General features: G+C 32.0%; 1 protein-coding gene across 1 annotated transcript; it reads right to left on the bottom strand.

Annotated features, from left to right (window-relative positions):
* Window positions 1–40,301: 40,301 nt before the first annotated feature.
* LOC110997905 (peroxidase) lies at window positions 40,302–50,610 on the bottom strand. The gene is made up of 12 exons (XM_045632446.1): window positions 50,432–50,610; window positions 47,966–48,105; window positions 46,948–47,121; window positions 46,463–46,650; window positions 45,136–45,337; window positions 44,163–44,360; window positions 43,787–43,931; window positions 42,843–42,993; window positions 42,327–42,494; window positions 41,651–41,849; window positions 41,093–41,198; window positions 40,302–40,426 (listed from the first exon to the last, which is right to left on the bottom strand). Exons 1-12 carry the CDS (start codon window positions 50,560–50,562, stop codon window positions 40,330–40,332), a joined length of 1,899 nt encoding a protein of 632 aa, XP_045488402.1. The 5' UTR covers window positions 50,563–50,610; the 3' UTR covers window positions 40,302–40,329.
* Between the last annotated feature and the right edge of the window lie 21,479 nt (window positions 50,611–72,089).

Genomic DNA, 72,089 nt, shown 5'->3' with positions numbered 1-72,089 from the left:
ACCAAACTTCCCATGTTAATTAAAAATATTGCACAAGACTAAATCCAAAGCATTTTTAAACATCAGAATGCTATCAAAACAAGGCTACCGTTGTAACCAATTTGGGTTAGGTTCACTCAACTCGGAGTTCCTACGGGATATTCCTACTACTAAATTGAATTCTGAACATTCTATCAATTGCAGTATACATTGCTGGTTGTATTTTATTGTAGTTTTTTCTATAGTAAATCAAATTAATAGTTATATTAGCGTATTAACAAAAGGGGTTCATGCCGTGTTTTTTTATATAGAACAGTGGGCAAGTTACCTGATGTTTAGTGATACAGACGCCCAAAAGTTTAATATTACACTGTAGAAGACGAAATAATCATTTATAAATTAAGCTTGTTAATTTTTGTCATGTCACTAGTTAAGTTTTGACTTATTTGAGCTATCGTGGAATATAATGAAAGAAGCACATCACAGCCAAATTAGGTGTTAAGTAATTAATATTTTTATTAATCTTATCGTTTCGTAAATGTTTGAACCTTTTTGTATATATTATGTATTTCATCTTTGGGTACATGTTTAGTATAACTGGTTTTTGTTTTATATAATTTATGTTAGCTGTAGTGTTATCTAAGAAATAAATTATTATTTTAATATGCCAATTGCGTTTTATTCACATTTTATTATTAACATATTCAAGTCACGCTTAGTTCAATAATTAAGCGTAACGCAATTATAATAGAAAGCAATGTATGCAAAACAAAGATATTTATCAATTCTCTCAAAGTCGGCATGAAACACGATAGCTCTGTGCCTCATGTGGTTTGTTCAAATAATATGAAGTGACTATTGACTATTCGTTCCCATCGATTTTTTATTTTTGCGTTTTCTATAACGTATCAAGTTACAAAGGGTCTTATGTCTTTTAAATAGGAAATAATGGGATTAGATTTCCTTCGATCTTTGTTCTAACCCTTACCTTGAATTTTTTGAGTTTGTACAAAAAACTTCGTATCGTGTTTACCGATTTCTGTAACGAAAGATAAGACGAGAATTAATAACATTTTTATATAACGTTCAGAAGTATTAATAATAAAGTTTTTTCTTTAAAAGATTAAGTTACACTTGAATTTCAGTATTTTTTTAATGTTTAATCCTTGTGTTAAATCCGTTAATGTACTTGACCTACGTTTTCCCTTTCATATATTTTGTTTGTGTAATTAGTTTTGACTTTGTATGTTTATGAAATATTATTTATAAATATTGAATTGACGTTGATAATTAATCAAAATTTTACCATGTTTTCGACTAACTTTATTTTTGCGTGTTTCGCAAACACAACAATATTATTTAGATCGATAATCTATGGGAATTCTTCTTAGCTGTAAAATCAATGTATTACTGACGAAATATCATATAGCTTTTAGCGTTTTAATACCTTAAAGCTAATAAATAAGGGGCCGTTATATAACAATTTCATTGTCACGTGACCCGTGTCAACAATTTTCTCGTAATTAGGAAATTTTAGACTTAACCCTTGTCGCCAATGACGTGGATTAATTTATTTTAACACATCTGTATACAAGAGGCCTGGTACATACCTATACATGCAATATATTATATACATACAGTTAAAGCGTGCTATTCCCAACTATAACTTATCTAATATACTCATAGTGGTTTTTTCCTTTACTAACAGTGGTTGTCTGGAAGAAATCGCTCTAAAGCGATAAGGCCGCCAGTTGCTTGTCATTAAATTATGTTTAATATTTTCCTTTTATGTAATGCAACGAAGTGTTAATAAATAAAATAAATAATAAATGAATAAGGTGGTTGAATCCAGTCTGTACTCCAGTTATATTGTCTTTATATAGTAAACTTTTTTCAAAAACACGGGGCAAATGGGCCTACCCATGGCATGGCAACAGGCTCACCTGATGTTGTGATTGTGCCCTTAGCATAGATTTGAATATCGAGTATTACATAAAATTTTAATTATTATGAGAGTACTACACATTTACACCTTCATTGGATAAAGCCGCGAATTTATAACATTATATATAGACACATACATATTGATACGTGCGTCCAATGGAAAGTCTATCACAATTATTTAATTTGAGTAATAAAAGTATCCTGCAATGTACTGTAATGTTTTCGTAAACTGAGCGTATTATAAAGCAGTTTTTGCCGCGCACCACTGTGTAGAACCAGTGCCCTGAAGTTTTTCTGGACATTTGACTTAGGGTCAAGAAAAGAGCATACCTACTTTTAAAAGGTCGGCAACGCACTTGCGAGACTTCTGACAATGTCCATGGGCGGCGGTATCACAAAACATTCGATGAGCCTCCTGCCTTTCGCCTCCTATTACATAATAAAAAATACATTCATAAATCAAAATTTAATTACAAAAAGATAAAAGGGTGTAAAAAGTAATTTTAGTCAACGTAAATACCGACAAATTGATTCAGAATATGATTGGTAACGACTTCTCACGGTCATTAGCTGGGGAGTAATTGGGCGCACATGGTGACACCGGAGCTTAATTATGAAAGAAATATGTTGGAGACCAATTATTATATATTTATTGCGGGATAGGGAAGGTATGGAACAATTTCGGTTCTATATAGGCATTACAAAAATATTTTTACATTACATAGTGAACGAACTTGCTCGCCAACTCACAATAAAACAGTGTGTGAGGCGATTAAAACGTCACCTTCTAGAACTAGAGGACCGGCAGTAGTTCTAGGCAATAGAAGAGTAGATGCTTCCATTGGGAAGCTACTCCACATGACAGTACAGACTTGCTCATAGCTTTAGGGCTATAAAAAAAGAAAAAAGAGCGTGCGTACAAAGACCACATGTCAGAAGTGAAACTTCTTTGTATATTAATTATAATACGCTAAGGTAAAAGCCCCAATAGATGATCATGTAACAGTATATGATCACTCCATGTATTTGTATATGTATATACACACTGTATACGTGCTAATGATAATTATTATTATTATATATTAAAACACACTAGCAGCTTAATAAGCTGATGCGCGCGTATTTTGAGATTTGGAGAAAATATCCAATCTATTTTTAAAAGAGTTCAATGATGGTGCACTGCATACATTTTCCAGAGGCCTATTCCAGTCGGCCACTACCCGGTTCGGGAGAAAGTTCTTTAGGGAATTTGTGTTATGTTGAGTGGTCTTAAGTTTTAAAGAACTACCCCTCAAATGTGTATTTTCATTTAAAATAAGGAGCTAAAGATAAATAATATAAATAAATATTGCGATTACTGCACAAGACGTTATGCTACTTAACAAATACATAATACACTGTCTTGAACTACTAGAGATACTGTAACAATTATTAACTATTTCAAGAAGGAAAACTAAATTTTCTTAATTTTTTTGTATAAAACATAGTTGGCCTAGTGGATTCATCGTGCAACTCTCATCCTTGAGGTCGGAGGTTCGATCCTCGGCTGTGCAACAACGACTTTCTGTCCGTGCGCATATAATTCACTCGAACACCAAAAAACATCGACGTCGTGTGTCAGGCACAGGAGGCTTAACTTGCCAATTAGATTGACAAACGATCATAAAACAGAAACAGAAATCTGAAGCCCAGACCTAAAAAGGTTGTTGCTCCACTGTTATTTTATTTTATAAAACTGTTTATTTTGTCTAAGTTCACAAAAATCTCTAGCCCATACGTTATTCTGGCCAAGCATGTAATGGGTACTAGGAGCTGGAATGGAAACTGCAAAGTGTATTTTTACTGCAAACCATTTATTATTTACAATGTTGTTCTAACACAAGGAATTTTGTAAGTGCGGCGTAAAACTTCGCTAGTCTTACTTAATAAATGTACATGTCGTGATTTAAACGCCTTCATGCTGTAACATTGCATTACTCAAATCTATTTTTTTATTTATAAAAAGCTTGCCAATGTTCGGCACACTGTTACTTCGCTAAAAAAATACTATTTAAATGTTACAAATACACGAAGAGATAAAAATTTTAAAGGAAACAAAACAATTACTTAACAAAACAAACATAAACAGAAAAATACTTTTTTTTAACAATTACATTTCTTAAATTACATTATTAATTATCTATTTGTTTTAGAGGTCTGTGGAAAGCTCGTTTTGTTTGTCTATTTTAATTTAAATACGAAGTTTTTGTTGTGAGTACGTTTTGGATTGATTATAAAAGAAATACGATAAAAGTGATTCTCAACTGAAATAACAAACTCTTAATGTTGTTACTTAAAATAAATAATTTTGCAACACATTTGAGGTTTACTTACTTATATTTCATATATTGTTCCATTTTTAAAATTTAAAAAAAAATAGGTATATTTGTAATAAAATCGCCATCTTTGATTACCGTATTCCAGCCCTCAGCGATAGTATTTATGGTGAACGTTCCTTGAATATACTCAAACGTAGAATTTTGTGCTTAATTCATTTAACAAATCAAAAACTAATCCAAATTTTCCCATAAAGTCACCATAAAAGTTATCAATGATATATATCGTCTCATACCTCATTGGAGAGACCTCACACTAACTCTAATGCATTATCTAAACCACCTTTAAAACCTCAGTTTTATAGTTCAGAACACTGAACAAGATTCCCCTTTTCCTCTGCACATAAAGTACAATAAATGGTCACATTTAATCTTAAGCTTTAATTGCAGTGCTTTATTAGCAGCAGAGATTTATTGGAGAGCAATTGGCGAGACTTTACTGGGTGCTGATTCTGAAGACAAATAAAGTTCTAAGTGTATTTTTTGTAATTGGGTTTCAGATCTGAAGATTGATAAGAATTCACATAATTTAGTGACATTTAAACAAATAAGTAACTCATTTTAGTCAAATACGAGAAGAGAGAATTTAATGAAATTCTTCAATATCAAATTTCCTTCAGTTTAACCAATTTCTTAATGACGCTGGAAGAAACTAGCGTTTAAGATACAGGCTAGGTCTAGTTTAAACGCTTGTGCTCATAGATGTATATTATGTATAAGGTTAACCACGGTGAATATTGTATATATAATGTAATGTTTGTTTTATGTCAAATAAGGTAATTATTATTATTATTAAATATTGTGTTAAATTTCAGTTTACTTGGTTTTTTTAAAATGTATCTTTATCTATTAATGCACTTTGTTGTTTTATGTTTTATATACATAAATTGTTTATCTATGTAATCTGTTTTGGCTTTCTGTATTGTCTTAGTGTTTTGTATGATAATATGTATACGTATAAGCCCTTAGATTACTTATAATTAAATAAATAAATATCATTGATGCGACATTACATTCAATCCATTACAAGCCCACAATATGCGGACTGAATGAAACCGCCAACTGGAGCATTAAGAAAAAAGTAAAAATATACGAAAAACATGGAAATTCGCTCGAACATATTGCGGCCGATATGAAAAAATGAACTGCGGGTATTTCAACGAAGGATTTTTTTACTTTTAACCTGGAACTTCACTTTGCGAGACAATTTAGTTTGCAATTTTTTAGTCAGCAATTTTAATGACATTTGCGCTTTTATTTGGGACTGATTTAATAATTAATAGATGACCCACTACATAAATACATAGTCCTGGTTTTCAGCATTTCCTTTTTAATAAATTTTCTTTTGCGCTGAGTCCAGACAACGCAAATATATCTCCCGTATGTTAATACCTTTTTTCAATTACATATCGCTAATTCTCGAGTGAATCTTATTAAAATAATATCGCGCAATAATCAAACGCTGTGTGAGTAATGTATATATAGTGTATAAATATAATATAAAGTGGTAAAGTTTTTATGTGAATTGTAAAGAAGCTGATTTTGTTAAAACGATGTATAAGGGATCCAGATGTCTTTAGACATATAACTAACAAAAACCATATAAAATCTATACCAGATTATACAAACACCATTTTTAACTAAAGTACTGAGAGCGTAAACAGTTTATGTCTACCGCCCACTCATTGCCAGAAGGCTCGCCAGTGTGATGCCGGCTTTTTAAGATTTTAAGCTCATTTCTTGAGGAAGGAATTTGAATTGGTTTGGAAATATCAGTGGGTTCCACAAAGTGGTGGTGGGCGAAAAAACTGACTTAAGAAACGCTTAGCTGTTCGGCGGACGTCGAGGTATATTTTTTTGTTCTGCCTTGACATCCGATGATGAAACTCTGGTATTATTAGGTTGTTTCCTTGTGAAAAAATTTGCCTGTCACTAAGCAAAATCGATAGCGTGTCAGAAACAGAAGAGGCTAGCTATTATGATCCATAAAAATGCATATGCTGACTAATTTTGAATGCCACATAATTATAAGCTGATGTCAATACCGTCAAAGTAGAATTTAAAATGAACTGGGATTTTCTATATTATTTTACATGAGCAAGCCTTTGAATCACCAAAATTCCAACGAACTATTATTTCGCGTCGCTGCACTTATTCAATTTGTCCCGATTGCGGTGAACCGATATCGCATTACGTTTTATATCATATTATGCAGCCAAATACTTAAATATATGCTTTGTCTACAAATAAATTGTAAAAGGGTCCATACTGTAGAACACAAAGAAACAGAAAAATCTAACGTAGACTAAGATAACAATAAGATATAATACCCATTTGATATGTATGGTTTCAAATTATCAAATTAAACTTGGTTTATTATTAATATTATGTATTGGGTCGTTAAAGAAATTCCTTGGTTTCTTTCTCTTTATTGATTATTAACGATTTTAAGCCTGTTTGTTAGACAAATCTCTATAGTTCCCAATTGGATACAATAAAATATATAAGTTTGAAGAATAATATTATTCAAACTTCTTTCATAATCTAAAAATATCCTTGTCTTTTATAAAGGGTATATTATACGCCGCAGTCTATGGGAGTTTCTTGTTTATGGAGGCAAAATAACGGTATTTTCTACAAGTAACTCCAAATTTATTGGTTTTCCGGATTTTTTACAGAACAGAGGGCAAATACGAGGCTGGTTTAAAGTGAAACTGCCCATGGACAGTAAATACCAGAGGGCACGCCTGTACGTTGCTTTACATATTATAATAAATATTCATATAACAAGACCTAAGTTGTTGCTTATGTATTTACTTCAAGGCACTAATTAGTCTCGGTAGTGCAAAGTGCAAGGAGTAACTGAAAACCTAATCGATATTATTAATTTTCACGTCGACGATGTACAAAGAAATTCTTAAGAAATAAGCAAGCCACGTTCACATTAATGGTTTTTGCGGCTATTAACTTATTATTTTACATATAATTTTTTTAAGGGATATAAAAGCGAATTCATGACATTATTTACATCTAGACGCTTGAGTATTTTCAGCAGTTAACTAGACTATATGAAGACAATATTGATTGTGTAATTGTAATGCCCCAAAGTTTGCTAATGAAATAATTTTTGCAAAAACATCATTTCTATGTTATATTTGATGTTGATGTGGACAATTAATAATCACGTAAATAATAGGCAGCTACATAACATTTTTAATGTAACCAGTTCTTAAACCTTTTTGCCTTTGATATGTTAATGTCTTCGTTGGAGTGTTTGTGTGTGTGAATACTTACATTACAATATATACACTTCCAATACTGTTTTAAATATACGAAATATATTTTATATAAAATATAGTCTGTGTACACAGTGTGAACGTCAGTTAATGCAGCTAACGAGAGCTATCGACGTCTCTCTAACACTTTGTGAAACTGTAACCTTCTAAGAACAAGTAACGATGCAGCTTCCTTTGTAGACTCACTTTTATGCGATACGTACTTGGTGTACACAGTGTTTTCAAGTGTAATGCTAAGTTATGAAGTTATAGTCTTATATGAGGTAATATTTTAAATATTCATGTAGTGTATTTTTTTTAACTTGTACTATGTCTTGACTATTACTGAAGTGAAACGATTTTAGGCGCATGAGGGTAATTTTTTTAAGGATGAAACGTCACGAAGATGTGCAGCGTTTTTGTCGAAGAAAAGAGGGAGAGCGATTGCGACCTATTGCGAGAGAGTGGGAAAGGGAGATTGAGAAAAAATACACGCCATTGGTTGATGTATTTGTTTAATAGTTACATATTAAAACTTTAGATGGCAATTCTGTCGCATAACGTCTAGAGCAGAAAACGTAGATTATTCTGATTATTTGTATGTTTAATAATTAAATTACAAAGAAGTTTCACTTCTGACATGTGAACTTTGTACGCACGCACTTTTTTTAAATAGGTATGTACTAGCTTTCTGCGTTACTCATGAGTAACCATATGTCTTATCATATTACGATAGAATATAGATAAAGAAATCAATTATAAATCTATAAGTAATTTCTATATAAGAAAGTAAGTAATATATAGCATTATTAAGTGACTATCTCATATCAAATCCGCTGTTTTAATTTTAAACATATATATTTTTATTGAAATTTTTTAGACATTTGTGTTGACTATAATTGTCATATACTTTAGAAAAGATAGATTGTAATATATACAGTAGGTATGTATGATTATTATGTAAAATATACATTGTGTATGGTGTGGTGCATTTTAATTTAAAAATATTCGGATATTTATTTTATTGCAATAACTTTCTATGAAATAGGAACAAAATGCATTTCATAATACAATAATTACAACATTAATCTAGCAAAGACAGCTTTCTACACTGAGAAAACGGTTTAAGGCCGTCATTGTAAGAAAGTTGTCCCGATAACAAAGACGTGCTCCATAAAGTACAACCTCTGCAAAGAACCAATAAACTAGAGGCTAAACTTTAATTAAATTTTGTATTGTCTTTAATTTTACAGTGTAATTCGCAAGTTACTGCGATTTATTATTTAGTTGTAATTCCATTTAAGTTACATTTTTCTCCAGGAGGGAGGCGTCCCCCATTTGTCACATGTGTGGTTTTGCTACAACACACATGTGAGATGTGTGTCAGGCGTGGCGATATGAATGTTGCTAACCACTAGATAGATCTGTCGCTGCCGGTCCTAGTGAATACGATGATGTTTAATTATAAATGTATTAAGCTGCATTTACATTCGGCCGTAATGAGCACTACTTACGACGAAATATCGCGCTTACACACTCGTCCTATAGTATAAATTATTTATTTTCAATTGGCATAATAATTGACTTATATAATCGCTTTTATTTAAAAATTAGGCCATACGACGAGTTATCGCTATACTTTAGAAAGTTTTACCAAACTCTTTAGTTCGGCTTTAATACAACGTTTAAATTATAAACTATTATCGCCATATTTAATAATGGAATGGCTAACAGAAATATCAATAAAGTAAATACAGATTTACCGATTTTAAATTTATTTTTGTTCAACCGGATTGGCCGTTATAGATTTCAAAATGTTTGCAATTCCAATTAGTATGAAATATTAATTAAACAGAATTTATGTTAATGCTGACGCATGATAATATTACTATTTTCTATTAAAATTGAGCCTTAGCTAATTTGACACAAATCAAGCAAGGGTAACAGTGAATTCTACCAATTATTAAGTTCCTTATTAATTTATTGTTAATATTAACGGGATTCCTTCATTTCTTAAAACTGAAATTTCTAGTATTTTTCTTTAAATGTGTAAAAGTTATGTTAAAAAAAAGACAATACTATATAGTATATATAATTTCTTTTTATCAAGAATAAGCTATTTCACATAAGTTTTAAAAATGTAATTCTCAAGCAAATAACTCCGCGGGGTTTTCAAAATGTATCCCGCTCTACAGCTCGTAGCTGTTCGAATAACTTAGAAAATTTAACCTCTTAGCTATTTTCAAAGGATTTTGCTCCTTTGTGTTTCAAATATTCAGAAATGTTCAATGTTTTATAAAATCTACGGAACGGAAAACCATATAGACGTTCCGTCTGTGGTACTCTCTAGATAAATAAATATATTGTCAATAATTTGTAAACAAATGTTTGGATTAGATTAGAGTGGCAGAGAATTTATTGCCAGTTCTTCTCTTCCGTTCGTACACCCTTGATTTTATAACTGGCAGTAAATGTAAAATTATATTTCTTTTTTGACGTTCATATGTGTACATTATGTTACCTACATGAATAAATTATTTTTGCTGGACAGAAACCGATGGAAACAGTCCACTCTAGATGCTTCGTTGCTGACCACGACGCTCAGACATGAGCTACCGATTAAAGAGAGAGAGAGAGATCTCATGATTTAAACCATGAAACAAATTCAAAAATCCGATGCCCAGACCCAAAAAGGCTGCAACGCCACTGATTTATTTATTTTATTCTATTATTTTTTTATAAAAGTAGTGTTATGATAATTTGTAAAGTTTAAATTGATATACCACCAATTTGTTCCTTACCTACAGGGCATTGTTATGTATGACAACTAACGTCATTCTTATTTAAATTCTTATATGAGTTAATTATATCAAACTAAATCAAAGTAAATTTACGATACGCGATGTTGGGACATAAAATTAATAAGCAATGAATTGATTAAAACTTATAAATCTATAGTAATAATAATTATCGCCTCAAGCTCAATGGGTTAACCCTTGGCATCGAATTGCATCAGTCTCTTTGATAAGTTTTACTTAATAAATTTTGTTTTTTCTTTAATTTGAACTGGGTGATTGCTTAAGGAGTAGAATTATTTTTTGGGTTTAAGATATGCCGGTCTCCACACGATGTTTTGCGGATAAAGGTAAAACCATTGGTGCACAACTCTAGATTGACCCTACGACTCAGGGGTAGTAGGGGTAGAGTAGCACGGTGAAGCCACTAGGCCAACGTCACTTACGTCCGAACCCAATAATGAATCCACAATCTCAGATTGTTTTTATACATTCAGACCGTGACAGTCGATCAATCTTCTATCTGCATCCTAATAACCAATCCCTACGAAGAAAATCCATTATTGGCGACGGATAGAATGTAATGTCTTCGCTCTTCACAATCGTATTTGATGATCAATATAAACCAAATAAAGTAAATAAAACCGTGCAAATAAAATTAAAATATACAAGTCTATGTTTAAAACATATCAAATAACTTTTCAATTATTATAAAAACTGGTATAAGTTAAAATTTTAAGTTAGGATATTGGCACAGTTGAACTGTCATTTTCATACAAAAGTCTATCCACATACACCGAACCGACCTACCATGGACAGCTTGTGTCGATAGATGGCTATTACAATCCGTCGATTGGTTATTGGCCCACTTTTATCAATATTTGGGAAGGAAAAAAAGGAAGTAAAAGGAAATTGAAGATTTCTATCTCAGGTGGTCAAAAATGAATTGGTTTTTCGGTTTGGGCGTCAAAAGACAATGTACAGATTTGATATATTTTTATTAGCATTGAAAGAAATTTCGTAATCTATTTTAGTGTGTATAATACAAACAAAAGCTCATAGTAGATGAAGGCATTACATAAAACAGGTCACGAGGGTAACACCACTAGAATACGGATGAGGTGAGCAGTGTTGCCACTTAACGAGGAAATTGAGGAAATTCTCCCCAAATACTTGAGTGTTTATTACGTTGCCTTTAACATAGATAGTTTCATAACAGCTTTAATAGAAGATATACCTGTTGATCTAATTATTTTCTCTGTATGAGAACATGGCTTTTGTTATAAATTTAATTTAAAATCGCAGTTCTTGTGACGTTTATTTAGTTGCCGTACACATGTACACATTATGTAAATACATATTATGTATATATATATATGTAATATGTTACTTTTTTTGTTACTTTTGTCCTTCTGCCCGTCTGACCCCTGTTACAAACATAAAGATCGCTCTAATACTAATAAGGCTATCAACGCTATCGCGGTCCCTCTAACATTGTGAGTGTCTATGGGCGGTGGCAAGATGAGCTTCTTACTCCATTAATTAATTATAAAGAATGAATATACACTTTTTTGGTTGTTTTATTAAAATTACAAATATTATAATAATACGAATGAAATAATAATAAGAAATTATTATATCACAAATTTAATCACTTTATGGTCACTCAAATATTATACTGCATTACGTAGAATCCTTAAGGGTACTAAAATAACAGTGATTTGTTTCAGATCCCAAAAGGAAGGAAACTTTCCTCCATTGGGATCATGTGATTGAATTAGTTTGGAACAAAACTAACACGAGGAATATTATATCCAATGTATGGGTTATCTCTATTGGGAATTGATTCTGATTTATAGTTAATTTAACATTTAGTTATGTGTTATCAAATGCCGTTTGATTTTTGTTTTATTTCATATAATTCTCTTAAAAGCTAATCAGTTTAATAGCAGTCTCGAAATAATAAAACACAATTAGATAGTTTCCACTGTAGTATTTTCCCGGCATTGAACTTACGATGGCAATGTACAGCCCGTTAACCTCCTGTTACATTAAAAAAACTTGCAATTACACATAAAAACACGAAATATATATTTCTTGGAAGTGGATCTTTCACAAAGTATGAATAGTTCTAAAATTTATCCTAAGTACAAGTAAGTTACTTATACGAGTAACCGTATATTAAATATGGCAAGAATAACCCACAAATTTCTTTAAAAGATAATATTATATTTTTTTGCCTCTTTGCAATCAGGCCACTACCGAATATATCCAGCTCCAGATAAATACTACTTAATCCGTTACGTTCGCGAATAATTCTAAAACACTAAAATAAATCATCATGAAATTCTAAAACTTATAGTGTGTAGTCTCAAAGTGGACTTTAAAGACAACTCCAACGACCAAGGGAAAAGGAGAAGAGGCCGCCGCAAAATAGGTAGAAGAAATGGAAGCGTTAGCAGGAAGCGAATGGAGAAAGAAAGCCAATCAACTGTACCTACTGAAAGTAATTAAGATATTAGCCTAATTAGAAAAAAAATAATATAACAAATCTGTAATTTTAATTTTGTAATCAATGGAAATTATCCGGTTTATTATTATTAATAATATTATAAATTTATGAGTATGAACAAATGTATAAAAACATAAATTTATAAAATTTACATTCAAATTTTATACATACACCTTCACTGCGGATAAAAATATCCGGGTCAATTGCTTTGGGGTTGTAAGTAAATAAATTAACCGCTATCCGATATCCTTTACCCGTCTCAAAACCGGGTGAACCCGGTACTTGAACCCGGTCGCATCTAAAGGACATTTTATTAGAACAAGAATGTATGTAGTCTTCCACTTAGTAAATGTCTTTTCGTAAGTCGGTGACGCACTCATGAACATGGTTCATGCATTGCCCCTTAACAACTGTCAAAAAAAATATTTTTGCAATTTTCTTAACGCAGAACACTATTTATAACGAACTGTAAGCATTTATCAATGGTTTCAAAAATTTATTTATCAATTCTTTGAATCAAAAAACTCAAATGACACAATACATGAAAATTATAAGGGATGCAACGGGCGGCCTGATCGCTAACAAGCAATCTCTTCCAGGCCCTAGAAAGAGAAATTTAAAAAAAAAGACAAATGATGAGTAAGAAGCGCATAACCAAATGTTATTTAAAATAATTTATCGACTTTAATCTAAAGCCATAAAAAATATATTAATAACAAACTGAAAAGCTAATCATACGGATTCATGAACAGCGATGCAAAAGAAAATATATTGAAAGACCTTAATACATTTATTTTTTTTTATTCTTAAACATCATATTACAATCAGTACTAATTAAAATATGTTATAGAAAGGATATACATGTGTGAAATGTATGCCATAAGGGGTAAGGCTAACCAAATACATGGAACTTCCTCAGCAGTAGCCCGAAATATGCAGCACACAACTCTCGAAGGAACTCTTCGTATTATAAAAGTCAGATAGGTCCACCAACCAGCCGCGAATATACAAAGTACATACATAATTATCTACACTAATATTATAAAGAGGAAAACTTTGTTTGTTTGTTTGATTGTGATGAATAGGCTCATAAACTACTGGACCTATTTTAAAAATTCTTTTACCATTCGAAAGCTACATTATCCACGAGTAATATAGGCTATATTTAATTTTGAACAAAAATAGGGTTCCGTAAGATATTAGGGTTTTTCGGACACAAGGTGTAAAAAATCAACCAAAAAAGTTACTTATTTTGCGTACCCTGCCTAAAGTATTAAAGATAGAATGTTCTAAGTAATTGTAGATCTTATAAATATCTACAAAAAAGTCCGCGACACACTATAACTATCTATGTCGAGTGAGGCACAATAACCATAAATGATATACATGGCAAAACGACGTTTGCCAGCTCAGCTAGTATGTAAATATAGATAATAATGTAAGCAATCTATTAAAGAAGTTTAACGACTCCTAAGAAGCAGTTCCAATAAAAACATTATCCTTTAATACGTTTTTAAGGTTTTGAGTTTCGTTAGTAGGTCATTGGCTTTTCTCATTCAATTTGAAATGTTACAGCGAACTAATTGAATGAATGCCTGATTGAGTTCGGATCCCTCGGGAAATGAATTGTTCCCGATTCTTAACTCTTTGTTAGACGGATATCCGTTTGGTTGTAATTGGGTAAAAAGCTTTTTAAATGACATTCAAATGTCATTAAAGTAAACAGTTTTAAGATATTGTGTGAAAAGCAATATTGTTTTATGAACTGTGAACATTAAATTTGTTCAGAATGTTTGCTAAAAATCACTTTATTATAATAATCGTCATCATTATATAACATACTAGCGACCCGCTCCGGCTTCGCACGGGTGCAATGCTGATACTAAATTCACTAGAGAAAATCTGTGAACGTTGTATATAATAATGTGGGTTATCCATAAGAGATAGACATATACCATCATGGACTTTTCTGTAGACCTTTTCAATGTGTACAATACTTAGGACATTATTTTGATAAAACTCGTAGGGTTCAGCCTGCGTTTGCAATGTAAGCGGAAAAAATGTAATTATTTACGACATCACATTAGAAACCTCAAAAATAATAGTACTTCTCCACTATTTAATGGATGTTATTATACATATAAACCTTCCTCTTGAATCAATCTATATATTATAAAAAACGCATCAAAATCCGTTGCGAAGTTTCAAAGATTTAAGCATACAAAGGGACATAGGGACAGAGAAAGCGACTTTGTTTTATACTATGTAGTGATAATAATCTATCCATTAATATAGCATAGTATCAGCATTTTTACATAAAAATGTTGGTCATAATAGGCTTATACAATAAACATAAGCAACAAATCGACGTATTTATTGACGCCGAAGAAACCATTTGATTTCCAATAAATATTTCAAGAAACCCAAATTGTTTACAGTACGTTTGATAACTCAATCGACTGTGGATAAATCACGTTTTGTATCCAATATTATTTTATTACGAAGAGGCACTTAGTTATCGGATGTATATTATCATGCAATATCGAAATATAATTTCAAATTACCAATTATATAAATCAGATTTAAAATAAAAATATTTTGTCGAAGTTCACACTTACTTCAATCTAACAACTGCAACAATTTAAATTTAATTCCACCTCCATTTGGTTCAATAAACGAAAATAAACGTCTAATGGCAGTTTAACCAAATTCTTAATGACACTGGAAGAAACTATCGTTTAAGGCACAAGCTAGGCCTAGTTTAAACGCTAGTGCTCATAGATATATATTATGTATAAGGTTAACCACAGTGAATATTGTATATAGAATGTAATGTTTGTTTTGAGTCAAATAAAGTAAAATTTTATTTATTTTATAGATTACGTGCTCATTTGAATTTGTTTCAAAATAAATTTCGATCTAAACTTGAATTTCCCATGACAAATTCTTATTTCTGGAATTCTAGCATTAGACCACACATATAAAATGAAAAACTTTAAAAAACTCCACAGTATTATAACTCAAACTTGTGTCAAAGTTTCGAAACAACACTACTTCTCTGACGGAGAAAAATTGATATTCTCCGAGAATAAATCCGTTTTAGAGATTTCGCCTCAGATAAGTTTACGCATCTGGAAATTGTGTGAAGCTTGAAGCTTTATTGAATGTGATTTGGGTACTTCTGAACGATAGCGAAATCTTTTGGAAACTATTTTTGTTGTGTACTAATTCAAGCTTATGCTGCAAGATTTCTATATCGAACACTTTTAGAATCACGTAAATTTATTATGCCCATGTGAATTGAGAAATGATGTTTGCAGTGCCATTAACACGCGTCTTGCGCATTCTAAATGTTTTTGCCTATGAGATGGATGTATATGTTTAGTTGAACACTGGCTGAATTTGAAGAATTGTACTATGTTAATTACTTAGTACAATTCTTTAATATATATTGTTATATGAATAAATTATTATTATTATTATAAAAAGGGTTAAGTTTTATATTTTGTTTATTTAAATTTTTACATTAATAAGTTTACCATTGTATTAGTATTAAGTATAGAAATAAATAAATTTTCTATTAAAGTCGTGGTATGAAAATAATTAATTAATGAAGTGCATTGATTAAGGACCTATCCGGTCTCCAAACTCCAAAAAAGTACATTGTTTCTTTCCATTTTTTGTTGGTTAAAGTAGGGCAAATGGAAAAAAATATATGCTGGAGTTGAGTAGTACATATATCCATTTTGAAAGATCGATACACGATTTAAATAAATTCGCTCGATAGAAAAAACGCAAACAGGCAATTTTGACACTTTCAATTAATGTAAATTAAGGAAAATTTATATAAGTACATGATTTTGAAATTTACAAGATAAATTAAAATGACATTAATTTAATGTTATACATAACTAATTGTTATTACGGGCGGGCGCGTCTCAGTGCTCCAGCTCTCCATTGCGCACCACATCGCCAGAATGCTCACAAGTGCGTTGCCGGCCTTTTAAAAATTGGAAAGCCCTTATCTTGAAGGACTCTAAGTTGAATTAGTTCTGAAAGACTTCAGCGGGCAGATGGTTTCACAATGTGATGGTACGCGGCAAAAACTGCCTACAAACAGCTCAGTTGTGGAACGACGGACGTCGAAGTGATACGGGGTTATTTTTAGTATTAACATGTTCTAAGACTGAGTATAAACAATGTTTTATAGCACACAGGATGTGTTTTATTTTAATATTTAAATTTAAGAAAAACCAAAATTGTTTTCTTACATTTATAGAACTGGTCAAACAAATTCGACAGAGCAAGATTGACTCGAGTCGAAATCCGAATTTTAAACCGGGATTATTCTAAACAGTGTCTCGAACAAGAACTGAAATAGTATTGGCAATGCAAATCCCCACATTTACAAAAGCTTAGAACCTTCAATAGGATTAGAGGAGTTTCTTATTTTATACCTTATGTTTGGGTTAGAGTTTAAATTTGATTAACTTTTCTTTTAAAAGACGCTTTGAAACCTTATAACTGGCTTTAACATATTAATATTGCAATGTCTCCTTTTATTAATGTAATTTAAAAATAGTAGGCGTTTACAACTTTGTCTACGAAGAATAATAATTTCAATGGTTGGAGAGACATTATAATGACGTTCATGGCCAAATTGTTAAATGAAAAACAATGAGTGATTGTGTAATAAAAAGCCTTAAGGAGTAGCAAAGCTTCAACCGTCGCTAGTTTGGATGTATTATAATTACATAGAAAACCTAAGAACAAAATTTAGTTCTTACGTTTTCTATGTATATTTTCGCCTATCGGGATTTAAACTTGTAGCCTGTTGGTAAATCCACCATTGATTGTTATACAACGATATTCAACGAAAATACTAAAGATAATTTCTTGCTTTCTTGCAATAATGAAAACAGATATTATATAAATGATAGGTGACTACGGGCCCGACAAAAACTTTTCAATTTATTTTTTATACTATTGCAATAATAAATTGGTGACATAAGTTACATTTATATCTAAAACTATTTAATATTATTAAGCCTGTTTGCGTGTTATGTACTAAAACATGTTTTCTGCGTAGGGACACTAAACGATGAAGAAAAAACATTACGCTGTGACCTTATATAGGAACAGTATAGATTTATTGATCTATTTCATGATCATTTGTCAATCTAATAGACAAGTAGATAATCCTGTACCTGATAAACAGCGTCGACATTTTACATCTAAGGCAAGCGAGTTGCCTCACAATGTAATATAGAAAGATAGTCAATTGGTCACACCTGAAAAATTAATCTATGACCTCAGGGGATAGCACGCTCGAGCCACTAGGCCACTACTTTTCAAAATTCAGGACACATACATTCATATAAAGTTATGAAAAGTTGAACGCTTTTGAAAGCTTGGAAAGCTCCCCAAGATATACCAAAACCTGCATCATGCAAATGTTTCTTGATTAGGCCAACGAAATTCAGGTGAAATTTTAAAACTGCATAAAGAGCTAATTAGGAAGATGGATCTCGGTATGCTTTCATTACTTAATTAGCATATTTTGAAGGATTCTTTACTTGATATTTTGTTTATAAAACGAATATTGTATTATTGTCATCATTCTGTGTAGACATACCATATTTAAACTAAATTAAATGTTTTTATTATATTTGTCGTATGATCAGAATTTAAGTACATTCATCATATATCTTCTGCCTCGTAATCAGCTACTTATTAGAGCTATATTAATTATTATATAAGTTTTTCCTTTAGTTTCGTAAAGCTAATAGTTAGTATTTCTATAAATTATTGAAATTGCTTTTTACGATAAGGTCACCCGGTGCCTAATAACTTATGTAACCTGTTTGTTATATGTATAATTACCAAATTAGCATTACATCAGGATTATTTTTTCAGAATTCAATTAATATTATCCAAAATTGTACACCAATTACAGCAGCAAAATATTCAACAATATCAAAATTACAAGTATTTCATTCATTCACATTCCAGCACAAAAAATAATTAAAAACATACCAATCCCAAGTTTGATTATTAAAAACAGCCCTTTGTAAAAACAATACAGCATATAAAGAAACGCGACAAAAAGTACATTTTTAATCACTGGAAATCTTCCGTCGACAGGAGTGAAATATTAAAGTAAAACAGAACTTTTTTCCCCTTTTACATTGTCACACACCCCCCGTTGTGTGTAATTACTTGGCACTTCAAACCATTCACTGAAAAGAACACGAAATGCGCTTTTTGTCATAATATATTCTATCGGTTAATTACATTGGAGTTTACCTAATAAATTTGGTAATTGAATAGCATTTCATTCGTTTGTATCTATCGTCTACATATACTTGTGTCAAAACTTTATATTTTTTTTAAACAGACCAAAGAGATAAGAGAACAGGTATTAAATATAAATTTCAAAAATTGTATGGGTTAATTAAATTAGAGTTTACCTAATAGATTTTGTAATAGCTTTTCATTCGTATTTGTGTCAGAAATAAAAATATAATTTTTTAAACATATCAAAGAAATCCGAGCTTATACTACAGGTATGAAACACAAATCTGAAGGCATGTATAAATATTTGTCTACAAATGACAATTTGTAACAAAAACTATAAAAGATATCTTATTAAAAATTTCAATTTTTGTTTTTAGTATTTACTTATTTGTGTTCAAACCCAATGTTCAAACCTACCCGAGTTTTAGCGAGACAAACGATACTATGTACGTAGAAAAGAAAAACAGCCCTATAAACCTTTGTCTTTTCCTTAGATTTCCATAGATAACTTTTCAATAGGCAAGTAGGTGGTCGGCCTTATGTGCCGGTTGCTATCGATTAGAAGACTAAGATGATGATAAGAAGGACTACGGTATGATGATTTCTTCAAAATGTTATATTTGCGTACATAGAAAGATATAAGTGATTCGAACCCACGCGATTTTCTAGCCACTAGGCCACCACTGCTAAATGCACGGAGAGTTCAGAGTAATCATAAGGCATTAAGACAACTGACAACCATTTGTGGTCGAATTTTATACTATATATTTTTTTCATAAATCTACGCACATTACGCAAAAACATTTCTTGATATTTCAACAAAAAATCATTTCTAAAAGACCCGAATTCGAGGTTCCAATAAATTACTTACAAAAGACGTCGTAATATAATATTTATTAGACTCGGGCGTTATGAGGTAGAAATCAATTTGTGTAATGATTGATAATATTTTTTTCCTCCGGCGGCTAATTTCTGAGAAGCCAATGGTGTGGAATAGCCTACGGGATAAAATAATTAGTTATTAATGGAATTATTTTTATTTCTTTGAGCATTGGAATTATTGTGTTTACAAGTCGCAAGAGAAACACTTCGTTTCTCAGATTATTTTTATATGAAATCTGTGGGTAGCACTACATAATATATAGATATTTATTCAAAAATTATTTATTGTATTTGGAAAGTTAGCCATAATTTAGACTGAAACTTTTATTTTTCTAATTCTTAGGTTCTTAACAAGATTATCAAATTATATAACAGCATCAACATAGTCTGGTTTGAAGTTTCGACAGAGGAACCTTCAAGAAAAGTGCGTACCAATTCTTAAAAGGCCGGCAACGCACTCGCGAGCCCTCTGCATTGGTGAGCCTGCCCGTATATAAACCACATCTCTCTTTTTATGATTTCGTGAAATTATTATTATCTTACCGGGAATTTAAAACTTTTTATACACTTTGTTATCAGCTCACAGACATAAATATTATTGAAATAACTATAATTATAAGATATTAAATTGAGTCATCAATAACACGAACCGTGCTGATGACAGTCGAAGGCAATGCAAATATGTTTATGAAATTGGTAATTAGTGCTTGTCATGAGTTGATTATTGATTCGATTAGTGTATTGTCACTAATGAGACTGATGTATGCTTAAGGGAATATTTTGAATCACCTATAAGTAAAACACAATATAACATAACATAACATTTATTACTAACAAAATACACAAAATGACAACAATTGCGTCAATACGCGTCGCGTAATTCTTTAATTCTACAAGAGAAGTGGCGAAAAAAATATTGTAAACCGTTAAATAAAATATGCATCTTATACATAATTAAAACACATTTTAGTTTGATTTTGTAGAAAAAAAAATATATTTATTTATTAACACTTCGTTACATTACAATATAAAAATTGAACATAATTAAATGAAAAAGAGGGCGACTGGCGGCCTTATCGTTTTCGAGAGATTTTTTCCAGGCAACCACTATGTAAGCAGTGTTGAGCTAGTATTGTCGAAGCTTCGTAGTCTGGGCACCAATGGATTTTCTTTCTATGTGTGCTATTCATCATTCGTCCGAACAGTGAAGGAAAACATTGTAAGAAAAACCGGCTTGCTTTAAAGCCAAAAGTCGACGGCTAATTTGGCCTTCCCTTCCAAATGACCGCGTAACGTTTTTCGATACATCAATAGTATTCCAATGCTAGCTGAGGCTTTGAGGAGAGTGTCTCTAAAGAGGAGGCTTGCGAGAAAGGGAGTTTGTTAGCGGTAGTTTAGATTGGCGAATGAACATGAAAGAGATAAAAAAAGCTTCACAGATATTAATTTATTTTATTTTAAAGAAAAACATTCATGATCATTTAACATAAATATCTACAGTTACAAAGACAACTTTAAACTTTCAGATCTCTTTGTAAACGTGAACTAAATCAGCCCATAGTGATAGAGGACACTTCATAGGCTCTGCGGTATTGAGTGACGTGAACTCAATTTTCATCCGTCAATGTCTGTCAAGTAGGACGAGTTGTAACAAGCTGCACTGATTTGAGCTAGTCTATGCAAACGATTGCTAGTTGAAGCTTAGAATAGTTTTTTACTAGCCTGATAGTCTCATATGGTTATATTGAGTAATCAAACATTTTAAATTTTATTTATTTATTTCATAATCCTGCAGCTAACAAAAATTATGAATTACAAAAAACATGTGTGTTACACAACAAATATTATAAATACAATAGAGAACTTATAATATTATTTATTACAATTAAAATCTTTCTTACTAAAGTACGGATTTGTATTTTATCAGATTAGGCACTAACTCGGGTGACGGAAAAGATGTTTGTTAAGGAGACTGTGGCCTGTAATTGTCCATATCATACTTTGAGATTAGTTCTGTTCAGCCTTAGAAGTTGCTTTGTCATCAGTGGGTAAACTGCAGAGCCGTTTTGGAATATCCATCGGCGAATTTATCTGTAATATATCTATCGATACATAAATAATTAATATAATAAATATATTGTATTTTATCATAGGACACTTGCAAATATTTAAAAATAATGAATTAATAAGTTCTTTAGATTTCATGAAGATATTAATGTAGAAATAGAAGTACACTGATACTTAAATAAGAATCCCTCCGAACGTGACCGGACGTAGTTGTTTGCTCAAACTGTTAACCGGATCAACTCAATTTTACGGATAAACCGGTTGAGGGAGACCCGGGCAAGATTTTACAGAGGATTTGAAATACAGATGTTTAGATCCTAGAAGATTAAACTGCAATATTATATTTGTGTAGAAAATTAAAAAATTTTTTAAACTTAAATCAAATTTAAACGAATAAAAAAAGAAGGTGGTCCTAGATTAGAGTCTTAAATAATACACTTTTGACTAATTATAAATGTAATAATTGACCCGGGCAAGATTTTACAGAGGATTTGAAATACAGATGTTTAGATCCTAGAAGATTAAACTGCAATATTATATTTGTGTAGAAAATTAAAAAATTTTTTAAACTTAAATCAAATTTAAACGAATAAAAAAAGAAGGTGGTCCTAGATTAGAGTCTTAAATAATACACTTTTGACTAATTATAAATGTAATAACGTAATTTTTTTATGTTTTCTAATTAATTTGATAATTAATATATTTTAATGTACTGATAAAATGATATAAGAATTGACATAAAGAATATGATTCATAATGTAACATCTATGTAAAACTCTAACTTTTAAGACAAATAAATTATTATTATTGTTAATATCAGATCAGTAAAAATAAAAATATGTTAAATAATTAAACAAGAAATTATATATAAAAATATTTGTAGTAGTCCTAAAATAAATTAAACAGTTTTCGATCCCATGGCCCATTAGATGTTACGACTCATACCAGAAGTTATATTGTATACAAAATTACTTCAAAAGACAATATCCAAAATACACCCCTGTTTTCGCTCTATTTATTACCAAAACATCCTTTTTCTCAAAGCTTCGAACCCATATATTATTGGAATACAAAAGTCACCGACCATTAAGTACATACAGAGCACGGTTTGATGGCAACATTAACGAACTGCAAAATTACCTTGTGTAAATGAAAATGCTATAACGTTTACACACTATGCAAAAAGCTTTATAAAACTTTCTTTATAAAGATAGAAAGATCTTGTACCTACAAACTTGAACAAAACTATGTTTATTAATAATTTAATTGATATTATAATTTTATTCAATCTCAATTGTAACTTATTTCCAATACCCAAATACACAGGTTTTACAATACTTAACATATATAGTAATAATAGTAAAAAATGGATAAATAGAAAAATAAAAACAAATTTAAAAAGTTTCGTCATTTAGTGTACCGTTTATGCTAGCAGATTTTTCCATGCAACACAAGTATAGAAAAATAAAAAGAAACAACTGAGGGTAAAGTACATGAATTGTATAAGAAATGAATAAGACGAAATGCATGTAAAAACATAGGTATACTAAAACTGAACTAAACTTAAATATAACAAAAAGTTTTATTAGCCAAACATTCCAGCAATACCAAAAATTAAATTTTATAATGAGTAATAAGTTTTATTTCATGTTTCTCGTAATCAGTCTAAAGCAGTGATGGCCTAGTGGCTTCAGCGTGCGACTCTCATCCTTGAGGTCGTAGGTTCGATCCCCGGCAATGGAGTTACTGTCTACGTGCATATTCAACATTCACTCGAACAGTGTAGGAAAACATGTTGAGGAAATCGGCTTCCCTTAAACCCAAAAAGTCGATGGCGTGTGTAAGTGTGTGGTATGTAGGAGGCTGATCACTTGAAATGAAATAAAGTGAAGTGATATGATATGAAACGAAATAATTGAAATGAAATGAAATAGTTTATTTGCTAAGATAGTGGTACAGTTGTATAGTTAATTATAAAAATCCACACAATACATAAGTATAAAAAGGCATACAAATGTCATATTAATTTTTATAATGTCATACAATAAGAACATTAACATAATGTCTATTAGATCATGAAACATATTCAGAATTATGAGCCCCAGATTATTTATTATTTTAAAACTAAAACAAATAAATGATTATATAAATTATAAAAAAAGCGAATTCCAGTACAGTGTGTAGACATGAGTGACATTCAATTTCTTCGTAACCGGATGTTTTTCTATTCATGGCAAGTTAATGCAAGACAGGAACATTTGGCAACTTCAAATGAATATCTCCCTATTTATACACATTCTACGTATTTCGTTTGGGATGAGATGTTTTGAAAGAATCGGCTTCGGTGAACAATACATTTCTCATTCAGAAAATACATGATTTGAAATATAGACCTATGTGTTCTTATTAACAAAGAACGCTCTGCAATATGTATAAAGCAATCCTAGGGATTATAAGCCCTTATAATTACAAACTCTTATTTAATTAAAATTAAATAGTCGCGCATCAACAGGTCTTCAATAGTTTGTCAATCTAATAGGCGAGTAGGTGATCTCCTATGCCTAAAACGCCGGTGACTTTTAGGTTCTAAATCCGTTTCCTCACGATGCTTTGCTACACAGTTCGTGCGAATGTTAAATGCGCATAATTACAGAATGCTGGAGCACAGCCGGAGTTCGAACCTACGACTTCAAGGATGAGAGTCGCACGCTTAAGGTATTAGGTCAACATACTGCATATATGCTACTGCCACGGTTATTCTATATTCAATTTTGCCCAGACTGAAGATTTCTGGGCGATCCGTTGGAAGAGAGTGGTATTACTTTTACTTTTTTTTTAGAGGTAGTAGAAACAGTATCCTCGGTACAATAGACTATCGCAAATTGTTAGGCAATTCGTGTCGACCCTGGGAGACAAGTATACACAAGTGTTTATTCATTTCATTATTAAGCTATTGCATAGATTTTATCTCGGGCTTTGAGCGCGGCGATCGAATCAAGAACTTCCGTAACGAAAATAAGCCGCGGCCGTCCCCGAGTTCCACATGTTTTTTATTTGATGTTGGTTCTAAAATCTTTTACTTATTATCTAAAATCGATCTGTATTAAAATAAATATACTGATATTCTAAATAAACATATAATATTTATGCTGATGACGTACTTTGATTTTCCTCCTCTTGAATCAAAAGCCACAGTCACCTGACATTGAATTCTTCATCAGTTTATTGAACATAAGAATGACATCATAAAGGATGTTACAATATTGGCAAGGGTTTAATATAAGTCGCTGATGATTAATGGTTTGCCAATAAGATGACTGGCGAACGTGGTGTCATTTTTCATGGTACAGATTTATCACACTACAATAGAACATTGTACGAGTATTATTATAGATTAATTTTTTTTATTTTTTAGTTAAGTTAAGTTAATCGTGTATACATAGAATTATACAAGATAATATGACATCACAAATTTTAAACACATTTATATTAGAACATATGGAAGATAGCCAGGGAAAAATTAAAAAAAAGCAACGACAGTAAACACTGAAAAAGTAATATATGTAATTTAATCTAGACGGTTAAACGTTAACTAAGATGGCAACACTGGGAAACAGCTGTTTAATTTTGTTATATATTTCCTCAAAGCTTTTCCCTTTAATTGCTAAATATTTCATTAGTGTTGAGTTACAATAGGATTTGCTAACAAAATTAGCGTTTAAAGCGCTAACATTGTGATAAAAAGTTAAGTGTCAGTTAGTTTGAAAAATTCTAATTTTTATTTCCTTTTACGAATTAATTAATATAATAAGATAATAAGAAAATTCCTCTACAGCATATAAAAATATTGTATTAGATAATAAAAAAATAATGAAAGATAACATAAAACTAATATTGATAATATGCACTTAATTGAACTTGAAAATAGTAGAATTAAATATGTATTAGACACCCAACAGTTGCAAAAGGAGATCTTGCAACTTCAAAACATAGCAGATTCTTTTGGTATTTAACAAACATAAAAATAGCTGTATCCCCGGATGCCGTCCCCAAAATCCAGTCCTAAACGCAAAACACAGTTAACAATTTCCTAATTCTTAATTACCTATAGTCAACAATTATGGAATATATTTATAACATTGTAAAATATAAGATTGATTATAATATATTTAATATAAAAGAGAAAACAACAAGGCATTCTATCAAACAGGATAGCAGAGGTTATTTTATGAATCTGTATCTAATAGAAATAATAACCGGAAGTGGAAAGTGTAAGTACTTGCTAGGCACGTGTCGTCACTTATAAAACACAGTAATAAATTCTGATTTGTATCGTTGCCAAGTTCCGTACTTGTGTACAGGTAGTAAATTGTTGCCTGCTGCGAAAATTAAAACACATTTTGTACTGTAATGGCTGCATTAAGGACACAATAACGACGCGGTCCGTGTAGTTCCTATTTTAATGCTCAATATTTTACTATTTTAAATGCTAAGTAAAAACTACGCGAAGTGAAGATCTGGAGACCATTATGTGGAACTGAAGTATTTCCGATCCAATTTGACTCAGGGTCCTACAACAACCAGTTCTTAAAAAACGTACTTGTAAGAATTTTGGACAATGTGAGTGTCCATGGGCGATATCACTTGATATCAGATGTGCCTCCTGCCCGTTTGCCTCCTAATAGGAGTAAGAAAAAAAAATTTTTTTAAACTGAATCACTATTTTATTATTTTATTTTATAGGGTTACTTGAAAGAGATTTCTTCATAGCAATAAGATCGCTCATAGGCCGTTTATTTATAGTATACCTATATATTTTTTTAAATTGTGTTTTTGTACTAGACCCTAAGTTTTCTTTAGTTGTGTGATATATAATATTATAAGAAGATTAGTGTCAACCTAGTGAATTCAGCGTGCGACCCTGAGATTGTAGCATCGATCCCTGTCAGTGCACCTCGAATGGATTTCGCTCGAACGGTGAAGGAAAAACATCGTGATTTTTTTTTATGAAGCAATCAATTCAAGGCATGGAGGGAAGCACCATTTAAGATACTGGACTGCAGCTGAAGTGAAATCGAGCTAATTGTTAACTAATTAATATAGGTAGCTGTTATACCACATTATAACGATGCCGGTTCGCGCGTTTAATTGTTCGCAATTAGTAACTCGTGTTCATTTACAAATTCCCGTCAGCAATATTAGCTGCTAGAATGTAATCAATCAGAGCAATTAACTGTTATGAAATTTTGTATTAAATTTACTTACGTATGTCATAATATATAAACATGTCGAGGCAAAGTAGGTATATATATGCCTGGGCCTCAGTTTGATAATACTACGATGAGGGTCACGCATGGTCTAGATTTTAGGGAGTATATTGATTTCTCACAAGAGCACTGCTTCCACGAATGTTAGATACGTAAGAATTATGCGTCGCTGCACAGAAGGCATTTAAACAGGCTACGTTCTAAAACCCTACGACCAAATAGACTATGTTGACATCTTCTCACTAGATGCCGTGTTTATTAGGCAAAACATTATTGAGCAATAAGCTGTTATGTCTCCCAGTAAATACAGAAATAAACGGCATTGTCACTAACTAAAAATGTAAGGATTACATAGCAAATAATCCTCAACAAAAAGAACTCCAATATGCATTTAAAAGTATTATTTTCTATTGACTGTCTTAAATAGTTTATTTTACTTATAAAGATACTCTTAGACTGTTTTTTTCCAAATGGGAATCATAAGGCACTGTGATTATTGTTAAAGAATGGACGAGCTATCCTTAAACAGACACAAATACTGCCCTTTTGAATTAAGTACTCTCTCTACTATCAAATCGAAAAACTAACTCTGAATTAAGTATATTTTAATTTAAAATAAACAAACGTTATACAAAAAGCCAACTTTAAATTTAGTTAGGAAGCTAGTTAGGATTAGGTCACTGAAAATCATTTATTTTAAAGTATTCAAAACAATGTTGAGCATAATATAACTTCTCTCACTCCACACATATTAAGCTACACGTTAGAAAATCCCTTACATTATCTAATCTTATGTCACTTTCACGCGATATTAATTCTACCACACTTTGAAAACATCAATATCACCCTTATGTTTCAATACATAAAGGGCATTTTTATATATATTTTGAGGGATTTGCAGGCAATAAGTGGCGATAAAATTGAGATATAAGGCGACACGTGTCCCCGATTGGTTCCGAAGTGTTTGAACAAACACATATTGCCGTGTGATTGAGATTCTCTAGAGCAAAGTAAATAACCTTCATTTCTATATGTCTTGTATCCATTCAACGATTTGTAAATTCCAGTGTGTTTTGCGATGAAATAATAACGATATTTCAAATAAATAGAGGAGACGGCAAAAAAGGACAGTCAGCCCATGTACACACATCATAGATAGTGGAGAGAGATGCCTTTGAGAGAGGAGTATTCTGTACTTAACAATTGTAGGTCGATCCGAGGGAAGTCTCCTGCTGGGAGTCGATTCCACAGTTCGCTTAACGAAAAAAAGTATCTTGTGAAGCGAATGATGAAAGACTTTTAAGCATCAAGGTGATGCTAATGAAATTCTAAATAAATTAATACGGCTCCTATGGTGTTGAAACAAGCCAAGAGCGACCTCGTCGACACATACAAAGAACTCTTCAGAACACTATTACTTCAAGTGTTTCTTTTTATACTCTTCTTTGTTACACCTCTTTAGCTATTTTCACCGTTTTGCCATGATAGAACCCTTCTTGACAAAGTCTCGACAAATTCGTAGGGGTAGGATGGAGTGACGGCTGGAAAAAAATGCCCTGGAAACTTCTAGGCATCTAGAACGCAAGCAACGGACCAAATGAGCGTCTAAGTACGGAATTGGAGTCTTGTCTATTATTTTAATGCTAAAGTAAGCTTAAACTTGTCCGTATCATGTAATTGGATAAGCGGAATGATTTGACATTGGATGTACATAATAAATACAGTGCGGAGTCACCTGTCAACATGAAATTTGAGAGCCCCTCAAAGCGTTAACGAACCTATCACATCCCGTATCACATAACATTAAATCTGACAAACTGACGATAAGACGTAGACATACATGTAATTATAACCCAGTGTAAAGTTGGATGTTTGACCAAACCTCATGTAATTGGTAATGGAATTGCCTTAGAAGACGTGGGAGATATTTCTTATGCCAAATATTAATATTGAGAAAACACATCTTGTATGTCAATCGAGGCTTATAATAATTTAGCAAGCATATTCAAAATTCTTGCTACTAGAATTTTCGGAAATCGACTTAATATGAAACAATGTAATATTTTATTAATGATTATTTGAGTTAAACATTATTATTTCTATAATTTGAGAATATATTTTAATAATGTGATGATATATTGATAAAATAATGCAAGAATTGACTACAATGATATTTAAGATGTAATGTAATTTGTAGCTTTTATGTAAAAACCCATCTTTTAAGACAAAATTGCAAGCCATATGTATGTTTGGATAATAACAGATAGACACATGTGATTGTAGTAGATAATAACTTAATATATCTGTATTGCAGGAATGTGTCAAACAAGAAATACAAGTGGAAAAGTTCTCTTTAGTTTGTCGGTTGATTTGTGTGAAGTGTAGTGTGAGGTGAAATGAACCGATTACTTCCTCGGACTCGAACCCACAGACCGTGATAAGTGCTTTTGATTGAAAGCAATTTGCAGCTCGTGGAACCGAGTTATTTCAATTGATTTATTTTTGTATTAATTTATTAACGTAGTTTTTATATATTTTTAACATAAACTGACCTACCTAACTTTAGATATTGCACATACAAATTCATGATTCAAATTAAACAAATGCGAATTCAACGTAGAAATAATATTAAATTAAAGCGAGAGCTGCACACGGTCAAAGATGATAAAATCCTTAAAGATAGGTTAAGTAGCAAAAACAACAATATTTCATACATTTAGTAGCAATATATATTTACAATTTTTTTAACCTACAAGTATCAATAAGAATAAAATTAAAACAAATTTAACAAGTTTGGTCCCTGTGGTAGTACACTACTGTTAATGGTAATGGGTGAAATCTGGATTAATCGGTGTGTTGGTAGAAAACAAATCAAGGCTTCTCAAATTTGGTGGACGGGATTGCGACTGCGGAAGAAATGTTGTATCTGGCACACGATTAACCAGACTGACTTCGAAGAAGAAGGTTCGAAACGTCGATGGCTGATATCTTTCCAAGCTGCTTGAATCATTGGCGTTACGGAGAGATGGGGTCACTGCATTTCCTGTCGCATTTAACATTGAAAGTTTAAAGGCGTAGTTCGAATGAATAGCTGCAGCTGACTTTCATCACTAGGCTTCGAGGCAGAGTACGAAATACCACCCGTATCACCTTGACGTCTGCCGTTCTTCAACTGAGCGTCATTAAGGTCAGATTTTGCTTTTGTATTCCAAACCAATTTAACCTAGGGTAGTCAAGAAAGGAGCATACCAATTCTTAAAAGGTGCGAGAGCTATATAGTATTGAGAATGTTTATGGGCGGTGGCATCACATATCATCAGGTAAGCCTATTTGTCCGTTGTTCCATAAAAAATATCATACCACCAGCTCAGGGGACATGACATTACCTACCCGGCAATAACACAAATCTTCACTAACAGTACACACCATTACATGCCACAATTAGACGGGTTAATGTTTATGAGGGGACATCTGCACTTTAGTCTTTGCTCATTGGATTTGCACCAATTTGCATAATTCTAAATTCTATTTCAGCGTAGATTTGTTTGTGTTTTTGTTGAAATTTTATCATTGTTGTTACAATGTTGCCTCGCTTTAATTAATCTGATGAAAGGGTCCCAGCAATGGCTTTTAAGTGTCTCAATATATTTTCATGAATTTATAATTAACAGTTTACAGAATTCACTTATCGAATAATTAATTTTCTAATGTTTATTTACAGCTTATTAAGTACATTTAAAGTAAACCTCCCCCCCTCTCCATACGCTTTACAAATAGGTTGCTCTCCGGCTAATATATAAATAAATATATGTATAATATATAATATGTTTAACAAATGTGAAAGTTTCTTACACATAAACTGTTTAAACATGACCGATGATAAATATTGGTTATTTGGCGTGAGGATTCCGGTTGTCCAACTAACAGATCTGCCCCCAAGGCCCAATAGACCAGTGTCGATAATTTTTGAAACCAAAAAAAATTACAGTAGCATGAAACCCATTAGAAATGCAGGGGAATATGATCAAAATGAAAGGAAAAATAAATTACGGTCGATCCGAGTTCGGGAAGTGGGAGGGGGGTGACTTTTAAGGGGGAAAAATTGTTTATCTTGATTTCCGGCGAAACTACCAGTCCTATGGAAAAAAGTTAAATGGCAAAGTTGTAGGTCATAAAAAGATCTACAACTTTGGTATTTACAATTTTTTCACATAACCTCAAAATTTAGGTGAAAAATTCAAAAAACCAAGTTTTTGGTTTTTTATTTATACCTTTTTTAAAAAGTTTTTTTTTTCTACGAAATTTGGTGAAAACTTACCTTATTATGTCCCAAATATAGTGTAATTTATTTGATTAAAAATATTTATTTTTTCGCCTCATTTTAACTTAATATCAAAAAAGCACCCTAATTTTCAATCGAAAATTCTGACGTCAAAATTTCAGCTTTTTTCAAAAAGTTTGGGGGCTTTTTGTTCGTTGAAATATCTACTTTCTGATGGTGTAAAAAAAAATATACATTACCATAGGAAATATTATTAGAAAATGCAAAAAATTGAAAAAACCTCAAATTCGAAAATTTTCTTTTAATTATGTACAATTTTCAGGTATTTATTAAAATTTACACTTTAATTACTCAAAAAACGTAAGATTTCATGCTTCATTGATAAACGAAAAAATTGCAAATTAAAATATACTTCTATAATTAACAAACAAATAAGTTAATAAAGTTAATATTTAATAAGACATCTACAATATTTTGAAAAAGTTGTAGAATCTTCTGTAAATAATATTTGTAGATGCCTATTTATTGCTGTTTTAAGATAATTGCTATACCTGAGTGACCTTCGGTGAATTTTAGCCCAGTGTAAGTTATTTCATTGAGAAGTGGGGATGGACCTAGGAGGGTCTGGGCCTTACTGCTACCTGCTATTTCGTAGCAGCTGTAAAAACCGTTAGCCAGTATTCGAGATACAGAGTAGTGTACAACATCGTTTTTAAAAATACACCTGCAGGCTGAGTTACTCTTATACCTTAGTGATTTGTGAGAAATTTACTTTATTCAAAGAAAAATTCAAAATTCACCGAAGGTCACTCAGGTATATAAATTATCTTAAAACAGCAATAAATAGGCATCTACAAATATTATTTACAGAAGATTCTACAACTTTTTCAAAATATTGTAGATGTCTTATTAAATATTAACTTTATTAGCTTATTTGTTTGTTAATTATAGAAGTATATTTTAATTTGCAATTTTTTCGTTTATCAATGAAGCATGAAATCTTACGTTTTTTGAGTAATTAAAGTGTAAATTTTAATAAATACCTCAAAATTGTACATAATTAAAAGAAAATTTTCGAATTTGAGGTTTTTTCAATTTTTTGCATTTTCTAATAATATTTCCTATGGTAATGTATAATTTTTTTACACCATCAGAAAGTAGATATTTCAACGAACAAAAAGCCCCCAAACTTTTTGAAAAAAGCTGAAATTTTGACGTCAGAATTTTCGATTGAAAATTAGGGTGCTTTTTTGATATTAAGTTAAAATGAGGCGAAAAAATAAATATTTTTAATCAAATAAATTACAGTATATTTGGGACATAATAAGGTAAGTTTTCACCAAATTTCGTAGAAAAAAAAACTTTTTAAAAAAGGTATAAATAAAAAACCAAAAACTTGGTTTTTTGAATTTTTCACCTAAATTTTGAGGTTATGTGAAAAAATTGTAAATACCAAAGTTGTAGATCTTTTTATGACCTACAACTTTGCCATTTAACTTTTTTCCATAGGACTGGTAGTTTCGCCGGAAATCAAGATAAACAATTTTTCCCCCTTAAAAGTCACCCCCCTCCCACTTCCCGAACTCGGATCGACCGTAATTTATTTTTCCTTTCATTTTGATCATATTCCCCTGCATTTCTAATGGGTTTCATCCTACTGTAATTTTTTTTCATTTTTTACTATTTTTGAAGGCTTCGGCACTGGTCTACAACTGGTGTCGCCGAAATCTAGTTTTCTATAAAAGGAATAATTTTCAAGACGTCAACAAATTATACAGACAAGAAGACCGCAATCTATCATCCATGTTTACCTGGACGTTATAAAATGCAGCTTCAATAAATGTTGAGAATATCATCGACACAGGGACGTATCGAAATTATTAATATACAGGATGTTCTTATATTTTTTTATGTAAATAAATAAACGGTGTAACATAAACTGTTCACAATTTTTCTGTCCACTGAAACGTCAGCATTCCCACATTATAATTATTGTTTTACATTGTTAAGGGGATAGGTGCAAAGTGGAACAGTAGAAATCTGTTCTTTCCCATGACAAGAGTCGAGGTATAGAATGCTGACTTTATGTTTGTACAAATACATTAAAAAAATACAAATAAAGTAAAGAATATTACTTTTTTTATAATCAAAAGCGCAAAGTATCAGAAATAAAAATAACATAGTTTTACTAAAGTATTTCCGAAACAATTAGACCTACTTAGGGTCCTTCAAGAAAAGAGCGTACCAATTCTTAAAAAGGCGCCGACGCACCTATGGCATGTAAAAAGTCCATGGGCGGTGGTATCACTTAACATCAGGTGAGATAAAGAGGTGAGGTGATCTAGTTATTTATTCTCATATATTTATATGAACATTATAAATAAATATTAGTAAAACTGTACATGTATAGCAGAGGTTAAGGTATAAAAATCGGCGACGCACCTATGGCATGTAAAAAGTCCATGAGCGGTGGTATCACTTAACATCAGGTGAGATAAAGAGGTGAGATGATCTAGTTATTTATTCTCACATATTTATATGAATATTATAAATAAATATTAGTAAGACTGTACTATGTATAGAAGAGGTTAAGATATAAATATACAAAATTTGGGCTCAATACAATTTGTATTGTTAAAAATACTTGAGAATTCGTCCCTGCATTTTCCTCCCTGCGGCGTCACTGTCGGACATCATGTCACAATATTAATCTCGTTGAAAGGACACTATTTTATTATTTAATTTAATTTTATAATTATTATGTATGTACGACGTGATAATAGGGCTTTGCGCGTCGTGACACATTAATTACATGCTAGATTATGGTTTGGATCTATGCAAATCCAAACGTTAACAAGGCCTCGTGTTTGACCTAAGTCCTAGTCCTAGAATACAATTATGTTATATATAATGTAAAGGGATTTATGTGTTGAGAACGGAAAGATATTCTTTTAAATATCATCTTTGTTTTTCTTGTAATGGACGAAGGTCCCTATCATTAAGAAATAATGATTTGCAGTGAATGTAGGAATTTGGAGGTTCGATCTAATAACAGTCTAGTATTTATTTTTAATTTTATTTTTTAATATAAATCAATAGAAATAATAATTGTATACTTTTAAGTAATAGCCATGGTTGTGAAACTTGGACACTCTCTAACCAGCACAGGAACATTCTTGCACACTACCAAAGACCCATGGAAAGCAACATAGTAAAAAAATATTAGACAAGCAAAGAAACATCTGTTTTTTTTTCACAGCTCTTTGTAGATCTTATGTCTAAGAGTTAAAACAGTTGTGACATACATTCTAAGATAAATCAAATGAAATGGAGATGGACGGGTCATAAAATGGAGCCCCCATGAAAAATGGAGCAAAATTTTGTGGAATGGTACCATAAAGACGGAAAACGCAGAAGAGGCCGACTACGCAAAAGATGGGAGGAAGAACTCAAATTAACAGTAGGCTGCAACTGTCGAAGAGTCACAAAGGATAGAGAACAGTGGAAAGGTTTACAGGAGGCCTTTGCCAAGAGGTACACTGAACTCCGAGATAAACTGTAGTGAAATTTTATTAAAGATCACAGAGTTACGGAATATATAGGCTATATTATATTATTATTATAGTTTCTATTTGAGGACCAGTCTCTGTGACATACAGTGCTATTCTATATTTCACGCGAATATGCACGGAAATCGCACAGCCACAAAGCTAAGAATCGCTCTAACATTGTATTAAGTAAATATTAGAAATAAACACAAACATGCAAAAGCCTCAATAAAGCGGTCACGTGCGTGATCCCATGGCCGTAAATGTAAACCGATTGGCGTATGTTGTGATCTGAATATTGATGTTCTAAAGAATACTCTCACATATCCAAAATTTTCATGTATTTATTATTAGAAAATTTATTTATTTATTTATCACTACATTTTTCTATCTTAACAGTAATTACTAATACGATAGAATTCCAAAATTATGTGTGCTTATTCTTTTTTTATATTAATATTAAATTAATAATTGATTTTGATATTTTCCAAAAAAAGATGTGAGGAACTATCTGAATAGGCGGGAAGATTTTGCTTAAGCAATAATTTTAAATATAAAGTTTTATTTGTGTTTCAAAGGTTACATTTCAGATTTCTTTTTTTTTAATTTATGTTTATGTCTCATATAGGTATTTTGTTAATCTATGTTATCTGTTTTGGCTTTCTGTATTGTCGTAGTGTTTTGTTTTATAATATAAGCTATAAGATTACCAATTATATTAATAAATAAATGTTGTAATATCGAAAACATTTTTCCTTCTCCTACAAACTCAGACACATATCAAAATACATTTTGAGATGTTATTTTTCATTCCTGTTACATCTTGGGTATTAATTCCTGGCTCGATGTGGCAACGAAAACTAAATCCAAAGTTAATAACCAGAGTTCGTAGAGTACTCGCATTCAGAGAGGGATAAGTCGAAATATTAAACTTTGCGCAAAGAAATATTGCGCTGTAACCGACGGATTATGCCTCTGTCAACACAGACTGTTTGCTACTCTGTGCAAATCTGTGAAATGGGTTATTTGCTCTTGTTTAATTAAGGGACATTCCCATATTTTGGAATCATAGATTTTGGGTTTGCTTCTATAGGCAGTTGAGCTAGAGCCCTGCATATCTATTAGATGTGTTATGTTTGGTCTGAACGTAAGTAGCGCAGAATAATTGTAATTACTCTGATTCTATTATATATAAAAAAATGAGGATAGAGACAAAATGACAGGTTCGGACGTTGATTGCCGTGTATTTTGAGTGATACATTGTTCTTTGTGTTTTATGAAACTTTGGACTTGTTATAACTTTGTGAGGGGTATGTTTTCTTTAATTATTATTTTATGGATTACTTTTATTTTGTTGTGTGGGTATGTGAAATGATTTTTTAGCTTCGGGAAATTCAAGTAATACATTAACAATTTGTTTTATATGGTAAATACTACCACATAGGTAGGAAAATTCAAAATCCTCCAGGCAACCACATTTATTTAAGTAAATTTTAAGATTAAGTTTAGTATTTTTTAGGCATTGTATTGTGCTAGCAATTGTGGTCCCTTTTTAAAAATATCTTAATATGTGTTAAAATTGTTTTATTTTATAAATGCCCATAACAATTATGTACAACAGTACTTTTTCTCTTATTTTTAAGGCTGTAAAAGACAGACACTTCTGTCTGTCTGAACATCATTTAAATGTAGATACAATCAAATCAAATCCAAGACATGTCAATTATAATCTTAAAAGTAAAAATCCTCCGTGATGTATTAGCACACGCCCGGTTCGAATCCCTGGTGGTAAAAAAATAAATTGTTTAGGTTTGTGTGTAATATCTGTCGCGTCCTGATTAGTCAACGACAGATTTGCGGGAAGTAATATCCATGTTTTCAACTTTCACTTGGAATTATGGTGGTGAAAAAACTTGGCTTTTCCTATATATATATCATGTAAATAATACATTCATACACTGAAACCTAAAGTCGAGAAACCTTAGAATGATGCTCAACCCCGAGTCGGTCTAAATCCTTATAATGCAGTAATGTTTTTTTATTGGTATACCAACTGCTCCCGCGAACTTCGTTTCTCATTCATGTGATTTAACTTAAACTACCATTTTAGTATGTAATGAAACATTTTGGATTTCTACCCCAGAGACTGTTTTGAATTTTCCTGTGATTTTTCTCTATATTTTCTCGGAGTTCAAGTAATACATTTTCAATTAACAAATTAAAATAGGTGTTGATCGTAGAGGGGTGAAAATTAAGGGTTTTATGTATTTTTGTATATTGTATCATTAAAGTTAGGGGACCTATAACATTTAGGAGGATGAAAAAAAAGATGTCCTCTAGAATATTTCAAGCAATTTGGATATAAAACTACCAGATATTTAGTTGCAGTATAGCTAAATAACCTAAATACCGACTGATGAGTGAATAAATAAACTGTATTATTACATACTAGGTATACTAGTATATATCAACAAAACTCTCGTCTCTGCATATGACCCTTGCTTCTTTATAACAAAATTGAAAAGTTAATAAATTGAACTACACTTTAACTGTGAAATTAACATAAAGAATAGTTTCCTAACAGTAACAATATTCTAATTGCTCTGAATTTACATTTTAATGGACAAAACTTCTTGATAAGCACCCGTTTAAGTTTTCCTTTGTGTATCTTTCGATTCAACTCGTACTTTCTTACCGCGATAAATAACTTTTGCCTATATTAAAATTATGCCCCCTGTTACATAAAAAAAAATATGTAATAATAAAATTAAGCCACATATCAACTATCACACAAGGTTTTTTTACATGCATTGTAATGACCAGCCAGACCGCTAATCCGGCCTTCTTGCTAATACCTGACGGTATGTTAAGCAGTATGTTAGGCGGTATGTTAGGCAGGTTAAGACAACAAAAAAAGAAATCAGTGGTCCAACCCTTTTAGATTTCTTTTTCTTTTTTATGATCATTTGTCAATCTAATAGACAAGTAGGTTAGGTAGGTAGTATCAGCCTCCTGTGCTGTGCAAAGTCGCACGATGAATTCAATAGATGAACACTCCTCTTTTGAACCTCCAATTTAAGATTGAAGACATAAGTGTCTTCTGTAAGTCACCGCCTGAGAATGAGCCATGTACTTGGTAACCGAAGATTGGGTTAAATACTGATTTACCTACTCTTTTCAACCTAAGAGGTTGAATTTAGCACAATTTTAACTTTACACTTGTTTAAAATATCTTTTTCGACGATCGGTTAAGGAAACAAAAAATCATATCCTCTTTTCATTTGAATAACGTTTTAATTAATTCCTTTGGGACGGTCCCAATTAGTCGACCGTTTCATCGCTTTAATATTAATTCAGAGATTAAGATAAATTAAAATTCTGGTGGATTAATAAAAATTAGATTGTATACTTTATGCCTTTTGACTATTTAGTATTTTAAATGGTGTATGTCGTTTGTATAACTAAGCTTTGGTTCAATTAATCGGGCATAATTATTATCTATAATTCAATACTTCATTCACGTTTGTTTCAACTTGCAGCATTTTCCCGTAACTTCTATTTGATAGAATATGGGGGAAAATGATACGCCCAAAAAGGACAGTCATCGCAGAACATGGACACCCATTTTAATGGATGCGATGTTTGCCTTTGTGAGTGTACTGTCTTTTAAACAATCGAATCGGATTCTATTTAACATATCACTAGCTGGAAATAGTATATTTCATTACAAGTGCGGAAAGCCTGTCATTGCAACGAGTTCCGACGAATGTCTACCCGAGCCGAGGCGCAGCCGAAGGTAAGGGTTGACAGTCGGGACAAGTTGCAATGACGGTTCCGCACGTGTACTGAACGACTATTTTTAATACAGTTGCGAAAAAATAAAGCAATTTAATTAAACTATTTGCTTTTTTTCTATTCTCTCTACGGAATAAATTCGTTGCACGTAGATATGTAGCGACTTATATGTTTCCGGTAAATTGTTCTCCGAAGCATTTTATGCAATTATACTGCGTTCGGGTGGTATTCATTCAAATAAAATATCGTCGAAATTACTCATTTTGTGCAACAAATAACTCAACTCGAAAGAACATTTTTGGAAAATGGCGCCAACCGCAAACAATATGAGCAAAGCTTGTTTTTTCTTTTCTTCACCCCTTCTGGGTAGGCAAAGGGAACTTGGCCCATACAGCCAATTCTTCAGTAGACTATTTTTATTGAAAGAAAACCAAATCTAACTCATTGAGTCCAATCATTAAATCTGATATTTAAACAAATAGTAGCTTCTTTTTAAAATATTTGCATGAATCATAAAAACTTCTGTGATTTTTTTTAGTAAAAACTTCATGGTTAGTTTTTTATATTGTATATACTTTTTAATATTTTTTTTATTGATATGAAATATAATAAACCTAACCTAACTTATTGAATCCAATTATTAGTAAACTTTTTAAAAATACGTATTTGCGTATATTATAAAATTCTTTTTAATATTTTTTTAATTGATATGAAATGAAAAGAAACCTAACCGAACTTATTGAATCCAATTATTATAATATTTAGAAATCATATATCATAAAAACTTCTATGGATCTTTTTAATAAAACCTTCGTGGTTGGTTTTTTCTTTTTAATACACATTGTTTTGACAGTTGGCAAAGAAAACGCATGAGTGCGGGAATGGCAAAGAAAAAGCACGAGTGTGTAATAGCCCACTTTCCGAACGCTATACCTCCCTGCAATATGCCACTTTTTGAGCAACTGTATTAAAAAAGACTTTTTTTTTGCAAACTAGCAAAAGTAAACCATGAGACTGAACTTGGTGAAATTAATCGTGGTTACACAGAAGGCAAAAGTGCCCATCAGCAACCAGATGGGCCGATCAAGTGGAAAACTTTAAGAGAGGCGTTGGATAGAAGCCGGTGGAAAGATTCTCCACTCTAGATCCTTCCGTGCTGACACGCACGACGCAGATGAGATACCAATTGATAATACAACATAAATGACGTTTCGCGCTCGTCACAGATAAAAATTAATTATTACGATCTTATTTTTCAATTATAAAAATAAAAGACAGTTGTAGTAATAATCTATTTATTTATAAAAAAACCTACGACGTATATCCAAATGGATTTCTTCTGCAAGAGGGGTCGCGCCATGCCATAATGTTTAGTTGTTGGATCTCTCTGCATTTACGCATCTCGTTTCTGAAAATAAAAGTGGAGGATATCAAGCGAACATTTACCCAGAAATAAACTAATATACATTTATTTTAAAAAAAGCACACTAACACATATATACCCTTACAGAGAACACACGACAATGAAACATAACAATTATAAAGGAGAAAATAAATAAACTAAATTAAGAAATACAAATTAATTTAAAAACTAAATATTTTTCTTGTTTGCAATTATTGTTGGTGACAAAAAAATGGTTTCAGCAATATATTTAAATGACTTGGAGACTGCCATAAAATGGATCAGCCTTGCATCTCCTCAAAGCGTCGTTTACTGCAAATAGACATCTGTTTAGTCTGTCTAAGCATTACAACCGACATTGGTCCTCACTGCCGGAACGTTAAAAGAGAATGATGTGTTTCTTGTTTATATGTTGATAATCTACCAAGTTATTTAAAATTGTGTAATTGTCTATCGCGGAGTGATGAACTGAAGAAAGTAAATTTTTTCACATACTCGCATTTATGGTTAATGTTACTACTTAAACGGCACATATATACTTTTAATCCAAATAGAATTTTATAAAGATGGCTTATGAAAAAACATACATTCTACATCGTATCGTATCGTCGTCTCATACATATAAGTCATCATTGACTTATATGTATGAGACGTTAAATGGTTATAACATACCCTCTTCCAGCTCTCAAGAAAGCTTGAGGCTGTACTTCGGTGATAGAGTCTCCAACTGCGCAGAGAAGTCCTGCTATAGTGGATTTCCTTATTTCCAATAATTGATCTGAAACATTGAACAAATATTAGAATAAATTAATCAAAAGTTGTATCACAACGCTTTTGATCCAAGGACACTGGGAATTTTTAGGCACTTTTTTATTTATATTTTGATAAGTCCCGATTTGATAAGACCCTCCTACGGTTACGGTGTTTTTCTCGCTTCCTTTAATAGTTTAATGTATGCTCTTGACTTTAAAATTTTAAATTTATAACTATTATTACAGATTCTATTATAAAATTTGTTTCTTACACGAAAATCATGATCGAAGGCATGGCACGTGTGACTATAACGATTATTTTTTAAATGTTAAAAATGAAGTTGTACTAATTGTTCAATATAAATTTCCAGTGTCAAACTACAAAGACAACGCCGTGACAAAACTAACAATCATAGCCGCAATATATCAAAACATAGAGCAAATCATGTTTGAAACGCCCAACTAAACAAAACCTTACCCAAATTGAACGCGTTGGGCCTGTTGGGTCGTTCATACCAATGTCTGTCAGAGACAACAGAACGTAGTTGTTGATGAGCGATGATGCAATAGAATGTCGCTGGAACTGTTCCACCTCGGATGTACTTCTCGAGCCACATTCCAACTATCAGGTCTATATCTTCCACGTCCTTGTACTTTTCTTTCAGAAGTTCGATTCTCTGAAAAAGTGGGTATACTTAAATTGTAGTTCTAAAAAACGTATGTAATTGTATAATTGAAATTAATAGAAAATAATTATTTGGAATGACATAATAATATCGATTTTCAATGTATAATATATAACTTTTAGTAGTTATTAATTTAAATACTGTATATAATTATTTTTAGTATTAAATTTTCATATAATTATTATCATATGAAAATTTACATACTTTTCAATTTATCTATTTTAAATCAGTACATATACAATGTATAAAATTTTAAGGATGATATTAACTATAATGTATTAATGTTATACTGTCAAATGTCTGATGTCTGTCTTTTTTTATTATATCTGCTGTTGTTCTAGCTTCAGTGTGTGACGCTCATTCCGGGGATCGTAGGTTCGAATCCGATTTTTCACCGGTTTATTTCTATCACATATCGTCACGTTAAGAGACAAAATCTGAAGGACCACGCTCCTCCAAGTAACATACCTCAGGTTCAAACGCGTGACTTAAATCATCGAAGCTCCTAATTTTCTCACCGAAGCAGTATTCTCTATACTTGATGTATGGAGCTAGATAGAAGTAACGATTTTTGGCTAAATCGTTTGTGAACACGTCACTCGCTCGCTGATGTGGACCCAGGACCAGCTCAGCCATCTTTTAAGCAATAAAATACATTTAGTCAATTGTTTTTAAAATACCTGTTCATCCTGCTACCTAAATCACCTGTCCAGCGTCAACAATCTCCCATTCTTCGGTTACTCTCGCTGCTTAATGGGTTTCTTCACTCTTCACCGGAGAGCGACCTATTTGGTAAGCGTATGGGGAGGGGAGTTAGTATACTCTGATTTGAGGGTATACTAGGAGAGGATTAGACATTTACTGTCAATTTTGCAAATAACTTATTTGTATTTTATGTTGCTTTTAGTCTGAGTTTGGCCATGCATGGGCTGTAAATAAAGATATAATTTTTCATTAACTTTTTGAAATAATTTTAATACTAACGTCAAAGTCTACAGCATTGTCAAACTTCGCCATCGGCTGTCGAATCGCCCCTTGAGTGATGCCGTCGATATTATCCACTACATAGGCAGTTCTTAGCGTCATATTCACCAATTTCAAATCTTTTAAATGGTAACCTTTACTATCGTAAAGTCTGTAAATAAAATAAAATATTTCAGTAAAAATATATAGGCGAAAGGTTCTAAGAAATCTTAATAAATAATCTAAACAGAAATTAACAACCGAGTTATACCGAGTAACTCGGGTGAAGGCGGTGTCAAACCTTACATATAATGTTTATTAGTCTAGACCTATTTTCAGAGTAAATTCGGTCATTTTGAAATTACATGATATTTATTAGTATAGTTTCAGGTGGTTATGAGATAAAATCTTTGCTAAACACCAAAATTTTAGTTGTTTTAAATTGGCTTCAAGTCCAGCATCTATTTTTTATTAATTTAATTCTCTTAAGGAAAATAATTAATACTAGGGATGAAACGGATAGTTATATACCGAATACCAAAAATTCTTCAAACCAGATAGCCGAATATCCGGCCGAACATTGTCGAGATATTGTTCAGCTAATGCTGTAGAATATCCAAGCTTAGCGAAGTTTAGCTTTCAGCGCCGTGCTGCAGTATAAATAGAGAAAGACTTGTTCGAAGCTGGCCTTGTATATGTTACGAAGATATGCGAAACAGTCTGTTGCTTAAAATGCAGTGAAATGTTTATGTATTCACCTTAATTTGCTATTAGTTCACTTCGGGTATAATTTTTCTATTCTGTTTGTGATTTTCTACGTAAAATATAGCTTTCAATCTTTATGTGATATTTATCTTACATCCGGCCGGATACAAGTTTCTTATCCGGTATTCGGCCGGATTAAAAATTTGAACCGGATAGTTACCGAATATTCGTTTCATTTCTAATAAATACTTTCCGCTTACTTAACATTCCCCTCTTGTACGGTGTGCATCCATCTCCAGGCGAAGGGATATTCTAGAGAAATTTGTGGAGCCAGGTTGTCGTCATATATATCTCGGAATCCTAAATCTGGTGAAATCACTCCATCGTTGATAAGGTTGTCTCGACCTAGAGTGATTAAATTTTGCTGCAGTTTTAACTGGATCAGCCCCTGCAGTCCATGTATGCGTGCGTGGTTTTTGAGTGGATTTAACTGCGATATCTCAATTGTATTGAAATCAATATCAAGGCAACATACGGGCAATATATTACACATACAGGAAATGATAAGATAAGATTTTACTATAGTACCGCACAAAAATAAAAAAAAATCTAGTAATTATATACATATATACATACCCATGATCAAAGGCAGTACTTCATAGTAAAATATCTGGATGATAGAGGCAATAACGATTTCTCTGGTAGTGAAGAAGAGTCGCTCATCATCCCAGCATGGATTTATTCCACCTAGAGCAGTTGCGATTGCGTTGTGATATCGCCAGATCCAGACAGCCATTAAGTTACCACCAAGAATTGTATTTGGCCCATCTTCAGCTGGAGAATACAAAGAATGTCTTAATAATGCAACAGTCTTTTCCAGTTTATTATTATTTAATTATAATATTAAATATTCCTTTAAAGGTAAAAATTTCCCCTCGCACCAAGAAGCAGGGGATATATGGAACGCGACTTTCTCCAAATACTACTATTATGAGAGCATCGACTACGGTGCTGTCTTAGACCCAAAAAGTTTACGGTGTGTGTCAGGCACAGGAGTCTGATCACCCACTTGCTTATTAGATTGGCAAATGATCATAAAACAGATAGATCTCAGGCCCAGACCTTAAAAAGGTTGTAGATGTTTAATATATTTTGCTGTAAATGATTTGAATAAATTTATTTTCAGTTGAGAAACATTTAGAACTGAAGAATAATTAAATAAACCAAAAATAAAATATTACGATTTTTCCAGATAACGATGACTATTTATTGAATAAAAAAAATTTATTTTCATTAAATATTTTTAATAAGAAATTTACTACTGCATATAAACTGTATATAGGTATATAATATGTAACTACTTTTGCATGCATTTGTCGCGCTCCTAAACAAGACTGCTATGGTTACAATTAATACAAACCACAGCGGTTTTATAATGTAACATATTGTGATATATTATTATATTATTTTGTAATAATAATACCATCAAATAGCGCGGCGACGCGTCGCCACGGCATGCGTCGCCACGGCAGAAATCGGTTTTACGTGCGGCTATAGATGTTTCACATCAATAAACCAATTAACAGTGTCTTAACACAGATATACTAACGTGTATCGTGGCACCTCGTTTCCCGTGGCGGTTGGTTTGCATAACACAAATTAGGTCCTTTGGTGCTCGGCGGCCACATTTTGCCATTTTCGACTTCATACTTGAGCAGACCTTTCTGGAACATTCTACCTTTTTCGTTTAGTACCTTCATGCTACTTCCATATACATGAGAAAGGTCAAAAGCTGGTGTTCCAGAAACGGCCTGAAATTTAATAAATATTATTGTTTTATCGTCATATAGGACGGGGAGAAATTTGTCATATTTTCATAAAAACTAATTCTTTCGTGAAAATGCAACCTTTTAAATTTTTACTAATTCTAGTTACAGATACCGGCAAACGTCTTGAACAAAATATATCCTTGCCTTTTTTTTTTATTTGACTGAGGGAGACGTGTCAATCGCGTTACTGGTAAATGGTTGTACAAATCAATTAATGAAATATCGTTTGCTAAATTGAGGTCTAATAAGTATTTCAAACCAAATGAGGTAAAACTCTTTAAAAATGATACGATAAGATAGAGATAAAATAGATAGAAGAGGTAATAATAGCTAATTCAACCTTTTTAGTACACTTATGAATAAAGAGTAATTCGTGGTTATTTTTCAACTAATAAGAGTGACGTATATAAACACTAATTAAGTTATTAACTGTAAAATTCCTCGAATTTGGATTTCGCTTAGTCAAGGTAATATCAGAATAATTTTATAATTACACAAAAATTAATAATTCAAATAAATGTACATAATTATTAAGTTAATTGTCGACGAAATGTTTTAAATTTGCGCAAATTGAGGTTGTTGACTTCGGCAAGATAAAAAAAAATCTACCTAAAACGACTTTGATTGTTTTACACAAATGCATTAATAAAAATGTTATCTAATTAATCTTTTGAATAAATTTAATGAAATTGATGTCACTTCTGTATAATTAAAAAAAAGCAGATAACACATACTGAACACCAACGGACAAGCAATTTCTGTGAAAATGCAGTAAAATAGTACTAAATTAGGGACAATAGATGGCGTTGGCTAGTCATAACATCAAAGTTATCTGGCGATTTAACACTTAAATAATTACTACATATTTACTTTTTTTGACAGAGCGAGAGTGAATGCTTCCTATTTTCTTTTCCAGATAACGAAGTTACACTTCTTCCTTTTTCGTTTTCTTACTTTATTCTTTTACGCTGATCTAGTTACTCGCGGAAACAGAAGCCTATTTTGATGCTATCCTAAAAAAACCTCGCAAATACGTTGCCGGCCTTTATAAGTTCCATTAGGACTTTAGTTTATAATATGACTAGTTGATATTAAAACAAAACATACTCTTTCAGGAACAGTGGTGTTTGGAGTGCAGCCAGCCGATTGAAAAGATTCAGGCCTTGTCATATTCAGGCAACGAATGTCGGAAAAGCGATGTATCGGATCATCGTTTGGAATGGAGTTAGGGACACAAGAATAGTCTTTCTTGCCTCTTTCAGAGCAGCAATACGGCTTCCATAATACGTATGTTACTGAAAATATAAAATTTGTTCAACTTTTGTTTGTTGCTTTGGTTGGCATATCTGTTTTGTTAAAGATATTTAAGTATTTTTTCAAGAATCTAATGTACGCATGTATTACTGAGTCAGGGAGATAGATTCTTAATGATGTACATAGGAAATATTTCTGTAATTCCCAGTATTTAATTACAAAACTTAGTATATATGCAAGAAATAGTTTCCGAATGTTACAAGTTAAAAAAAAACTAACGGCGATTCTTTGTCCAACATATAAAGATTATTTAATTGTTGTGTTTTATACAATAATACCTGTATCTTGCAGAGAAACAAAATCGCCAACAATGAATACGAGAAAGTGTGTCAGCATGTGTGTGAACGTGAGGCTTGGGATATGTCCTTCTAGAAGCACGCTGGTTCGCACTGCACGAGGCAGCGGCATTTCTTCACCGCCTTTAGTTAATTTTGGCTCAAACCCCATAGGTCCTGCACAATTATCAGTATATTATAAACATTTACAACTATGCAAGAGAGAACAGTGTTGACAGCGTCGCATCACGCTCGTCGTAGGTTCGATCCCCGGCTGTATAGCAAAAGACGATCTGTCTATGTGCGCATTTTATACTCGCTCGTACAGTATTGCTAGGGCTTGCCGTAGCAATCCAAAAGTCGAAGATGTGAGTCAGGCACAGGAGGATGATCACATACTTGTCTGTTAGATTGAAAAGTGATGAAACAGATACAGGTTTATTTTTTAAATGATGCAATTGGAAAATAATTTTACTATTGCAACTATTTATCTATCTATCAATAACCGTAAATAATATTTTAGTATGAAGATTTTTTGTAGGGTTAATATAGGAAGTGCAAAAACCGTTCATCATTAGATGGTAAGGGAGAAAGCAGGCCAAATACCATTTGGGTCTACTGAAGTTACGTTCGCTTCCAAATCTAACAGCTAGGTACAGCAATGGTAAAGAGTTTTTAAAAATGGAATGAATGTTTTATTTATTCGATTTTTAAAAAATGTATTACTACTTTTGGAAAAAATGTGTTATTCTAATGATTATTTTCGTGAAACATTATAATTAATATTCATTTGATAACGTAATAATATATTTAAATAATGTGATGATGTGGTGATAAAATAATATAAGAATTGACTATAATCATATGACTCATAATGTAATTGTAACTACTACGTTAAAATTAATTTTAAGACAGATTCATCATTATGTGTGGCAGAATATGGGAACTTTAGTTTGTACTACAATAACAGTTTTGTACCATATTACCATATTCTTGTAAATAAATTATTATTACAATATACCTTTACTATAATATGGTGGTAGCATCCTATATGGTGGTGTATGACTTGCACCGATGGTGAAGTACTTCAAGTTGTTACAGGACCCATCCAACCTCCGACCTTCGTGTGGGTTACATGGTAGGATCTCATTGGTACACCAACTACAACAATTATTAAAGAAAATTACACTTGGTTTGCCATTGCTGATTTTTTTATCTCTACTATTTTAAATGACCTTAACATATTTGATTTTAATTAGTATGTTCTTTAAGAAATAATTCGTTTAGATAAGAATGGCATCCTATAGTCTCATATAAAAGTACATTAAATAACTCTGACGACTTGACTTTTGAGATTGCCATGGGTCTTTACTAAACATTAAGTTTATGGAAGAGATCTCTCATCGACTTCAACTCTTCGTCAACCACTGTCTTCGCCGTATTCTGGGTATCTACTAGGCCTAAAAGATCTCTAACGAGCCTCTTTGCCAGAGTTCAAGAAAACCTGGCGTCGTACAGTTGCATATAAGGTGAAGAGAGTCGTAGCCTTGGAAGAAGTGAATTACAAAGTTCAAAACTGATCACGATGGAAACTCAGTGTGGGCGCCCTCGGCCCCATCTTGATGTTTTAGGACATTAAGTCAAAGTAGTCACGTGACTGAAATTCTTCGACTATCAATGTTTGCCCATAAGAAAAATATCACTACACAACACAACCATAATTATGATAAATAAGTTTTTGTCATACAAAACTGTAGGTCATTAACTCCCCACGTATACAATTAATAACATTAAGAAGGTGTCGAGTCAAAATTATAACAACAGCGGATGCAAGTGTAATGAAGTTTTTATTTGGTTTGTTTTATTAGTCTAAGGTCATTCTTACATAAATGTCAGTAATAAAATATAATTTTACCTCGTATTTCCTTCATTATTTTTTTGTATGTTATTTTGCTTAATATTACTCCTTTTTGGAAATCACAATATTTTCTCTATTCAAATGTTACACAAACACACAGAAAACACTTCAATATTATGTAATACCCTCATAAAAACGAATAGAATAATAATTTCACGCATTTTGCAACTGTCATCTTTTAGCATAGATATTACGCTTTTACGAATGTCAAACGTCAAATAGTATATATTTTAACAGGCCTTAAAACCACCGATGTCCCACCTTCTTATTGTAGAACTACCCTCTTTTTGTAATGTACATTTAGAATCAATTTATCATGTTTTCTGATGACGTTCATAAATACATACACTGCGTTACCTAAATGATTTGACAAATTTGACAAATGATTGTGAAATAGATACAGTTGTAGCACCACATTTGTTTTACTTATTTGATTTTCCTTTATACATCTTGAGCGCATTATAAAATTATTAGTAAACAAAACAATATTCACTTAAAATTGATTAATTGGCGGAAATTCTTGTGAAAGGAATTTTTAACAAAACCTTGTAGTGTTAGCCAATTCGATTTCAATCTTATTTAACTTATAACCTGCATACATAATTACTGTATCAGTTTCGTGATCATTATTTTTAATAGGCATCCCCTTCCGAAATATTCATTGCTGCAGCCTTGAACTCACGCCCTCAAAGTTGTGAGGTGTAAGTTCATGCCAATAGGCCTACCAGACTACTGAAGATTATCACGGATAATATTATCATATTTCTGAGTACTTTTTAAATTTTGTTTAAATATTACATTTATATGGTACTAACAAAACACACACAGAATCATACAAAATAACAATAATAATAAAAATAATAATAATAAAATTAAAAAAAAGATGTTTTAGTATGTAATGCGTTTGTGTGGTGATTGTAATTGGCCCTGGCTCAACATTATGCTGAAGAGCAGAATGTTCCACAGTGCTGGTCATCTAGTTTCCGCCTAAGTCGCACAAAGAATAAGAATATAATAATACTAATACTCAGTAGAATAATAATAATAATAGTAAAAGGTAGTAGTATACGTAATAAAGTCTTGTGTAAAAGTGTATAATAAACAAAATTAAATTAAAAATTAGAATAATTGTTAAGAAATAGATATATGATTTGTGTAAATAGATGTTTTTTATAAATGCAACAAAAATTTTATTTAATTCGTTTGATTGATCGTACTAAACAAATCATCTTTAGGTCTTAATAAAAATATTTGTTGTGTTAATTAGACCGTGGACATATTAACATGAGTCTAATCAATGAACATTAGTATATTTCTAGACAATATCGAGAAAGAAGCTAAGAGGGGACGATCTATACTAGGTAAAATGAAATCAAAGTCAAAAATCAAAACGGCTCGAAATTCTACAATTCTACGCCCTTGAAGACGTATATACAAAACTTTACTGAAATTTAAAAATTAAATAGAGCAATAACCGAAAAAAACTTTTTTTAAACATTTAAATAGTACAGACAACTTGTAATAATTGAAAATTCTCATTAACCATTGACACTTAACAAATCTACTTACAAAGACGTATTCCTTTTCACATGTTCCTTGTATTCCTCAACGGAAATCCGTTTTCCGGTGTACGACTCATAGTAATTACTAGACAGTGCACTGCAACAAGTCAAAAAGCCTATGAAAAACACAAGTAACATTTTTCGTGCGTTCACCGCGAGTCGCGAAATAAAAATCACGGCGAATTAATTTCAGTTTATATTAAGTCGAAAAACTTGTTTCTGGCCAATTAAATTAAACACAATTAACTTAATGGGGGGGGAGATTACTCATTTATTTGATGGTAATGACCTTATGTCACATAATATACTTGGATATTTTTCTTCAGGCTTTTTTTGTTGAATATTCATCCAAACATACAAATAAACAACAACATAAATGTTTTTATAACTTTATGGTTGACCACTAAAATGATGACTAGTATATTTATTATTTAAGAAACGTGACTTTCTTCAGTCGGCAGCTCATGTTTCATGGTCAGCCAGAAACATCTGGAGCGGACGATCTTTTTCCACCGGATCCTGTCCTACGCATCTCTTATGTTGTGTCTATACACGCAGTGTTCAGGACGATGACTCTTTCACCCGATCCATCTGGCTGGTGAACGGCCATGTGATCTTTTATTCTGTGTTACGTACCACGATCAGTTTCTCATGGCCTCTGGGCATTGTAAGCAGTAATAAGATACAAATCGCTGTCGGCATAAGGTAGACAAACGAATCCGTATGAACAGCTAGGTCAGGGTCGATGAACTGCTGTGCTTCGCAGTCCAGGGTATTCTTAGTATTCACCTCCAGTGAAAATTTAATTGTAAATAATTTTGATGTAGAGAGAACATTATTTACCCTTTTATTTACCTGAGGCATACAGAAAATATGATAGTAAATCATACACTAAAGATCTCCATCCCCGGCTGTGAAATTTCTTTCTATCCACCCCATAACACTTGACCTTGTAAGGAACATAGCTTGATAAAAATATGTTTTGTACCCAAAAATTAAAGCAAAGTATTGGTACATAAGGCTGATCTACTATCAATAAAGAGCAATAAAATAAAAATCATTTTTTGGGCATAAAAATGAGGTCGCTAAATGTTTAGAGATTTCAAAATTGATTTTTTCTAAAAGTATCACGTGTATTGAAATATTTGCGTATTGAGTGATAATTTTCACAGTGCATTGTTGTGGAAAATTCCGTGCTCGGTATTTCGCCCGTATGAATGTCGATTGTTTTATAGCCTAGATTTAGAAAAAAGGAAACAATAGTGTAGTGTGTGCTGTTTCTGGGTAAAAACAGTTATATGATAGGAAATATAAAAAAATTGGCACTATTAATGCCGTATTTTTTTTCTTTCATATTAATACAATCTACCGCTCTACCAGACTAACACGTCTATATAGTCTGTTTCACTCTAATGCTTACCGGCTGCGCCGGCCGCGCTTACACTATGTCACCGATCTCGTCAGAGAGATGTGAATATGCACTATGCGTTCTGTCCCACTCTAACGCACCTGCGCTACGTCATCGATCATGTCAGACCAACGAGAGACGCATTCCGCGTCCCGATCTAACGTGTATTGACAGCACCTTTATTACGTCATCGTGTGTTAGGTTTATTTTCGTTACGGAATTTCTTGATTCGGTCGCCGCATATAATAGCATCTGATAGTACATATTTAAATCCCAAGATTTCTCAACTTATGAATAAAATATTTTTAAACATTTTACCGTTGACCTTTATTTGGTGCAGTTTTGTATTGGAAAAGTTTTTTGATAGAAACTGACAATTAGCCCTGATGGATGCATTCGAGTCAGTCTTTTATTAATGTGTTTGTTCTTAATAATTAAATATTTCGTAGCCGTCAGAAACCCTGCCACAGGGGCCAAATTAATTTAAATAAAAAAATATTTCATAAACATTTGAAATTTCTTCTTCACATAAAAAAAATATTACTAGCTAAAATTAGATTTTAACAATTTCACTATATTTTCTGCTAAGAGTACTTATCGATTATTCCTTCAGATAAGCCAATTATAACACATAAGACCAATATTCAACATTCTGACTAATTTCTTAATAATCCTTCAAGGTTTCTGGATAATATAGAAAATACGTCCAATTAAAATTCATTAATGCTAAATTAATAATGGATATTATGTTCGCAACACAACAGCAACTGAATCAATAATTAAAATGCATTACAATGTAAACATAAATGACTTTGAAAGATAACCTATATACCTTGTTCACATGTATACTATGTACATAGTTGTCGCGAATTTCTTTTAATTTAAATAGAATTAACAAAGGTAAATACTTATTAAAGTTTTTGTAACAAAAGATGTTACAATAAGGAATTTTATTTGAATTTCTCAAATACTTTTATTATGTATATATATAATATATCGCGCTATCATGTATATATGCATATACATGATAGCGCTGATTTATGACAATTGACTTCAGATACGCACATTATTCATATGATTTATGTGCATATATGAAGTCAATTCTCGGTGTATATGAAGTCTGTGTCCAGTTTGTGTTTCCAACACACCAACTTCTTTTTTATTTAAGATTAAAATAAAATTTGGTTATGCGCTTCTTGCACTTTACCCATCATACTTCTTTTCCTTTGAAAATATTGCAGGGATTGCTTGCCAATAATTCCATCCGTTGCATCCCTTATATTTTATTATATTATGGTATTTTTTTCTATAAATGTTACGATGTATAAATAAATAAATTAAATCATCTGTTATTGCACAGTCGGGGGTAGTGAATAATAATTCTAATTATTCACTTAAACTTATAAAGGAAACGTTATTTTAAGTGTATAAATATAATTTAAAATAAATGTTATTGCAAATGCAAAATAATACATTAAGTAAATGTTATTTAGAAGTCGCAAAATCTTGTGAATTTTAATATTTCTAAAAATGGTTCCCAAATCGTAAACATTATAATGCATTATTATAATGAATAAATACAATTTTTCATTCTTATTATTTATACTCAATTAAGGAATAAAATTTTAAAGTTTTTACACAATTGGCTGCTAGAGAAACTCTTCAAAGACCTTGTAAAGTTCATTATTACATTACGGAATATATTAAAACAATTAATAAAGCGGTCGCGGAAGTAAAAAAGTTCTTAAAGCGAGGTTGAGGTAGAAAATTAACATTATTAAATGGATCTTGTAAGCATGTTTCCGCTGCAAAAAAACGTGGTGAGAGCTTCCGCAGTTTTATAACAAAAAGTATCATGGAAAAGTAGAGGAGTCAAGTGTAAACCAAACAATGACATAATAGTGTGGCATTTCACAGCAAGAGGATTCGTTAACAATCACAATCAGAAGCGGTACCACTATAAATCCTTGACTAGAACTTCATAGGGAAAAAGGGCAGACATTCGTCAGTTGTAGGGATAAGATGTATAACAAATATTTTCTCACTTAATAATATATGATTAAGGGATTATATAAATGAGGTAAATTGCAAAAAAACCTGAACAATTTTATTAGTTATATCAAAACGAAATCGAATGAAATAGTAAAATTAAATAAAATGCGATTGACAGTGACCAAAAATGTGGATCACCCAGATAAAAACTTTATAAATGAAATATATCTATTGCAAAAATAAACATTAAAACTAAAGAACAATAAAAAAAAAATTATATAATAATATAAATTATGTGCACTGTCGTGTTTTTTTCAACCGACTTTGAATTGTTTTATTGATGAAATTAATAGAAGTATGATTTCTATCTTCAACAAATCTATATATTTATATTTTCAACAAATTTGTCAAAAACCAAAATTCATATTCGTTTCAAACTTTGAATCAGTTCTGTAGTTTTTCAGATATGGACCAGAAAGTATGTACAGTAGTCCTATAATACGCTACCCCTAAAACGCGTTTTCCCGCGAAGTTGGTTAGGAAACGTTAAATGATAATCCAAAAAAACGAAAAAACTTTAAAACAAAAAAAAGTGTTTAAATTCCAATGTAGTAGAAATAAATAAATATATGTATTCCAAATTCAAATTAATAATTGTAAAAATAGGTGGTTTCTTTTAAATACAAACATTACTTTCTTTATTATATTTACTTCAGCTTCGAGCTTTGAGCGGAGATAAAAAGCATTTACGAGGAAATAATCTATATCCATTCATACTAAAAATATTTCAGTGCAAAACAATCGTTTATCGGACTGGAAAAAGTAGACAATGGCTATGACAGGCGTCTCGCGCAGTGGCACAGATAATATACAGCGTACAGTCATAGCGGCAAGTGCTTTGCAAAAAATCCTGACTCGAAACTGACAATATACAAAATAACAATGAAATATCAACTTTTATATGTCATGTGGATGGAGTCATTTTAATAATTATTAGTGTTTTACAGTTTACATGTCCAGTGAGTGATTGTTTATAATTACTTGAATTAATGTTCTATAATCTCTACATATATCACTCAGGGCGCGTCAACAGTCCTAAATCGCGTTCGGTCTTTAGCCTCGTATGCTACCTCGTTCCAAGTCTTCCCATCATCTTTGCATCATCTGCAACTGTACGATGACAGGTTTACTTAAAACGACCACATTCTGCTATCCTCTGTATTTAACTGTACATTTCTATGATAAATAGTGAACAGCGAAAGAATCGAATTGAATTAATATATTATGTAGTAAATTTGCGATCAGATATTTATATCTAAAAGTAAATGAAAGGAAGGAAGATTTGGGCTTGGGATTTATGACTCCAGCGTGCGATTCTACAGGTCGTAGGTTTGATTCTCGAGCCAATGGAATTTTTTGAGCATTCGCTCATTCGCAACATTCGTTCGAACGGTGAAGGAAAAACTATCATGAGGTGCACAGGAGGCTGATCACCTACTTGCCCATTAGATTGATGATGAAACAGATTCAGACCTAAAATAGCTTGCAGCACCACTGATTTATTTTTAAATTTATTTTTATTTGAATGTCGTCATTTTATCATATAATGTGATGTTTGTGAGCAATAATAACATAAAATAAATAATCTATCAGAAATCAAGCCACGGCTACTGTCACTTAAATTCGGAAATCTTATTCCGGTTCCATATGAGAGTGATGTTTTGAATAACATAAAAAATACACTTCCTGACGAAACTTTGATCTAATTCGTTTACATTATTAGAAGTGACGTTTTCGCGTGATTGTACCGAAAGTTTACTATTCGCTTTACTTGGAACATCTTTCATGTTTCCTTTTAATGTTATTGATGCGATTTTTAAAATATTCACCCCGATCAATTGAATATTTAACTTACAAAGACAAAATTTAAAACGCTGCGATACTTCTAATATGAAGTCCCATTAATTCCTAAAAAACATATAAAACGTATTTTGTAACATAATATACAGATTTTGTAGTAGTGTTTTGCCAGTCATATATATACATATATATATATAACTAGATTAAGAAATGCATAGCATAGAAGCAGTAGTGTTAGCCTAGTGGCTCGAGCATGTGACTATCATCCTGGAGGTCATAGGTTCGATGCTCGGCAGTGCACCAATGGATTTTCGTTCTATGTGCGCATTACCATTCATTCCAACAGACCCAAAAAGTCGACTGCGTGTGTAAAGCACAGGAGGATTGGACCATAAAACAGAACCAGAAATGTGAGTCCCACACCTAAGACGATGGTAAATATGCTTCTTTGCAATTGCAATTCCCTGAAGTGCGTTTAAACGCTATATTTTTATTTAATAGGATGCAAACGGGATGGAGGCTTACCAGATATTAAATGATACCGCCGTCAATGGACGAAAGCGCGTTGCCGGCCTTTTAAGAATTGGTACGCTCTTTTGTTTTTGAAGGATTGGTTTGGAAATACTTAAAAGGACTGATGATGGAAAACTTCTTGGGGAAACAAAAATCATCGTGTCACTACCAGAAGTCTCCTTTATAAAAGTGATGCATCTATTATCAGCTGAACTTAACATGCGTATACTTCTATTAATATTACAATAAAACACATTCTATGCTTGTCAGCAACTCTTCCCAGGGTAATTATGTGGATAAATTACACCCAAATCATTTGCAGTACCCTCAATAGTAAAAAATGTTCATTAGGGTAGTTGGAAATCAACTGCCGTCAATTTCAGCCCATCAATAATTATTCACGCGCAGACATCTGGTTTTAATAGCTATGGGGAGGTTTTTAAATATGTACTATTGTTTATCGTTATTGATTGTTTCTCTGCTTGTCTTTATTAATAATTATACGGTTTTATAGACTTAAAATTAAGTAAGCGTACAGCAGAAGACGCCTTGAGTAGTGGGTATATAATATTATACATTTTTAATAAAAATAAATTTATTTTTGTTTCCAACTCTAAAACTTTTGAAAGGAACGAAACAGATAAATTATTGCATTAAAATAAAGCTATTAAAGAATTGAAAAGTTATTTCTTATTCAGAGAAAATCCATTGTTTGGTTGTTCGCGATATGTCGATCCAAGGAACGGGTTGAAATGATTTTTTCGTCCTGTAAAGCCGAGGAATAAACAGATCAATTTATTTTTCGTATGTATGAAACGTCTGAAAATGTGGATAATTACGAAAATACTTAATAAAACTCAATAATTTTTAAATAATTGAAATACAAAGGCAAACTAATATTATGTCTGATATAAACTTTATGTTGCACTATAAAGTATTATTTAGATTTGTTCGCGATATTAAAGCTAAATTTGTAAGTTTTAACATTTAAGTCATAAGTTGTAGCGGTGCGGTTTACAACCATTGTTACAAAGGAATTATTTTTACTTATTCAAATCTGAAACCTAATTTAAAATCAGAACATTATAAGGAAGAAGTTTATCATGGTAATATTACATAAATAATATAATATGTGGTTGCAGTCAAGTAGGTTATTAAACCTGTTGTATTAAAGGAAAATAATTATAATACCGACCCAAAAAAAGTCGACGACGTGTATCAGGCACTGGAGGCGGATCAACTTGCCTATTAGATTTAAAAATTGATCATGAAACAGATTCAGAAATCTGAGGCCAAGACCTAATGAGGTTTTGGTGCCACTGATTTTTTTTATGAATTGAATTATGTGCTATGTTAACGCAAAGGTGCTCCAAATCAACAGGTCAGAGGAAAAGGGTATATCCTCCCTTTACAAACTTTCTACTTCATGAATGCAAACGTAGGTAACCTTCTAGAGAGATATTCACTACAAATTTAAATCGCTGTCGGCTTTTAAATTAAAGCAGGTCAATTCAGGGGTCTGACTATAACGAGGTACACGTGTTGAAGCTTATAGTTTGCAAGTCTAACATGTCACAGTCAGGTCCACTGCGCCAACCGCTCCTAATTTACTCATAAGTTATGTTTTGACGGGACATTAAATAACCTTAGTTAGTGTAGCGAAATGGAAACAACTTTTGCGGTTGTAAGAAGTAGTTGTGAAAATAGTAATAATAGATTATAAGTTTTATTTATTTTGAATTAAAAAAAAGTGCTTTTTGTGGTAGTAAAAACAAATTCTGAGGTGGTAAAATTTTATTTATTTATAGATAGGTACTCTTCTGGATCAATTAATCAAATAGGATTTTAGATTTTTGTCGTATCTATTTCGTGATCATTTGTTTTTTTTTCTAATGTGTCTTCTGTATCCGACAGAAAGTGCATTAGCCGGGGATCGAACCTTAATGATGAGTACGCACGCTGACGCCACTAGGCCAACACTGCTCCTCCAAGAGACAATGCCTAGTGTTATTTATTTTACAATTACCGCTGATCCGTTGTAGAACATTCAAAATTGGTTTTTTAATCCCAAATATCGCAGTTATCCTTTGTCTGAGTATCAAAGCGATATTGTGCTTACAATACAATGTAAATGTGAGCCCGTCATATATCCCAGGCACGGTTTGAATTTTTCATTATTATTTCATATTCAGTGACTGGAGATCGGCAGAGGAATACATAAGGGTGACATGCTCTGCTGTACGTAATTTCTTCATTTAATACATAAAACTCCTCCATATTACCATATTTTAACAACACGATGACAAGATTGAGGATTTGAAATAGGTTTTGTTGGGACCGTCATGACCGGCTTGGAAGATATTATATTAAATCTAAAGATAAAGGCAAAGATATACAAGGCCAAGGAATACAAAAATACTGAAATAAATATAGAGAGTTCCTGTGAAAAAAAATGAATTCATATTTGAAGATTTTTATGATTCATCTTTTCATAGATGTTATAAAATACTTACTGAACAAAGTTTTCTCGAATTAATTTCAGGATAAATTGTGACTTACGAATTATTCTATTATCATTTGTAAATTGATAGTTCATCGATTATAGTATTTACAAAAACTTGTTTGCGGGTTATTTCATAAAATAATTGATACTGCAATACTCCAATGGATATCATGTTATGCTTTCATTAGGGTTGTTATGTGTAATGTTAAAAATTAAAAATACATTTTTGCATTTGGATTTAGGTGAAGTAGATATAGTTTCCTCTATGTGTGATGTCTTTGTCGTAAGGCGTAGTATTTTTTGATTCTCATTTTCTATATTAAAATACTAAACTTAAAAACGTGTCTGTCACGATCAAACAATGATAAGTACATTTTTGCTTAGTATGTCTTATTACATATCGAGTGTTCCGTATTTAAATAGTGCCTTTAACATTTCTTAATAATTTAATTGCTTGTCCTGTAAAGTAATTTATCACATTCTTACCTATGGCCACAGATGTAATATAATTTTTATACAGAGTGTTCTACCCAAAAAAGCTCTTAGGCCAGTGTCGAAGATAACGCGGTTCCTTAGTATATTTATTTCCCAAGAGCTGTAAGCTAAGTGTTAATTGTATTGCGCATATAGACAGAAAAAGTGCCAGCCAGTTCTAATATACAGCCTCAACGTTGAGGATATTACGTTAAAAATTCACTCAGATAAATCTAGCCGCTGTGTTATCTATTACGTACGGTAGAATAGTAAAAATGTTTTCACAAACGGGAAACGTGCGTTTTCCTAGCAAACATATTTTCAAACAGCATTTAGTAAAACAAACGATATGAGATCTATCAAGATTCGTGCCGTTGTCATGGCAACGCGTCGCGACCTACCCTACCCTGGGAAACAAAAATGTATTTTAGGAAAACAATGAAATAAACTCTATACAGTATATTTAGGGATTATTTTTGACGAAACAGTTTGATAAAACCTCCCTTTGCTTATCTAGTAATGTATATGGAGAATGGGAGCTTTTATTGAACTTTGAAAACTGTTCCTTACTTTTTGCAAGTCACCTGTTCGCCGGATTAAACAGGAATTTTTCTGGACTTGTGCAAATACTAGCAGGAAACGATTAGATAAGATTTTATTCGATTGTGAGGAGAATTTTTAGAATTCTATGGAATAATACGTCATCGGATGTTAGGACAGAATACGAATTTCCAGCAGTTACACTTCCATGGGCCACAACAGCGTTATAACCATGGTTTAGCAGAACACCACCAATATGTGAAACCAGTTGACTACTACAGGGTTTACCGCTTTATCTTCCTTCAAAAGAAGAGCGTACAAATTCTTTGTCTAGCATTAAAGTGGTACATGAGTGGCGAAGCTAAGTCATATGACTTAGCTTCGCCAAATAAAGTTTTATAAATGTTTGGTGTTACATAAGTGATATCAGATTCTACATCAAAATTAAAGGACAGAGAAAAATGTATATCATTCTCGATTATGTTTTCTAAACAACACAGGCATCACTTATATCCCTCTTTTTGAACAAATGTGTAGCCCTGCAAAGTCGGGATAGTCTGGTCATAGCTATAAATAAGAATCTATTCATATAATCATACAATTTTTACATTAATTACGTGAACAATAAATGGTGATATTATTCAAATGACGTCCATAAATACTATTGAATAAGAACTATTTTGGCAAACAAAATATCGATTTGGGGGAAAACTTTTGTGCTGTCAATTAAGCGACTCGCTGAGTGAGCACTGATAGTTTGCGAACTCTGAATTAAGGGTATTCATACACCAGCCTCGTCAGCACTGTTTATACATGAATTATTCAATATTCAAGTATATTATTTCACTTGAAATTGATGTAATATCATTGAGGTCTATTTGATATTATAACAATGATAATATAGAAAATTTACAAATTATAGTGTTAACCATGAAAGTGGTATTAACTATATATTGTTTCTTATAGACCTATTAAATGATTTTAATGGCCTTCACCAAATACTGGCAATCTCACTCCCCACCACTCTTTTGTTCTCAGTGCTACCCTATTTATTTTCTGTTATTATATTTAGGCATGTCAAAAATGTCATATCTCGTCTAAAGATTGCATATTTCCCAGGTAGTTTACCTCATTGTTAATTTTAGTTAAACCTCTCGAAAAATTATAACTTTAGTTTATATTTGTTTTTATAAGTTTTTAAAAAGCAATATGGCTTAAAAAACGTGTATTAACTATACAGTTTGTTACATTCCAGGAAATTAATGTAGCACATGTAGCACTATTAATTGTTGTTGAATATAATAAAGAATCTTTGAAATTGAAATACTGGCAATATTTTGGACCAGGACTGCACATATATACTCCCGAATAGTGTCCCTGTCGGTTTTGATGTAAGTAGCCTTGGCCTCATTGCCAAAACGTGCAGGTCGTTTTTGTCGCGTCGCCACGCTCAACAACATCATACACCCCTTTCTTAAGATGTTATTATTCCAGCCATTTTGGAGCCAACAGTTACACACGATAGCAAGCTTCCGGATGGGATATCTTTCATCCCTCCGAGTATGTGACAGGGTATGAGATTCTACTTGTGTGGACACCTGTCTCACATCCCTTGGACAAGCACAAAAGCCAGTGAGGCAGGCGGAAATTAATAACCTTCTGAAATATAAGTCTTTTCGTCAACTTTGAAGTAGAGACTGTTGGGCAAAGGGGTTCCAGTGTTAATTTAATATTTAAGTGGCGCCTAGAAGATAGTACTGGAGACCTCGAAGACTGGTGTTTTCCAGGAAATACTGACAGCGTTAAAGGTACACAATTGCCACAATAGCCAATTTTTATAATTTGTTTAATTTTTCCATTTATAATTTATTATTATTACTATGTATGTAAAGAATATTGTAAATTTGTTGAAAAAATTAATTATTTTTAGATTACCACCAGCTGTCATAAACGTTATAATTTTCATGCAATTGGGCCAAAGAGGGTAGAAGCGAGTACGTGTTCGCGGAATTAATTTCGACAGCAGGTGCTGCCTGTACTCAAAGTTGCCATAATCGACGCTTTGATTTATGACAAAACGCTAAACGGTTATCGAAACGGAAATTGATATATATGTATACTCTTTACAGAAATAGCGTAAGTATGTTTTTCTTCGATTGTTATAAATTTCCTCTCTTCTGCCTGATTGTATTGCTGATAATTCTAAGAATAATAATAGGCTTTTATTTCAGATACTTTGACAGATTTATGTTTCTATCTCATTCTTTATATGTATCTGTGTGTCATTTATTGGCAAAAGCCTCCAAATCCTGCAATTCTTGTCTGGACTGTGCCACATTCTGCCATGTAACACCTGCTGTTTGCTTAATTTTTGTTTTAACCACATTCTATGTTGTCTTCCTTCCACTATTCAGTTCCTCTCGCCACGTGCCCCACCCATTTCCACTTAAATTTATTTATTACTGCTACCTTAGTTGTTCTTCTAAGTAATGTATTCTTTATTTTTTCGATTATTTTCTTCCCCATCATACATCATATTTTCATCTATCTTTGACATACCTTAGCTTTGTACATTTCATAATCCAGTAGCTCTACTCTTCGTAGTCAAAGATCATCAGCCTTCTGTGTCTGACATATGTCGTCGATAATTACGTTATATTTAGGTTTATGCCGGTTTCCTTAGAAGTTAGTTTTCACCGTAGGAGCCAGAACTAATTGCCCAAATAGAAAGAGAATTCCATTGATGCATAGGCGTGATTTGAACGACTTCAGGGATGAGGGGTACTTAAGTGACTGGACCAAGGCCCATGCATGGAGAAAATACTGCCAGTATTTATGATACTCTGCAATAAAGACTAGTATTTTTTTAGATATAAACTTAAAAAAATAATCGTTATACATGACAGTTATATAAGTAATGAACATCAATATTGAATAAAAATAAATTATGTATAAAGGCCATGAAGTCACTTATTCTCGGTTCTATTTGCATAGTTTATAATTTACTCTTCGCTCTATAGTTAGGAAGACTTCACTTCGAAAGACATAATAAGAATGGGCGTCGCCATTCAGAGTAACTAATACAGGTTCGAGTTGAGTGTATTTTTAAAATTAGAATATTAGACGTGTGACATCAGAACAGGAAATTAGCAACGAGTTTGACGTGCGGTTCCGTGAGGTGATTAGTGGCTGATACGTGATACGGGTAACTCATACTACTGTCCTGACCGCTGTAGACCGAAATGTTATGAAAGTGATAGCTTTTACTTCGGTTATTGGACAATGGCAATGACGTGGTTTCGTGGTTATGCCATGGCTGTTCTGGATTCGAATCAGAAATAATTCATAGAAGTTCCATAGGCTTATAATAAATTGTAATCAAATAATAGTATTATACTTTCAGTAATTTTAATTTATATGAAATAAAAGGTGATATTTTCTTTCTTTCTCCTTAACAAATATATATATAAGGAACCTTTCTTTCTTCCTTATTTATATTCCTTGTAATTAAAATTTTTATTTCTACTTATTTTTATCTATTTCTCTAAAAAGAAAAAAAAATCTCGGAGTCGAAAACTAGACCTCAGTTACCTTCACCAAGCTTAAACCCTTTAGTGGCTTTTAGTGTTTATGTACTTTTTGTGATTTAAAACGTTTAAGCAATAATATAAAATATGCAAGGATTTAAACTTAGCAAAGGCTAAGCAATAACAATAATAATGCAATTGCTTTGTAAAGACAAAGCAATTGCATTATTATTGTACTCCAAAATATATTCTTTAGTTTATTTAAACTGGCCTCCAAATGTAGTTAATTAAACAATTACTAAAAACTAGATAAAAGATCTTCAAAGTGAAGGTGAGTTATAATAATTTTAACTTATAATATAAGTAGTTATAATAAATTTAATGATTTAAAGAATCCTTTACCATAAATCCTGTGGAAGTGACGTCAAATGGTATGAGTAATTGCTCTCATCTTCAGAAACTTGTTTCTAGTGGATTTTATACTTTAAATCTAAGGGATAAGGTCTGAATTAAGTTACTAATAGAAGCGTATTTATATAATAAAAGTATTAGTATGATGTGTGTTTATTGAATGTAAGAATAATTTGCATTAATGGTCTGCCGCAATATAGTTTAAGTATAAAAAGAGTGTTTATATTTTTTTTATGTTACAGGAGGTAGACTACCATGAGGCTCACCTGATGATAAGTGATGCCCATGGACACTCACACTGCCAGAAGGCTCGCACTTTTCTTGAAGGAAGTCGAAATACTTCTGTGGGCAGCTGGTTCCACATAGTGGTGGTGCGCGAATTTTCTTATTAAACGAAAAGATAAAAACCTAAGCTGCTATAAGTCTGAACAACTCCCCTGAACACTCTCCATGGTAAGGGCGGTAGAAGATGCAGAGATACCCCACGTCTCTACGCAACGCCAAGAGATCAAGAGATCAGATCAAGAAAATAGATCTATATATATTGTATATAGATCTATTTTCTTGATATTGTAATATGAAATAAAACTAAAGCTATTTTATTAAATACCTTCAAATTTAAGTAAATTCGTACTTTACAAAAAGAAAACTTACTGTCCTGTCCATGGTCATTGACAGGCTAGAAGAGAATCACAAGATACGATTATCTCTTCATCCAGCCTCGGGTCATAGTTACTCAATCCTCGACTTATAACTTGAATTCGTCATGAATCGAATTGAACATTGCCAAAGCTACAACAGTTAATTTTAACCAATATTCAGGATTCAATGCTCTTTTGAATTGTGAAAATAATTACACACCCATCGCGAATAGATTTAAAATACTTACGTGGGCAAGATAAATAAACTCGTTGGACGTAAGTCGTTAATAAAACACTAATTAGACAGATTCCCGAATACATCGCTTTATGATTTACACGATTTTCTCTGAAACCCGTAATAAATTTAACGTATTAGGGCGGTATCAAAATTTATTGCAATTGCACAACTAATGTGGACTGGCGTTAGTCTGTAGTTTATGCATTATGGTATCCAGAGTTGATGGTTTAAAGTACATGACTTGCTTGATGATGACGTAAAAATTTTAACAGCAAGCAACATAACCCATAACTCCTAAATTACATTGCGATATATGTGTCACACAAAATAAAACCAAACTAGTTGCGTACCAGAAGGTAATGGAAGGAAACGTACCAACAAGGAGAAGATTTTTTTTCGAGATGACGTGAAAAAACACAAGTTCTGTACATCGATAGCAAATAGTGTATATGGCTAGAGAACATTGAGGTATTTACTAACGTGGCTAATGGAGTACGCATAATAGAAACCCTAACGTTAACCAACAGAAAAAGTAAATTAAAACTTTTATATGCATTTATCGCGCACCACAACAAGACTGCTATTGTTATAATTATATTGTTATAATTATCTATACAAACCATATTGGTTTTCTAATGTAATATGATGATTTTATGTATCATGTTTTATATTATTCTGTCAAATAAATAAATTAAACAAAAAAAAAATGAGGTAAAAAAAGTGATAGATGCATTATATCCTAAAACAGAATGGCGAGGCATGATTGGACATAACTTTAATTATTATAAGTGTCTGATGAATGAACATACAAATATGACATGTTAAACACAACAGAAGAGTGTTGTGTTTAACATGTCATATTGGTACCAAATTCACCCAATTCATGCCAAAAATATGTATTAATATGATACATATTTGCACACTTATGAACGTCATATAATATCCATGCAGTTCACAAATTGAGGACGTAAAACGAAAGAGTACACACACTCCACTACTCCATTCAATTGGTAAGTACTTCCACTCTACCAGCAGTGGGTAGGGCATTGGAATCCTTCCATACATGCACTTACATCATTAATACAACGTTAAACAAAGTACCTAAAAGGAAGCTTTAATGCATATTTAAAAAATATCCATAAATAAAATTTCACCATGTTTATACATACCAATTATATAATAAATTATCAGCATTATTTTTGCAGCGAAAGTAAATTCATACTATTGGATTATTATTTTAATGGACAAAGAAATAAGAACTATAATTGTGTATTAATATTAAATTATAGCTTGTATTTGGATAAGATCCAAATAAGTATTTCGGTTCGGACACCGCCTATTCCATGTTTATAGTGTCATAAAAATACATCAGTTTATAAGTTATCTTCGCGTTAAGCCCAATATTGCATATTTTTTTAGCAATAAAATTATATGACATATATTCCAGAATCAAATTGAAAGATACATCCAAAAGCTTTTTACAACTCTCCAATATCTTATGAACTTAATTATTCGGCGAAAGAACTTCTTCACTGTTTGGTTTTTTAAAAGCAGCTTTTACTATACAGTATTACATATACATTTTTAGATTTTGCTGCAAAATAGCGTCTTTATATACCAATATAGTACCTAGATTGTTTGCCAAGAGAGCAATCCCTAAATTTTAAATACTATTTAATACCTTGGGATTTAATGATTAACGGATTTTTGTACGTCGTTAATGTCGCTCCCGGGGGGGTTATCATTAAAAAATAGGCAAGAACACTTCATTAAGTATAGAAACTTAATATTATTTTTACTATATATAATATGCCTATAGTAGTCGTAAAATAAAAAAAAACAAACTGCAAGGGAGTGTCTATTCTCACTGGAATATTCCGCCGGGTTCGGTTGACGACTACTCCGGAAGAATTATCCTCATGTTTATCATCTCGGTGGATGTATCATCAGCTGTTGTAAGTCCTTCAAAGAAATTTCAATTAAATTCAAACTGGTAACATTCTACACAAGTTGACAAGATTTGATACCATTTCAGACTAATTATTATTGACTACAAGTTATTTTTAATTCTGTAAAATATGAATCATTTTAAGATACCGCTAAAACGCTGCCTAGGCAAGATGGAGTCAGACACGGCCGTTTGAAGGTACTAAGCTAGCTTGTTAATAAACGTCATGTTTCTTAAGTGATACTTACATATACATACATAATATATGTCATACATAACTTAAAGACTTTATTGTCTTATGGTGGTAGAGTTTAATTCAGCTGTGTGCTCTTTATTTTATTTTATTTTTTTTATTTAAGTATTCCTACAGCTAATCATAAAACAATATCCAAACAATTACATTACACACAAAAGCCAAAACGGAATACACATATAAACAGAAACATAAAGCACAGTTTTACAAAGCACATATCAGGCAAGCAAAGCATTATTTATAGGATTCTAAATTCTAATCTAATTATGATACTTCTTTAAACTAGAACATACTGTTGCTCAGTTATTTAAAAACAATTGTTATTTTATTCATAAATTTAATGTAACATCCTTTTTTAATATTTTCCTACCGGTAATTTATCAGTTAAAGATATGCAATTTGTAAAAGCCTATGTTGTATTGGGATTTGCATTGTAAAAATAAAACTATTATAACTTTGCTTCTATTATTATTTAAGTTTTGTTTGGAATATATTTTAAAGTACTTTTAGTGAACGATGTGTAATTATTTGTGACGTAATACAATTACAATATGATATTTCGATCAAAAACTCTCTTCACCCAAAAACTCTAAGACTGTATGACTGTATACAGAAAAAGTGATTAATTCAAAAAAGAAATATACAGTATATTAAACCTAGTTTTATACCAGTAACAAGTTCCTATTACCATTGCAAGTGCTAATAACCGCGCTACTGTATCTTCAAGCGCAGCCGCAGGGCATAATTATGTTAATTTGTGTGCGCCTGCGCACGTCAACGGCACTGCAATTATCTAGGCATTTGCAGTTGAATATAGACAAGGAATTAACTGAGTTAAATTTTTGTTGTCTTTAGCTTTATTTATACAGGAATCGATTTTAAGTAAACAGTACGTAAATAAGAAAAAGTGTTTTAAATTTTCCTATTATTCCTACAGATTCGACTGCATATAGCATTAGTTATTGCTGTACACAGGTTGAAAGGAAAAAGTTTCTCAAGGAAAATATAGTAACTGTGAAAATATAGTGGATACCAGAAATCCACACGTTTTAAACTAACTATTAATAATAAAGCCCGTTTACAATTTTACAAGTATTCTACTTAAAAATATATATTCTTCTTTATCTCCTTTTTAGTGCGCCCTCTTCTTCTTCTTCTTTCCAGTTCAAGTTTTAACCGTACTCGTCGAATAATATACCGCGTATTGTTCTCCGACCCATAATGGGTCACTTAAATTTAAAAAATATTGATAAACAATCGGCTATTTGAAGATTTGAAACCATTTCAGAGTATTAATTAGTGACTACAAAATGTTATTTTTAATTCTGTAAAATATTCAAATATGAAAACTGCAAATTTCATTTGAAAGTATTTTTACATGCTAAACGTTTTTACTTCGAAACAGGAATACGAAAAATCGATAAGGTTCAAAGAAAAGTAAATAGCACTCTTCAAATGAATTTTTAAAGTTTCTCTTCCCCTTGTTTTTCCAAGGAAATTGTAAGGAACCCCTCAAACATTCATCTGTTTATAAAATAGAATTTTCTAATAATACATTAACATTTGATTTGTCGGAATAAACACTCAATTGTTTAGAAAAGAATTTAAATTGATTTTCAAAATGAGAATACGTGTTTGTTACAGTTGTTATTATTTTCAATGATTCACAAATCATATTAGCGTCAGTTTTCCTTACTGTTTAACCCATTTTCAAGACAATTCACAACTGAGTAAAAAATTATTCCGCATATGTAACCCAGGATCAAGTATTTTTTGGTTTTCTTGGTTTTAAATACAAGATAGTGCACCGTACCACAAATCAATGATGCTTCAACCTCTAAGCAAGTAGGTGATCAGCCTACTGTGCCTGACTCAAGCCGTCGATTTTTTGCGTCGAAGACAAGTCGGTTACCTTACGATGTTTTCCTTCACCGTTCGAGCGCACATAGAAATAAAGTTCATTGATGCCCAGCCGGGGTTCGAACCTGGGACAACACTCGGCCAACACCGCTCACCACTATCTGCGCACCGTGCCACAAATCAATGAAAACTATGGCAAAATTCTATGAATTGGAATTTCCAACAAGCTACTTTTCTTTGTTTTTCAGACCTTATGAGATTAACAGAATTAGCAAATGTATGATCAGTCTTCTGTATCTGACACACGCCGCCGTAGTTAGATCTAAAACAAAACATGTCTTATTTCCTTACGACATTTTCCTTCAGCGTACAAATGAGTGTTAAATGCGCACATTAAGTTCATAGTTCGAACCTACGACCTGAGAAAGAGTCACGGAAATCCCAAAGCCAACAGTGCAACAACAACATGTATATGAAATAGTTTACTAAAACCATATATATTTTTTTACTTTGTAATTATTAGGAAATGCTTAAATAGACGTTTTAATTAAAAGGTAACACTTGTTATATTGGTAAACCTGTCAAATCATCCCTTACCCTTAGTAATTATACATTAAAAGTGGTTTCGGTGGACCATCAAGATGGAACCAGAAAATCGTTTTCGTTTTAATTTCACGACAAAAATGTATTTTAAAAGAGCTATCAGGTGATAGGCATATTAAAATTTTTTATAAGGAGATTAAATATTCATAGTATATCTATAGGAATTAACTTACGACATTGTAAAATATTTTTTATACTGGGTAGAAACGGGCTCCTAATGCGAAGTAATATCAATGCCAATTTACACTCACAATGCTAGAAAGTTAGCGAGTGCGTTTCTATTTACGAAATAGTACGGAATTTTAACTTCGTAGTATTGAAGGTTTAGATAGCCGCAATGGTTTATATTATATAAAAATATTTTCGGGTTGGTACTGAATTGACTGATAAAAAAACAAAATATATCATCCCCAAGTAGCAGAAGAAATAACGGGCACAGACAAAATTGCTAACGCCCTAATATTATATCATGTGTCAGAGATAATTTAATAAGAGAACGCGTTGTGATTTGTTTTATTAGAATGGCAACACTACGCATACAACATCTTACAGGTTGTAAATTGTCAATGTATCAAAGTGTGTGGAATTTATTGGTTTTGTATTGAGATCGTTTGCTCTCTCTTTAAAAAGTAAATTAAAATGTCGGAAAACGATAGTAATTACTTTCTGGCTAATATTAATCGCTTCGAATCAATCTGAACCAATGAAGTTTGAAGTTTCTGTCAAGTAACTTAACATCAATGGTTAAACAGGCCCTTGTGGGCCTTAGCCTCCTCAATTACACTTCGCCATCGCGATCTATGTAGTGCTGCCCGCGTCCAAATGCGAACCCCTATTGTTTCTAGGTCCTTGACAACTCCATCCCACCAAGTAACTTAACACTCGGTGGATAAAGCATGCTTTAAACCAAACATTAACAGCAAGAAATCTGCCTGATCAAAAAAAAACGAATGATAGAATTACAGTAACAGAAATCAAGGGTTACTGGCTTCAATACATTATAATTCGAATTACTAACTTTGCTCAATCAATGCTAATATAATTAACCAATCAACCGTTATGGAAGATAACATCAAAAATAAACACTCATTCAGCTGTCACATATCATCGTTGCACCGTTAGCTCGTAATACTACTAGTTTAAGCTCTAATGCCCGATAAATAAAGCTTATTTTTGATTTAACGACGACTTGTGACAACTTAATGTCATCTAAGATTATGCAAAGCACAAGGCATACGTTAGTGCATGTTTACTGTTAAATCCATGAAGTTTGATTATATACGACCTAAATGCGAGTTAACTAGCTCTTAAGACAGGCGGTATAAAGTATAGTCTAACATATAATATACATAATATAAAGTAAGGGGGATAGAAACAGATTAAAATTTATACCTCAATTTAAAATTATACGTATTATTGATACCCAAAAAGGACACTCATTTTAGTGGATACGTTACCAGCCTTTAAGAGATAAATATAGTCGTTGTGCAATTGGTGGTCTTTTATAACTCATTTATACTCAAGGTATTGTTCTTACATCCGTTTCATTAATATAGGTTCTTCTCTGCTTAATATGCCGTCGAAATTTAAGATGACAGATTAGATTCAAAGCCATGACTTAGGAGTAAGTATTGCCGTATGTCAAACATTCATGATAATTTCTTGCACCGTACAAGTAAATATAAATTACTCGTACTAGAATATTAAAAAAAACATCACTACAATAGGGTGGAAACGCCAGTTAAACAGGAAAGCATTTAACTTAACCGTTTTAATGTTAATTTATATACACTTCATTGACTTATATGTATCAAAAATAATCAAAATATTCATTTCATAACATTAAGTCAATATTTTCTCCAAAAAACAAAAAATTAAAAATACGTCTGAAGTATCAAAGTATCTGAAGCAAATAAATCCTGAAATAATTCATAAAAATCAATAAAAAAACAACTGACGTACATTTTAGGAATAAAACGCGAGAGAAACATTTAAATGTGATATCCAAGCCGTTTCTGGATGCAACATCTACCTTGACTAATGGTGGCATCACTCGCGCCCAAGATGTCTTCATAAATAATCGTCAAAGCGACATTCGTGGAATTGTAACGGATTTATCCCCGCTTCGTCGTTTTGGTCATTTGTAAATATGATCGGGAATTACATACTTTAATGTCTGAGTGTCTGATGTAAAGTATCAGTATTTTTCCACTGTTACACTCTCCTTTCATGAAAGCGTTATCACGATATCATAAGAAGAAACTAATTCTTCAGTAAAATGCTATGACTGATAAAGATATTAGAAACACGCATTGCCTCGATTTGACTATTTAAGATATTTATCAAACACATTAAAATATATCAAAAGAACAGTTGCTTACTAGTGTTTTCTAATCGGTATTTTTATTATTTCATACGGAGTTTTCAATATGGCACTACAAGATTCCTACCACCACTAACGGTAATATTATAATGAAAACAAATTTTCATGTCTATAATTACTGAAAGGAATCTACAGCGTACAGCCGGTGCAGTGCCTAATCTTGAGACCCGCAAGAACGTGTTTCAAGCCACCATAGAACTATTTATAATTTTAGTCTATGTATTGGTTATGTTCTGTGGTAATGTTTCGAGGTAGAAATACTGTATCTCAAAGCACTTTATTGGTGGTATGGTTGAGGTGTGAATGGTGATTTCTGTAGAGGCATTTTGTTGTTGAATGTATATAGAGTAATAGTTTTAGCTACTGTTCCTGTTGCCCCTATATCTGTATTACTGTTATGGTTTTAATATTACCGTAATGCGATTAATATATTATATTTAATTAAATGTTTCTCCACATGGTCGTATTGGCATAGGCTGTAAAGATAATGTGTGTATTTCTGAATAACACA

The sequence above is a fragment of the Pieris rapae genome, chromosome 19 (genome assembly GCF_905147795.1).
Source record: "Pieris rapae chromosome 19, ilPieRapa1.1, whole genome shotgun sequence".
NCBI lineage: Eukaryota > Metazoa > Arthropoda > Insecta > Lepidoptera > Pieridae > Pieris > Pieris rapae.
Note: the sequence above shows the minus strand (reverse complement) of the source record. Positions and strands in the feature narration are given on the sequence as shown.

Excerpts from the sequence above, each read along its gene's own strand:
- LOC110997905 (XM_045632446.1), bottom strand. The coding sequence starts at position 50,562 with ATGTTACTTGTGTTTTTCATAGGCTTTTTGACTTGTTGCAGTGCACTG. Across the intron at positions 47,122-47,965 it reads ACCACCATATTATAGTAAAG|GACCTATGGGGTTTGAGCCA; the intron begins GTATATTGTAAT and ends ATAATTGTGCAG. Across the intron at positions 42,994-43,786 it reads GTACAAGAGGGGAATGTTAA|ACTTTACGATAGTAAAGGTT; the intron begins GTAAGCGGAAAG and ends TTTTATTTACAG.